At 60.5% G+C, this 66,944-nt stretch overlaps 4 protein-coding genes across 27 annotated transcripts in view; 1 reads left to right on the forward strand and 3 right to left on the reverse strand.

Moving 5' to 3' along the window:
* The window catches only part of MAPK11 (mitogen-activated protein kinase 11), a 7,140-nt gene extending 1,203 nt beyond the window's left edge, over positions 1–5,937 (reverse strand). Inside the window, exons 1-12 of one of the 5 annotated variants that reach the window (XM_081822715.1) lie at positions 5,722–5,931; positions 2,995–3,124; positions 2,821–2,879; positions 2,637–2,748; positions 2,523–2,552; positions 2,388–2,435; positions 2,191–2,305; positions 1,737–1,808; positions 1,415–1,494; positions 676–754; positions 414–587; positions 1–88 (exon numbers count right to left, since the gene is read on the reverse strand). The exon at positions 1–88 is cut by the window's left edge and continues 1,203 nt beyond it. In XM_081822715.1, coding sequence (XP_081678841.1) covers positions 9–88; positions 414–587; positions 676–754; positions 1,415–1,494; positions 1,737–1,808; positions 2,191–2,305; positions 2,388–2,435; positions 2,523–2,552; positions 2,637–2,748; positions 2,821–2,879; positions 2,995–3,124; positions 5,722–5,837 — 1,095 coding nt within the window. In that variant the 5' untranslated portion in view covers positions 5,838–5,931 and the 3' untranslated portion in view covers positions 1–8. Of the gene's footprint in view, positions 89–413; positions 588–675; positions 755–1,414; positions 1,495–1,708; positions 1,809–2,190; positions 2,306–2,387; positions 2,436–2,522; positions 2,553–2,636; positions 2,749–2,820; positions 2,880–2,994; positions 3,125–3,601; positions 5,695–5,721 lie in introns of those variants that run through there. The other 4 variants (XM_081822713.1, XM_081822716.1, XM_081822717.1 and 1 more) reach the window with 4 other exon arrangements.
* A 4,385-nt stretch (positions 5,938–10,322) lies between these two features.
* Positions 10,323–39,824, reverse strand: PLXNB2 (plexin B2). 5 transcript variants are annotated; one of them, XM_081822703.1, is made up of 38 exons: positions 39,688–39,824; positions 27,844–27,896; positions 27,079–27,260; positions 22,801–23,887; positions 22,259–22,441; positions 22,044–22,172; positions 21,342–21,442; positions 21,117–21,243; positions 20,607–20,760; positions 19,905–20,019; positions 19,716–19,824; positions 19,533–19,634; positions 18,944–19,036; positions 18,600–18,681; positions 18,359–18,519; positions 18,103–18,251; positions 17,837–17,945; positions 17,590–17,726; positions 17,285–17,455; positions 16,745–16,874; positions 16,406–16,633; positions 16,141–16,317; positions 15,907–16,046; positions 15,687–15,787; positions 15,270–15,499; positions 14,975–15,156; positions 14,599–14,665; positions 14,302–14,448; positions 13,634–13,790; positions 13,398–13,498; positions 13,227–13,311; positions 12,801–12,955; positions 12,558–12,718; positions 12,333–12,480; positions 11,889–11,953; positions 11,635–11,710; positions 11,261–11,335; positions 10,323–11,181 (listed from the first exon to the last, which is right to left on the reverse strand). In XM_081822703.1, the coding sequence occupies exons 4-38, from the start codon at positions 23,872–23,874 to the stop codon at positions 11,077–11,079; spliced, it is 5,526 nt and encodes a 1,841-aa protein (XP_081678829.1). In that variant the 5' UTR covers positions 23,875–23,887; positions 27,079–27,260; positions 27,844–27,896; positions 39,688–39,824; the 3' UTR covers positions 10,323–11,076. The 5 variants fall into 5 exon arrangements, with proteins under 5 accessions (XP_081678829.1, XP_081678827.1, XP_081678826.1 ...); XM_081822701.1 differs by lacking the exon at positions 27,079–27,260 and adding an exon at positions 28,340–28,388 and having other exon boundaries at positions 39,688–39,761; XM_081822700.1 differs by lacking the exon at positions 27,079–27,260.
* Positions 39,825–43,095: 3,271 nt separating this feature from the next.
* DENND6B (DENN domain containing 6B) lies at positions 43,096–53,978 on the reverse strand. Of its 16 annotated transcripts, none has more exons than XM_081822726.1 (20): positions 53,662–53,945; positions 48,622–48,660; positions 48,505–48,547; positions 47,792–47,904; positions 47,417–47,497; positions 46,654–46,759; positions 46,486–46,565; positions 46,336–46,398; positions 46,022–46,077; positions 45,427–45,549; positions 45,244–45,339; positions 45,036–45,130; positions 44,855–44,920; positions 44,606–44,670; positions 44,417–44,506; positions 44,280–44,345; positions 43,880–44,004; positions 43,681–43,783; positions 43,481–43,558; positions 43,096–43,399 (listed from the first exon to the last, which is right to left on the reverse strand). In XM_081822726.1, exons 1-20 carry the CDS (start codon positions 53,821–53,823, stop codon positions 43,277–43,279), a joined length of 1,773 nt encoding a protein of 590 aa, XP_081678852.1. In that variant the 5' UTR covers positions 53,824–53,945; the 3' UTR covers positions 43,096–43,276. The 16 variants fall into 16 exon arrangements, 14 of the variants coding, with proteins under 14 accessions (XP_081678852.1, XP_081678855.1, XP_081678853.1 ...); XM_081822729.1 differs by having other exon boundaries at positions 43,481–43,555; positions 43,895–44,004; positions 44,292–44,345; positions 53,662–53,929; XM_081822727.1 differs by having other exon boundaries at positions 43,880–43,974; positions 44,292–44,345; positions 47,792–47,863; positions 48,505–48,660; positions 53,662–53,950.
* A 10,971-nt stretch (positions 53,979–64,949) lies between these two features.
* The window catches only part of PPP6R2 (protein phosphatase 6 regulatory subunit 2), a 71,078-nt gene continuing 69,083 nt past the window's right edge, over positions 64,950–66,944 (forward strand). Inside the window, exon 1 of the mRNA XM_081819020.1 lies at positions 64,950–65,103. The gene's annotated coding sequence lies outside the window, so the exon portion shown is untranslated. The remainder of the gene's footprint in view (positions 65,104–66,944) is intronic.

The raw sequence follows: 66,944 nt of genomic DNA on the forward strand, positions 1-66,944 counted from the left end.
CATGCCCCTCACTGCTCAATCTGCAGGCTGCCGGGAGACTGCGGTGGTTCTGCAGGCTTGAAGCTGAGGACCTCCTGGTAGGTGAGCTCTGGGAAGTGAAGGGAGAGGGTGACATCATGCTGTCACTGGGCCACCGCCCCTGCCTCCCTGTCCGGTGCCAGCTGCCCAGCCCAGGCCTACCACCCTGAGGGCAGCCTCAGCCCCTGGGGCTTCCTTCCGGAGCCTGCCCTGTGCCGCCCATGAGCCTCTGCCGGACACACCCAGCCCCAGGAGTGCGGGGAGTTCGGGGACCACTCTGGGCAGGAACTGGACACTTCCGGCAGGAAACAGGCAGCTCCTAGCCTGCGGGGGAATGAAGCCCTCAGGCCCCTGGGCTCCACCGCTCCCACCCCCCTGGCCCTCCTCAAGCCCACCCTTCCACTCCTCCACTGTGCGTTCCTTGGCCTCAACGCTCTCATCATAGGGCTCAGCCTCAGGCTCATCGTCCGGGTCATGGTACTGGCTGAAGTAGGCATGGGCCAGGGCCTCGGCCGCACTGACCCTCTGGTCACTGTCGAGCACCAGCATCCTTCCCAGCAGGTCCACAGCTACGGAGTGGTCAGTGGAAAGGTGGTGGTCAGTCGTGCATCTAGGGCCAGACATGGAGCCCAGCCCAGACCCAGGGCCCATCCTCACCCAGGGGGTTGGCTCCATGGAAGATGCTCCTGAGGTCCTTCTGGGGCATGGGGGGCAGGGACTGGATGTATGTCCGGGCCTGGGGGCACACAGGAAGGGCCTGAGGGGGTGGCTCACACCCTACCTCCCCTGGCCCAAAGCCAGGCAGGGACTTCCTGAGAGAAGCCCCCAGACCCATTCACTGCAACAGGACTGGACAAGAGCATGCATAGAGGGGCGCCTGGGTGGCTCAGTCGTTAGGCGTCTGCCTTCGGCTCAGGTCATGGTTCCAGGGTCCTGGGATCGAGCCCCGCATCGGGCTCCCTGCTCCGCGGGAGGCCTGCTTCTCCCTCTCCCACTCCCCCTGCTTGTGTTCCCTCTCTCGCTGTGTCTCTCTCTGTCAAATAAATAAATAAAATCTTAAAAAAAAAAAAAGGGAGCATGCATGGACCAGAGGCATCCCCCACTTTGGGTGTGGTGGCTCCAGTGCCTTACCTGGCTCTCCATGCCTGGAGCACCCCACTGTCCTTGGCAAAAGCACTGCTAGTCAGCGCTGAGATTGTGCCCTCACTGTCCCTCGTGCCAGGAATGTCTTCCCTGTTCACCTGTTTCTCCCTGAAAGGGTCAGGCACCTGCCTTGGGCTCTATTCCACTGTGACTCATGTTTCCCACATGGTTCCCGGTCTATTCCCACAGAGCCCCTTCCTCCGGAGTGCCCAGGAGCTTGGTTAGCAGAGGGAGCTGATGGCTGGTGACTCACGTGTTCTGAGGATATCTTTGCTAGAACCTCAGGGCTGGGTGTGCCCACCACCTCCATGATTCGCTTCAGCTGGTCGATGTCTGCCTGGCTGAGGAAATGCCTACTGGCCAGGAACAGACCCTTCCCAGGCCCCCCGATCCCAGACCTTGGGGCTCTGCCAAAAACCTGCTCTCCTACAGCTGGAACCAGCGAGCCTAAGGTGGCCCAGCGTGGGGCAGAAGAGGCCAGGCCAGCCAGAAAGGGCCAGTGCCCACCTCCCCTGAGCCCCACCCAGAAAAGGGGACCCTGGCTCACCCTCCTCCCCAACCTGGGCCAAGGATACAGTCATTTCCTGGAAAGAGGGCCTTTCCCTGGAGCAGCTCAGCCATGATGCAGCCCACAGACCAGATGTCCACTGTTGGGGAAGGAGTCTCCATTAGCCTGCCCTCCCCAAGGACCCCCTCAGAGAATTAGGGATCTGCCCCGACTGTGCCAGCTCAGTGGCCTCTCGGTCAAACGCAGGCCCCAAAAGAGCAGACCCCCTTACCCCTCTAGGTACAACCCTGGGTAAGGGGAAGAGCTAGCCCAAGACCTATTGTGCTTGGCCCTCTAAGGTCTGTTTTTGCATGATGGTCCCAGACCTTGCCTGTCCTCCAAAGCTGGACACACCTCCCCGACGGCCTTGGTTGTGGCATCATACCCACCCACCCACCCACCCTCCCCAGGCCCTGGTGCGAGCTCTGCCTGCCCACCCTCGTCCAACACAGCACACCTGCCGCTGTGTGGGTTGACATCACCTGTCTGGTTGTAGTGCATCCAGTTGAGCATGATCTCAGGTGCGCGGTACCACCGAGTGGCCACATAGCCAGTCATCTCCTCATCAGCCTGGCGGGCTAGCCCAAAGTCCAGGATCTAGAGCGACCACCAAGCTTGTCAGCACCTCCCTGAATGCCCCCTCCACGGCCGGGCAGCCCCTCACCCGCAGGCGGCTCACCCTAAGCTCGCAGTCCTCGTTCACAGCCACGTTGCTGGGCTTCAGGTCCTGCAGGGCAGGTGGGTTGTGAGTGCTGGAAGGGCACCTGGGCCGGGCCTGCAGAAGCCCCGACCCTCACCCGGACGCCGCACCTACCCGGTGGATGATCCCCGCAGAGTGGATGTACTGCGAGGGGGAGAGGGGGACACGGTGGGAGGGTCAGGCTCGGACCCCGGCACCGCGCCCTGTGCCCGCCCACGCGGCGCCCACCTTGAGCCCGCGCAGCAACTGGTAAACCAGGAACTGGACGTGCTCGTCGCTCAGCGCCTGGCACTTGACGATGTTGTTCAGGTCCGCGCCCATCAGGGTGGTCACCAGGTACCTGGGAGGGGTAGGGGGTCAGCACAGTGGCCCCGCCCCCCACCGGACGCGCTCCCGCGTGGCTGCCACTCACACTTCGCTGAAGTCCTCAATGGAGGTGGCCGGCGTGAACACGTCCAGCAGCCCGATGACCTGCGTGGGGACGGGGGTCATGACTCGGAGCTCCCGCCAGTGCTCCCCCTGGGTGCTGCGTGCCCCGCGGGGAGCCCCGGCCGCCCGGCGGACCGCCCCGGCGCGCCCCGCTCACGTTCTCGTGCTTCAGGTGCTTGAGCAGCCGCAGCTCGCGGTAAGTTCTCCGCGCGTGGATCAGAGACTGGAAGGGTCGCGACAGCTTCTTCACCGCCACCTTCTGGCGCAGCCGCGCGTCATAGGCTGAGCTGCAAGGGCGCTGAGTGAGGCGGCGCGTGGGGGCCCGGCCGAGCGCCGCCGGGCCCTGCTCCTGTCGGGCCTGTTCTTCCCCGCCCTGCGCGTCACTCAGATGGTCCCTCGGGGGGACTGGCACCTGGAAAGCCTCTCTTCTGTGCCTCCTTGGGGCCTGCTCCTTCTTCAAGAGGCAGCCCAGCGGCATTCCAGCCCACAGGGTCCCAGCCTGCCCCACCAGGGAGTCCTAGGGCAGGACCTGGATCTTCCCCCCCAGCTCAGCATGGGGCTGGGGGAGAGTCTCCACCAACCAGGTCAGGAAAACAGCCATTGCAAACCATCCCTTTTCACTCCAAACCGTCCTCCTGCTCCCCTATTGGTTCATGGCTCTGGGAGGCTGCCTCAGGGTTTCCAGAGCCACCTGCAAAGCCCCTGGGTCCCCAACACCTCTGAATATTAAAAATATGGAGGAAAAACTGGTCAAAGGCTTTTACCGCATTATTATTTTTAAGAGTGAGAAACTGGGGGGGCGCCTGGGTGGCTCAGTTGGTTAAGCGACTGCCTTCGGTTCAGGTCATGATCCTGGAGTCCGGGGATCGAGTCCCGCATCGGGCTCCCTGCTCAGCAGGGGGTCTGCTTCTCCCTCTGACCCTCTTCCCTCTCGTGCTCTCTGTCTCTCATTCTCTCTCTCTCAAATAAATAAATAAAATCTTTAAAAAAAAAGAGTGAGAAACTGGGTACTATGAAGTGTCTGGACCCACAGAACATTCCCCTTGCCGCATCCCACTCCCCAGAGGTCCAGATGCTCCACCTCCACACCGGCTTCCACACCCATCTACTCTTCACAGGAGACACAACAGTCATGGGCATCATCTTCAAATGCAAACGGTCTGCCTCCCCCCCCCCCCCAGTCCCTCTGGCCTCAGCATGGGAGCCCTGCTGAGAGCCATCCGCGCTTCCTCTCCCTGATAATCACTCCTTCCCTCCCTTTCACTTCACATCCACTCTCTAGATCCCGCTTCCCCCAGCAACGAGTGGAGTCTACACAGCCCGGGGAGCAGCTCCTGCAGCACCTGGGATGTCCATGGGCCCAGGTGGTGGTGAAGGAAAGCCAGCTATGTGCCTGGGGCATCCACATGACTGTGGCCCGTTGGGGAGGGTCCAGGGAACTTCTGGGGAGGCAGGTAGGGGAGTGACCGCTCCTATGGGGCAGCAGATCCTTTTGCCCAATTGTGTCTGCACAATCGAGTGACAGGGATTTGGCACTGGGTCACCAGCTTCATCAGGAGAACACAGGAACCCAGGAGAGGGCCATCACCTGCGCTGGGCACTGCCCACTAAGTGCAATGGGGAGAGACCCAGGCCTCCTTTGGGGAACTTGATACTCTCTAGGACCTCCCAGAAGGTGATTCTAGACCGGAGGTGATTCCAGCAAGGACTCTATATTCCCCAGGGACCACTCATGCATTATCCTGACCCTCTTCCGGCCCTTGAGGTCTTAGAGATGAAGAGAGAGGCCTGAGGCTGGAATGGATGAAATGGCCAGGCTGAGGATTCTGGCAAGCTGGCCAGTGGCAGCAGATTGGGGAGGGGCGGGGCAGGGAAGAAGCCCTTGCTCCAGGCTCCAGCACTGGACCTCTGGGGGGTTCAGGAAGTCCCACTCTTAACTTTCTTTCAGAGCCAGGAGCAATGCCCCATCCCTAGGGGCTCCGGCCTCCCCACCTCCAAGACTCCCTCAGTGGACTGCAGCCACCTGGCTCAGGCCTTGGTAAGGACCCCGCTGGGTTTTGGGGGGCACCTCTCAACATCCACACCCACAGTCAGCCCGTCAGTATTGCACCTGCAACCGACTTCCTGCAACCACCTTACCCTAAGACCCCCAGTCCCTCCCCAACCCCACACAGGCCTCAGCCAAATCCCAACCCTCTTTCCCACTTCCAGACTGTCCTCTGTCTGGGCCCCAGAGCCCAATTGTGGGGCTGTGGTCTGAGCTCTCTTGGTTAGGGCAAGAAATGGACTGGGGTGTAGACCCCCACAAGTATTGTACGGATAATGGTAGCCATCTCTGCTCAGGCCTAGGCCCCATCCAGAGTCTGAGACCCCTATAAAACGGGGGGGGGGCAGGACCCACCGGGCAGTTTGAGGCCATTCTAAGGGGAGGGATCCTGCCCTCCCCCAAGCTGGGCTTTTTCTTTTGCAAACAAAACTACCCACCCTAGTACCCGGGCATCCGCCAGACCCCAGGGATGCTAGACCCTTGACGGGGGGCGGGGGGCAAGGGACGGGGGGGGCCACCGTAGACGCATGCTTGCACATTTAGGGGCCCGGGAGACCCGCCCTTTCGCCGACTGTGACGCCGCAGGATTTGGGCCTGGTGGGGGATGCTCCGGCTGGGACGGGGCGGAAGAACGACCCCTCTCCCCAAGCCCGAACGGCGCCCGGTAGGAAAGTTTCCTTCACGCCCCCCACCCCCCATTCATTGCTGCGCTCGGTGAAAGGCCCGGGGGCGGAGGCGGGGCGAGGCCCCACCCCACGCCAGGCACCTCGCAAAGGGAGGGGAGGGGGCGCGCGCTCAGTCCCGCCCGCACCTCCCCGCCCTCCCCGCCGCCCCTACCAGACCGAGCCGTAGGCGCCGGAGCCCACCGGGCGCAGCCCCTGCAGCCGCTGCGGCACCTCCCACACCGTCTTGTTGAGCTCCAGCCGGTAGAAGCCTGCACGCGGGCCCGACATGTCCGAAGCGGCCGCCGCCCGGCCCGCGCCCCGCCCCGCGCCCCCGCCCCGCGCCCCCGCCCCGCGCCGGAGCCCGAGCGGAGAGGACGGAGGGCGGCGGGAGGAGGCGGCGGCGGGCGGCGGCGCGGCGCGGGGCGGGGCCGGGGGGGCGTTGCGCGGGGACAGACGCGCGGCTTCCTGCCCCTGCCTGGCGGCGGCCCGGCGCCAAGCAGCCCTGCTGTCCCCTCCCCGGCTCGGGGCCGGGGCCGCTGCGCCCGCGCAGGGGGAGGGACGGCCGGCGTCCAGCTCGCCGCCCGGCCCGCTTCTACCTCCTGGGGCCCGCGCTTCCCCAAGTATCCGCCCGCATTCTGTGCTCGGCCGGGCACCGCCCCATCCAGGACGCCACCGCCTCTCGGCAGCCTCCGCTCCCCGCGCCCTCCCCTGCCGGCACTCGTGTCTGCGCCTCCTCTCCCACCCCTGCTCCGGGCCCCGCACGACACCCCCCACGCAGCCTGCTCCCTCAGAAATGAAGGGGAACCCTCACGATCAAAGAAGCCAGGGCAGAGATTTTTTTCATCAATGTAGAAAAACTGGACGCTAGGTTGGATGGGTCGCCCTGTGGGGTGGGCAGATGGACGCGCCCTGGATCCTGGGCTCGCCGGCTTCCCTCTCCCTTGGAGGCCGTTCTGGCCCTGGCGGTGTGGTTCGTCACCTGGCAAACTTCCGTGGACCGAGAGCGGCCTCCCGCCCTGGCCGGGCCTGGGGAGCCAGCCCTGTCAGGACCAGGGACAGCGGCGGCACCAGGGGACCTTTGAGGTGCTGTACGCATAAAGGGCTATTCCCCAAACGGGTCCTTCTTGGTTCCTGGTACCTTTCCTCCTTCCAACCCCGCCCCCCTCAGCCGTCACCTCTCCCAGGAAGCCCACCCTGACTTTCCTAGGTACTGAGGCTCTCCTCCGCTACATAACCGCAGTTCCTCCTCCGCGCACGACACGTTTCCTCGTGTCCTCTCACAGCCTGGAAGGCTGATTTCTCACAGGCTGCTGTCGCTGACGGGGGAATGTTCTCATTCCAGCAAGACAGCCTCTCCGCATCTGTCTAGCGCTCTGGGCCCGCGCATCTTTACTTCCCACTTAAAAGTGACAAGTGTTCGGAGACAGCATTGCTCCCGTGACAGATGCCCCCTGACCCTCTCTGTCGGGAGAGCACTGGGGGGGCTGCCGTTTCCCAGGAACGTGGGCAATCGGGCTGTGTGTTGCCCGACCTTCTACCTCTTCCAAACAAACTAAAGCCTGGGTTTTTATGTGCAATCTCCTGATTTTAAATATTGGCAGCCAGATCAAAATAAAACATGTCAGCGCAATACCGGGCAAACATAACTGCCCAGCGAACCCGGACCGTGGCGTGGGCCGCGTCCCAGTCGCGCCGGCCAGCCTTGCACGACCTCGGTCAAGTCCCGAGCCATCCCCAGCCTCAGTTTCCCTTCTGGGAGCCGGTGTCGGCCGGGCGGTGATGGGGGAAGGACACCGGCGTCCCCTCCCACAGCCGCGCGGGTCCGCGCCTCCTTGGGAGTCCCGGCCCTGCGGTGCGTTTCCCGAGCCAGCTGAGGCGCGCCGGGGTTTTGCGCGGAGTCTGTGGAGCTTCAGCTACCGGCCGGGAAGAGGCTCGTTCAGCGGCGGACGGTGGGCGCTGGCCGCGCGGCCCGGCGCAAGGGGGGTGGCCTTGGTTTGCGCCGGCCCGGGCCAGGTTCCCATGGCGACAGGCCCCGCCCTTCCCCCCCGGCTGGGGGTGGGGTTGTGCCGCCCCTAGGGGAGCCCGGCCCCCGCTCAGCGAGTGGGGCGGAGCGGAGGCCCTCCCTCATGATTCATCCCCGGGTGCCCACCTGGCCCCCAGGCTGGCGGATCCCGGCCAAGCTGCCTTCTGGGGAGGGTCGGGGTTGTAATACTGCAGAGGGGTAACCAGGGGGTTTCCGGTGGTGGTTAGGGTGGGGAGAGGCCACAGGGCCGGACAGGTCAGGAAGTCCCCTGGAGAGGAGACGCCGGTGGAGCTGGGCCAAGCGTCCACGGTCCCGACTCTCCAGGACTCTGCCTGACTTGAACAGAAGAGGATGGTGGTGGGCTGGAGGGTTGTGGCAGGCTGGGTGGGGCCACAGCAGGGATTTCATTTTTGTTCTCAGGCTATTGGGGAGCCCTGCTGGACATGTTCACAGCACCATCCTGGCCACCAGGTCCAGAACGACTGTTGCTTGGCCTGGGTGAGAGAGGCCTGAGCCCAGAGAAGTGGGTGGCGTGGAGTGGAGAGCAGCAGCGTGTGTGCGTGGGGTGGTGGGGGGTGGCAGGTGCTTCAGGTGTGAGCCGGAGCACAAGTGGGGAAGCCAGGCGGAAGAGCTTCCTCCCCAGACATCAGCCTTGGGCCTGAGGACCCCCATCCCTGTCTCCCTCCACCCTCCCCTGGGATTCAGTTGCCCCTCAATATCAAGATCCCACTCCTTGTCTCCATGTCCACTTTTCCCCTCCACTGGTCCAGGCCACCCTTTTTTGGCCACTTGCTGGTCTCCTGGCTGGCGCTTCTGAGGTCAGAATGACCTCCTGTCATGGGGGCCAGGTGATGGGGGGGGATGTTCATGATGTTTAGCAAGCAGGGCATGGCCTTAGGCCATTTTCTGCAACTTGGAAGGGTCACTGAGGTTGTGTGTGGCTTCCACCCATCCTTGCCTCCCTGCCCCCCCACATTAGGAGGAACTGGGGAAGTAGAAACAGGAGGGTGGGTCATCCCTCAGTTTGTCAGCATCCTGACTATTCGAAGCTGGCCTGACCCCCACCACCGGCACCTTGCACCCCAACATGCATGCCCAATTTCTACCCTTCACTGGCCCCATCAAAGGACAGCCCCCCGGATCTCTTCACACTCCTGTCCTCCATGGGGGGTAACCCCATCTGTTGGATCTGCAGCCCCTTCCTCTCTCTCTAAGCTTCACAGAATGTAAGGGGGTCCTGACTCAGCTCTTGCCTGGCTGTCCAGTTTTCGGAGGGACAGGAGCGGCTTGTGGAGGTCCAGTCTGGAAGCCCCGTCCTCTAGGTTCCCACCTCCCTGCCCCAGGCATCCACAGCTTAGCACTTCCAGACTGTGCCCCAAATGCTTCTGAACAGCTGAATCTCAGGGAACCTAGTGTGGGTCATAACCGTGTCATTTTGGGGTTCCTGGGATGGGGGATGTCAGTTGTTTGCCTAGTACCCCTTCCTTGCGGGAGATATCCACACCTGTTCCATGTGGCTTCAGTGGGGCTGCCCCCGTGCACAGCTGGCTCATGACCAAGGCCTAGCCCAACCCCAGCCACGACGATGCCCCAAGTCGAGAAGACACAGTCTGGGGTTGCCTGTGAACAGCATCCCCACTGTCTGAGGACACAGCAGCATACGCTGGGAAGTTCAGAAACCTGAAAACATGTGAGCACCTGAATCCAGCCATATCTGAGGCTGGCCGGACCACCACCACGTCCTTGTTTTGGAGACACGAAATCCCCTTTCTGCTGGGTTGGCGTCCTCGGAGCATTAAAAGCTCTTTCAGGGCAGGCCCTGAACAGGTGTATCTACTCAGTGAGGGGCCCAACATGCTGATGCTGTGTGTGCGTGGACACGTGCGTGTGCCTGAGAGCTGCGGGGTGGCCTGTCTGTGGCCCTGCATTCAGCATGGGGACTGGGTGGCCTGTCTGCTGTGGCCCTGCCTGCAGCATGGGGACTGGGAGCTACACCCTTTCCCCATCACCAGAATCCCAGACGACCCCCTCCCTCAGGCATCGGCAAAGGTACCCTCGCTCTCCGTTACACGGCCCTTCAGCCTTATTTATGTCCTAAGTCATCCTGGAGCTGTTCTTGGGACCAAGGAGCTGACCCTAGTGGCCCCACAGCCTAAGCAGGGGGACCCAGGGCCCTCTCTCTCAGAGTCATGCCAGTGTCTGGTGGGGTCTGCACGCAGCAGTGACTTCATGTGTGCTGGCTGGACCATGCCTGTGAAGTGCCCCCACCTTAGAAAAGGGGACACGGGTCCCTGAGAGCTCAAAGTCCAGACAGTAAGCCCAAGCCACGCCTACCCCTGGGGGGGGTGGGCAGGTCCAGTCACTCAGCCCAAGCAAGACAGGCGGGGAATGTTCGCCACCAGATGGCGCCAGATCCACCCAATCCCAGCCACCTCCCTGTCCCCGTCCCTGTCCCCGTCTGGAGCCAGTCTGGAGCCAATCTGTTCCGGGATCACTATCAGCCCCTCTCCACACTCCAGACCTCCTCGCCCAGCCCTCGGGCAGGGAGGGCAGGAAGGGCAGGGAGGGCATGGACCCCGCTGCACATTCCCCTGCCCCCACGCAGCCCTGGCGGCCCAGAGGAACCACCTGCCCACCTGAGCTAGTGTCCAGAGGAAGATCTCAAGCAGGACAGGCCTGGCAACGGGGGCAGGCAAGCACGGACAGCCAGTCTGCGGCCGCCCCAGGAGGAACCCAGCCAACCAGCAGAGTGAAAAAGACAGCTCTATTTGATTTACAATTAACAAGATTTACAAAAGGGGGTGGGGGTGAGGGTGGTCCTGGCGGAGCTGCTCGAACCCCAGACCTGGGCAGGGCCTCCAGGACAGCCTGTCTGACAGGTGGAAACCTGGACCCCCGTCTGCTGGGGCCCCTCTGGCCACCTGGGCCTCGACGTCTGACGTCCAGCTTGACCTTGGAGGTCGGGCCCATGGTGCGGAGTCCACCCGGAGTGCCAGCGCCCCACAGGGCAGGCCAGGTGAGGTCAGGAAGGCATCGTACCGCTTTACTCCTCCCGTCCCGGCGGGGCAGACAGACACAGTCTGGGCACTAGGCCCTGGGGGCTGCAGGCACTCACACCCCACCCGAACAGGCCAAACCCAGGGATCTCAGGCAGCTGCTGGTGCTCAGGGAGGGGAGCTGAGGCCCCACGGCCCCCAGCGACCCAGCACAGCGCCAGGGGCGTAAGGCACATTTGCGAATCGCTCGGGAGGTGTGACAGACACCTGATGCTGGTTCTGCAGGAGGGGGCTGGTGCTGGTATTGCTCAGGAGAAAGATGCTACAGACACCAGACACCGAGGAGAGGGCTCCCACGGGCACCCACACGTGGACGCCCGGGGGTTCTTCCTCTGCTGGTGAAAGGTAAGGGCCTCACCACTTGGCCTCGTGTTCCAAGGGCCGCCCAATGCCTGACACGGGGCATCACGCACCTGTGCCCAGAGACAGTGGTGGCAGAGGTCAGAGGTTAGAGGTCTGTGACTTTGTTCTCAAGTGCAGCCGCGATCTGCTGGAGGCGGAAGGCCAGCTGCATCTTCTGGGCGGCGGGATCCTCCTCCAGGGCGTTGATGATCTGAGGGTGGGCCACGTCAGACCGCAGGCCAGGGAAGGGGACCACCCGAGGGCTGCCTCCCCCGGAGCACGCCCCATACCTCGTCATAGTACTTCTGCGTGTACTGGTAGAGCTGGTGCAGGGCCACAAGGGTGTTGAGGGAGTCTGTGTGTGCCTGGGGGCGTGGGGAGGGGAATGAGAGTGAGACCCAGGGCGGAGGAGCAGGCCAAGGGTCCCAAGCATGTCAGAGGGATGTGAGATGGCCACAGACATACTCCCCCGTCCACACAGACACACTGCTCACAAACCCCTCTCCCCAGGGCATAGCGGTCACACACAGGGGACAGCCCATCTGGGGTTGGGCACCCCCCAGAGAACAGTCTCCAGCCCCATTCAGCAGGGGACTTTGGGGGAAGGGCGGGGGTGCTTCGTGTGGGTAGGGTCAGTTGGTTCATCCCCTGCATCTCCTCTTACCCGGGAAATCTCTGCCAAGTGTGTGTTCATGTCCTGATCGCTGACCTGCACCATCTGCCTGATCCCCTTGTAATAACTGCAGGAGCGTGGGGGTACGGTTAGGGAAGGGGTGGGGCAGTGGGTCCCGGAGGCTGGACCTGAAGCTGCCCAGCAGAGGCCCCTCCCAGTCACAGGCCTGAACCACCCCCAGGGGCCCACTGGGTGGGGTCAAGGGTGGGTGCCCAGGGTCTGGCTGGGGGGAGGGGAGCACTCACTCCTCTACCATCTTCTTGTAGGTGGAGATCTCCTTGGCGTAGAGCAGCTTGTTGCTGGGGGAGTCCTGTGGGGGACAGAGCCAGGCGCCCAGCCACTCAGCACACCCACAGAACAGACAAAAGGTGTGTGGGGGACAGAGGCCCAACCGGGGAGCCACCCTTGCCTAGCACAGACAGGAGGGGGGCTTCCAATTCTGTGGGTTCCCACGAGTGAAGGCGGGGGGTCCCAGGCTCTGCCCCCGGCCCTCTACCTCCCACCTGCCTTTCTCCTGAACCCACACCCCAAACTGACCTCTCCTCACCTCCTCACCCCCATCACAGCCACGGCTTCCCCAGGTCACCCCCACACACCCATGGATACTACCCCACCCAGTCCCTCCACGCCTCCTGAGCAACCGCCCACACCCCCCAACCCCGCCAGAGCGGCCTGCAGGGTCCACTCACGCGGCTCAGCTTGTGCTCTGTGCGTGTACAAGCGTCCATGAAGGTCTGGGCGATGACTGACAGGGAGGCGTCCACCACCTCGTGAACGTGGACGTCGAAGATGAAATGGGGGTTCTTGAGGATGTTCACCCAGAACCGGAGTGGTAAACTGAGGCAGAGCGACAGGGAGTGAGGGGCCGCTGAGACCCCGGGACAGAGTGGGCTGCGGGACGGAGGAGCTCCCACCTGTTGGTCTTCCAGATGTGGATGGTGTCCTCATCCTTAATGTCATGCTTCTCAGCCTGCTCATCCAGGAAGTCGAAGAAGTACTTAACCGCGGGCGGCACCGCGTGCCCGGGCGCCAGGACGCTCTGGAAGAAGTTGTCCACAAACTGCTGCAGCGTGCCCTGCAGGGGTGTAGGGGAAGGGCTCAGCTGAGCCCGGCGGGCATCGGCCCGGCAGCAAGCGCCCACGTGCACTGCGGCCCACCTTGACGGAGAGCAGGCGGGTCAAGTAGATCTCCGTGATGGCCTTGGTGCGTTCCTTCTCCTTCACGCTGCCCCGCTTGGACCTGCCCTCATCCACCTCATCCGTCGGCCGCACCAGGTGCCACACACGGTTCTCCTCCTCTAGGAGGGCATGGCCTGCAGGGGGGCGGGGGGGAGCTGAAGGACAAGGGCATGGCCTGCAGGGGGGCGGGGGGGAGCTGAAGGACGAGGGCATGGCCTGCAGGGGGGGCAGCGGGGGGGCGCTGAAGGACGAGGGCATGGCCTGCAGGGGGGGCAGCGGGGGGGCGCTGAAGGACAAGGGCTGGAGCTCAGCAGCCCCCACCCCGCCATGGCGGCACAGGGTGGCCCCTGGTCCACGCAGACCTCCAGAGCCCACAAGAGCCAAGGCAAAAGCGGGGGGACTCACGCTCCCCAGGCAGGTCCGGCTGGCTGTCCTCTGGCTGTTGGGAGACTCCCACCGTGGACAGGATGAGAGTGGCTCCATCCCGGACCTGGCGCACGCAGTCGTGAGGGTGGGCCTCGCCCCCACTCAAGGCGGGCAGCCCGGCCCTCCCCATGCCCCAGCACCAGCACTCACGTTGTAGTGCATCAGGGTGTTGATGCGTTTCCACCGGCCCTCCCGCTGAGAGGTCAGGTCCAGGTCTGACAGGATCTGGGCTGTGGATCCAGGACGCCACTCTGGAAGGACACGGCACGACACCTGGAGCCCAGCCGCACAGCACCCAGCTCCCTCCAGCTGTCCCTGCACCCCACCTGCCCAACCAGGGTTTGAGGGCAGGACCCACCGCCAGGGGACCCAGGGGCCTTGCTCACCAAGCACCACACTGTCAGCCTTAGGCCATCGGGAGCATGGCTGTGTGCGGTACACCTGGTCAATGATCTTTTCCTTGACCTGGGAGATGGTGTCACAGTTGAGGACCTTGACTGGAATGGCGTCGGCCCCTTCATCCTGGACGATCACACTCACCGTCTGCCAGAGGACACAGGGTGAAGAGCCAGTGTGGGGGCCCTAGCTCTCACTGCCTGCCAAGGTGGGAGCAGCCTCGGGGCCCTCATGGCCACACCCTCAGGTGGAGGAGCGGGGGTGGCTCTGAGCCCTGAGAACATCTGGGGCGGCCTGGCCTGGCCCTGTCCCAAGCCCTGGCTCAACAGGACAGAGAACAGAGTAGCTCAGGGAGCGCCGACTCCTGGGCATCACGTGCCCCACGCTGTCTCCCATCTGTGCACACGAGCTCACCACCAGGCACACCTGGATGCCCAGGCCCCACACACGCCTGCAGCAGACCCAGGTGCCCAGGACACACAGAGCCTCTCTCTAGAGACCCCCGCAGGCGACTCACAACCCCTGCCTGAACCCAGCTGCGCCCATGTGAGTCCACGAACAGCACCCAGCTTCTGGGACTGAGGCTGGCCCAGAACTTGGCAACACCAAGAGGAGTCTCTCAGACCCACGCCAGCCCCTCCCTCGGCGCCGGGCTCACCAGGGGCGCATACTCCACGTCATCCCCCAGCAGCCCCGTATCATTGAGGGTGTATTTGGCCTTCTTCTGCACAGCGTCTACTGGCCCCTTCTCCACCTGATGCTTGATGGCCTTGAAAAGCTTGTACAGAGGCTCGCCGGCACTGTCCTGGAGCAACAGAGGGCACTTCAGCCATGGTAGAACTGACCGTGCCGGACCCACCTGGCGATGCTACACAGGCATGTGGGCGTGTGGGGGAGGGCGGGGAGAGCACCACCTCACTCCTGCCCCAACCCTGGCCGGCCACCTGGAACCCACCTTGAGGTACTGATACAGGCAGATGGACATCCAGTTGGACAGCATCCTTTCTACCACCGTCTCAGACCTGCAGAGGCAAAGAGGTGTTTGCCAAGGGATCCCTCAGCGCCCTGGGGCCCAGCCGGCTCCTCCAGGCACCCACAGGACGCCCACCCAGGCCCTGGGTCCCCGTCTGAATGCACACACACAGCCTGGAGTGACCACGTGCTGGACTCATCATCTTCCACCCCATCCTACCAAGAGCTGATGCCAAGGGGACCAGCAGAGACTGCCGTGCCCTGCCGTGCCTCCTGCCCGCCTCCATCTCTTGGCAGCCCAGGTGCTGGGATCAGCCCCGCCCCGCCCCCACCTCCATCCACGCAGCCCGCCCACACACCTGCGCAGCATCAGCTTGGGGTTCTTGGCCACCACGTACTGCTCCATGAGCTCCAGGAAGAGCGTGCGCATGATGTCTGTGTAATACTCCAGTTTCCCATGCAGCGCCACGGTCAGCAGGGATGCGAAGTAGACCTTGGCGCGGGCGGAGAACTCGCGCTGGCTCTCCAGGGTGTGGATGAACTGCGAGGGCCCCCAGCCGAAGACCATGTGAGCACCCTGGCCCAGTGTTCCTTCCGCGGCCGGAGGCTCTGCTTGCCCCTCCCCAACCCGCGCACAGACCCGGCCCCACTCACAGTGACCAGGAAGGACTTGCTGTTGAGCAGGTTGGAGAACTGGTACAGAGCCTGCTCCACCACAGGCCGCCGCGACTCCGGGATGTCCAGCCTGCCCGTGATCATCACATCCTTGTCGCCGTCCTTGGAGGGCAGGAAGAAGACGCGGTCGGTGTAGGTCTTGTAGTCCAGCACGGGGATGCCTGCCTCGTGCACATCGTTGGTCTGGTCCTCCATCTCGATCATCAGGTCTGGGGGGAGGTCAGGGTGAGGCGTCCCAGCCGCCAACCGCCGGCCACCCCGCCCACCTCTGCCTCTCCGGATGCAGCCTCTTTCAAGGTCGTCCTCCCCTGCGTTCCAGTCCCCAAGACGTGCCCTTGGGGACCCCGGGGTCTGGGCAGCCCGAAGATCCTGCCTGCCCCTGCCAGGCGACCCTACCTGTAAACTCCTTCTTGCAACGGTCGCGCACGCTCTCCTCCAAGCCCTCCAGCTGGGACTTGATCTTCTCGTACTCGCGCTCTGCCTGTTGGCTCTTCCTCCTGCCGGCACAGGGAGGTTGACGGGGCCTGGCCTGGGGCAGGCCACCCGATGGCTCCGAGCCTCTGTGTCATGCTGGCTGCGTGGCCAGAGGGGCCAAGCAGGAGGGGGAGGGGCTCACCAGTAGCAGTAGACAGACACAGCGATGACCACCACCATGGGCACGATGACCAGCGGCAGGATGAGGCTGAGGGGCACGTCGCTCACCCTCGTGTCATACTCCACGCGGCCCAGAACCCACTCTCGGGAGCCAAACTTCACCTGCAGGGAGGGGCGGGCTCAGCAAGGACCCGTGTGGCTGGGCCCCTCCGTGCCCCCACCCCAGCCCAAGCCGCGCCCACGTGACCACACGCACAATGAACTCCGGCAGGTTGTGTGTGGTGTCCCGCTTCTGCCGCCGCTTGGGGGGCGGCTGCACCTCTGGAGGCTCACAGTACAGATCCGTCTCGGTCAGTGTCTTCATGACGCAGCGCTCAGCTCCCACAAACGCCTCGGCCTCGTGAAGCGTCATTGCCTTGTTCAGATTAGTGCCCTGCGGGTCCCAGGGACCAGGAGGGAGTCAGGGACCAGAGCTCGGGCTGCCTCCCCTGCGGACCCCCCAGGCTGTGGCCAGTCCTCACCCGGGCATGGATGAGCTTGTTGACCTGCTTCTTGACACCCCCCGTGAAGTTCTCAAAGGTGGGGTCGGCCACGTACTCGAAGGCACCGGCCTCGGTCCTGAGCAGGGCCCGGTGCCCGTCCATCTGGATGAGTGCAGTGAGATTGTAGGCCTCGGGCTCCTCGGGGACCGCGGGGGACGAGAACACGACCTTGGAGTCGTTGTGGAATATGTACTCCTTGCCCACGACCTGCAGGCCGAGGCCAGGCTGTCAGGCCGCGTGGCCCAGGCCCCATCCCTGCCCTGCACTTGCTGAGCGGGCCACGTTGGAGCTGAGTCCCCCGCCAACACCAAGACTGACCGTCACGGGCTGCAGAGGTCCGGCCTCCCGCCGCCGCCGCCAGGACTGCAGGGGCTCGGCTATGACCACCATGGCGAATCTCTGGATCAGGCTGAAGCCCTGCCCCGTGACGTTGATGCTACGGCCACCACTGGGGACGGGGGTGGGGAGGCCGTGCCTGAGTGGGCATGACTCGGCAAGCAGCTCCCCAACCCAGATGCTGGCCACACGGTGGGCTGGGGGAGGGCAGGGTCTGGAGTCCCCAGCCCCACTCTGCTCTTGGGTATTCATGCGGCTGAGACAGGGTTGGGGGTCAAGCTCTGAGCACAGGACTGTGACCACTGCCAGCGCTTGTCAGAAGTGGGAGGAGCGCTGCCCATCTGGGTTTCTAGAAGGAAGCGGATCTGGGGGTGCAGTGGGCTTCTCTGGAGGCCCAGCCCTACCACATCCTCACAAGCCCGGCAGGCAGAGGGTGCCTGGGAAGTAGCGGAAGGGGGTGGGGGTGGTGAGGGGGTCCTGTAGCTGGCACCACTGCCCCCAGGGAGGAGACGGAGGCCACACCTGACGAAGCTTCGCAGCGGTTCGAAGGCCCGCAGCACGGGATTCTCGCGGTAGGTGAAGATGACACCAGGGCTGGGCACCCGGGAGCCCCCGTAGTAAATCTCCAGGGGCAGCTCCCCCAGAATGGACTGCGGGCCAGTGACACACTGGAGCTGTGCCCCGAACTGCGTCCTGGGGGGGGGTTGCAAGTCAGCGTCAAGCCCAGCCCCAGGCCAGGGGGTCAGTGGGTCAGGCTGGCTCTATGGCCCACTCCAGGGCAGACTCAGGGTCAGACCAGAGAGCCCCAGCCCGCAGGTGACACCCACACTTTACACGGGACGTCACTGAGGGTCACCCGCACGTCTTCCTCGGAGCCTGTGTCCAGGTGGGTACCACTGATGGTCAGCGTGGTGCCGCCTGCCTGTGGCCCCTGCTTTGGCTCCACACTGAGGGGCTGGGGCTGCTGGAGGAGCAACAGATTCACTCGGATCAGGGCTGGGGCGCTGGAGCCTCGACCCCACCCCACCCCACATCAACACGTGACCCTCAATGGTCGAGAGGCCAGGCCCTTACCTGGTAGGTGAACTGGACGTGGGGTGGTGAGTGACCCAGCTTCCCACTGACGTCCACCACGACGCCCCCTGTGATGGGCCCCGCGGCGGCCTCTACGGCGCACACGATCCTGGGTGATTCACAGACAAGGTGGGACACTCAGCGGTGGGTGTGCGAGCCCTGGGCACCCATGCACGCCTGCATCCCGTCCTCCTCCTTCGCCCACCCGGATCACCTGGCCCCCCCAGCCCAGCCAGTGGAGCCCAGGCTTCAGGCCGCCCACTCACCGGGTGGACACGGAATAGCGCTCCGGCTCAAAGACGCAGTTCTGGCCCGCCACGGTCACCCTCTGGACGTCCTCTGCTCTGACCCCCAAATTGGACCCAAGGATGGTGATTCGGATGCCCCCGCCCAGCGGGCCCGTCTCAGGGTGGATCTGGAATTGGCAGAGCCCAGCTGACCCAGCGGCTGGGGCAGGCGGGGCTGTGTGGGGGAGGCGGGCAGGCCGGGGACCCTCCCCGCCAGGCAGGCACAAGGGCTCACCCTGGTGATGACGGGTGCTGGGCACTCGGAGGTGCTGTTGAGGCAGAGAGCCTCGTACACACACCTGCCCTGCCCCGCACACCACACACACTTGTACTCGGGGCTGGCCGCCAGGCACAGACTGCAGTCACCACGGCCAAAGGAGCAGTTGTAGAGGGTGACTGCGGAGGAAGCAGCCAGTGGTCAGCGGGCCACCCTGCTTCCTGCTCCCCACCCAGCCCCAGCTGCCCACCCCACCCACCTTGGAGCTTGCTGTCGACATTCTGGCCGTAGGACTTGACATACAGGTGCAAAGGCAGCGTCTCGTTGGCATCATGGGACAGCTGGGGGACACGCAGGGACACACTGTCCTTCCTGCTCCCACCCCTAGTTTGGCCCACGGAGTCCCCCACAGCCGAGGGGCAGCAGGGGGAGGCCTCCAGGTGGCAGGAAGCTGGAGCCTCAGACATACAAAGGATCACTTTGATTCCAGGCAGGTGGCAGGACACACAGACATTCCAAGGCCCCCCCTCTGCATCCCCTACCCCGCCCCCAAGGCCTTCCTCGGGACCCAGCAGCCTGGCCCGCCTGCCCTGGGAGCCACACCTTTGGGGTCCGAAAGAAGAAGGTTCCTGGTTCCTGCGTGCTCACAGGCTCCTCAAACTTGAGTAGGTCGCTGCCCACGTGCAAAGAGGAGCCCTACAAGGCAGTGAGGTCAGGACGGCCCAGCCAGGCCTCCCACCCTGCCCTCCCCGAACCCTCTCTGTGCCCCACCCCCATCAGTCGGGCACTCCCATCCCAACTGAGCACCCGGCCCTCCCAGACAGACCCGTCTCGGTCAACCCCGAAGCACGGCCCTGCTCCCGCCTCACCAAGTAGCGTCCCAGCTGCCCAGCACTCAACACCCCAAACCCACTCGTCTGTTGCTCTCTGCCTATGTTCTCCAGGCCCATTCGAATGCCTCTCTGCTGCCTTCTGTCCCCAAATACACGTGGAGCACCTCCCTCGTGTGCTGAGTCCCGAGCCAGGGGAAGCTCGAATGCGCACCAGGCACCTGGACTTTGGTGTTGCAGGAAAATGGCTCTGAACGAGCCGCTCGGACACTGCACTAGCCCCATGGCCCCTGCTGGGCCCCCAGGCATTTCCTCATTGGGCAGGCCCTGCCCCAGGGCAGCACCCCACAAGCTCCTGCCACCTTCACTGTGTCCAGGTTCTTCCCCTGGAAGGTTACATCCGTCTCATGGTTCATGGGGATGACCAGTGGGCTGGGGTTCAGGAACTGGGGGCAGTTGTCCTCCTGGAGAGAAGAAGGCTGCTGAAGGGCTGCCTGGCCATGGCCAAGCAGCCCAGCTCCTGCAGGGTGCTCACAGCCCCTCACCATGTGGGCGCGGACAATGCCATCCTCAGGGTTGGGGGAGGCCTCCCGACACTCATGGTAGCGCAGGTCCCACTGGCAGGTCCAGCGGTTGCTCGCGCAGGAGATGCACCTGGGGGAGAGGGTGGTGAGGAGTGCGGGGCCCACAGTGGGGACTGGGCAATGGGAACACTGGGCCAGCAAGACACTCACGGCAGGTTCTCTGCCAGGCTCATGGCCTCCCGGCAGTCGTAGAAGGGGTACAGATGGGAAGTGAGGAAGATGCTGCCACGTCTGAAGAGGAGCTGGATGTTCACAGCCACGTGGTCTGTAAACAGGAGATCAGGACGGCATCAGGCAGGGGCCTCAGCACACAGGGCTGGCATGGTGGGGGCAGGCGGGCACTGGGCCTCTGTAGCCAAATCCTCACCCCACCGCAGCTCCCACGGGCCCAGGGTGGAATCCCTGGTCTGTGACTCGCACTGGGCTCAGCTGGGCCCGCCAGCGCTATCAGATCTCGGCTCCAGCGCCGGCTCCCAGCTCTGGGCTCCTGGACCCTCTCTCTGTCCCTACAGGCACTGAGGGTCGTGGTTCCTCAGCACCTGGGGCAGAGCACGGCCGGGCCCCTGCTGCACCAGCAAGCCGTCCCCCGCTGGCCACACTCAGAGCCCCACCCATCTCAAGCTGGACGGGGCTGGGGAGGCGTGAGGGGCTTCAGCATGGACAGCAAAGCCCAAAGCCGGGCAGCCCCCTGGTGCCAAGAGCACACGGCCCCCACACCCACGGCTCAGGGATTCCAGAACCAGAACCGCTTGTGGGCCTCCATCTCGATCCAGCCAGGCAGGTGCTCTCTCCACCTCAGCCTGCACCCCTGGGACCGGAGGTGCCCACCCAGCAGCTGCACGGGGGCCTCACCCTGGCCGGGCGGCGTGTTAGGAATGGTACGTGGGGAGTTGCAGATGACGGCATCCCCCTCCACGCGGGCAGGGTGTGCTGGTGAGTCACCAAAGTGGCACAGCAGTTGGTCCTCGTCGCTCAGGGCTGGGAGGGGACTGACGGTCAGCTGCACCTGGGGAAGGGCGTGCGGCTCACACCAGGACCTCTGCCCCGGGCACCTGCCCACAGTCCTGCTCTCTGGCACTCCTGTGTGCACACATAAGCTGGCCCCTTGGAAAAGGCTCCATCGCACTGAGAACAGGCCCCTGGGGGGCACACCAGCAACTCCTAGAATGGGGCCCCCCCAGGTCACAAGGGCCAGGGGAACCCAACAAAGGAAAGGCTCCCTGTCCTCAGGCTCAGTGCCCAGAGCCCAGGCCAGAGAGAGAGAGAATACGCCACGGTACTCCTGGACGACCCAACAGCCCCAGGCCAGCAGGAGCCCCACCTCTGCCCAACCCCCGACCCCTGCCCACCCCCACCACGCACCTCCCCCTGCGCCCGCCGGCTCATGTTCTGTGGCTGGGCCCCGGTGATGGCTACACAGGACTCGTCACGGCTCCACAGCCAGTGGCCGCTCTCCTCAGCCCGTGAGCACTCGGCCCTCCTGGTGCATCTACAGGGGCAGAGGGTGGCCTCAGTCCTGGCCCTAGTCAGCCAAACCCCCAGGCCCCCCAGGGCAGGGCTGAGACCCCCAGAGTACCGGGCACTCACCGTCCCTCAACGACGCACCAGCCGCAGTAGGGGTCCTGGGAGCTGCGGCACTGTTCGCAGGTTGGATAGCTCAGACAGTCCTGCACGGGGAACCGGAAAACCTGAGGGCAACAGGACAGTGAGTGGGACGATGGCAGCCACGAGGACCTGCAACAGGACAGTGAGTGGGACGGTGGCAGCCACGAGGACCTGCCTGTCTGGCCCCGGTATTCCTGGGGTCATGGGCTTGATCCCACCTTTCTCTCTGAGCCTTAAAAGCCTGACACCCACGCAAGGCCTGCTGGTGAGGGTCCAGCAGCAGTTGCCCTCCAGGCTCAGAATGGGCCTACCCTGTGGCTATGGTTGGCCTGGGATAGCGTGGGGTCCCAGAAACCATGGGGGTCCCAGCTGTGGTGCCTCCCCGCGCCAGCTCAGGCCCTTTAACCCCACTCTCCGGAAGAGGCACCTGGCCGACCTGGATACTCCCAAGACCACCTTGAAGGGCTCTTATACCAGCCCCCCAATAAACTGGGGGGCCCCTGTCAGAATGGAACTGGGGCAGGGCCACAGACAAAACCGAGTTTCAGACACAAAGAAGGCACTAGAGAGACACAGGGTCAAGATGCCGCCGGGAAATCTTCCCATCCTCCCCCACCCCCTTCTAGGCCTCTCACAGTGGCCTGGACCACCAAGGCCCCTTCTCCAGGGCATCCACAGGCCCACCTTGTCCTGGGTCATGGCGTAAAGACTGGCCAGATCCGGGGACAGCACCAGGTCCCGCTTGATTCTCTTGTTGATCTCCACGAGGATGGAGCCATACTCCGCGGAGCTGCCATCCGGGGCAAGGTACACCTGCAGGTGTGAGGGCAGGTGCGTGAGACGGGGGTCTTGCGCAGATGGCCCCCCGGGAGCCGCCCTGCCCCAGCCCCAGGCCTCACCTTGAGGACCCGGCCATCGGAGGTGCCCAGGAAGGCAACGGTGTGGCCATTCTCTGCGGTCACCACCACGGCTGTCAGGTTCAGGCCGCCACGCTGCAGCACGGCCATGGCTGTCAGTCCGTCTCTGCTGCCCAGCGGGTAAGGCAGGTGCTCAGAGCCACACGGGAAGCTCTCACTGGCGCCCTGCGGACCATGGTGTCGTCAGCCCTGGGTACACATCCCCTGCTCCGGACGCCCTCCCCACGAGGGATCCCGGCACCTGTGGTCCCCACACACGTCCCCAGGACCAAGGGTCCGTGGAATCAGGGGCCCCCCCAAGCAGGCACCGCACGGCCGATGCCCAGCACGGGCCTGGCACTGATCGGACCCCTGGAAGAAGCAGTGCCCGCGGGGCGGACCCGACACAGGGACCCCTCACACACACCGCCCCCCTGGGCCCCACGAGCTGGGGGCCCGGGACACGCCGGCAGCAGCAGCAGCACGCAGACCCACACAGACGCAGGCCGGGCCGGCCTGTGGGAGCAGGTGCGCAGGCCACATACCAGCCCGTGGCCGCCACACTGGATCTCGCCGTGGAAGGGCTTGTAGAAGGTGTCGCGGCCCGCCTCCCGGGTGCCAGCGTAGCAGGCATTGCGGCTGGCCTCCATCTTGGCATGGACCTCGTCCAGCGGGAACAGGCAGAGGCCCGCACGGGGCCCCCCACCGCTCCGGCCGTCCCTGCTGAAGACGGCATACAGCACCCTGCTGGTACTGAGCACAGCCAGAGAGGCCGCCAAGCAGGTGCCAAAGGCAGGGGCCTGGGGGTCGCTGGGGTCAAGGCACTCCAGGTCCATCTCCAGGTAGGAGTAATAGAAGGGGTCTTGCTTGCACATGCGAGCCAGGAGCGTGCGGTTACGGGGCGGGTGCTTGTCCTGCTGGTTGAAGACGAAGAAAACGTAGAGGCCATCCTCAAAGGCAGCCACGAACTGCTGCGTGTTGGTGGACAGGTATCCGGCCTTGTAGGTGGCGTGGTCCGTGTAGGCCTCGAAGGCCTCCCTGCCCTCGGCCCGGTCCAGCAGGCGGGTGCTCACGATGATGCCGTTGTCATGGGGCCCATTGCCTTTGCCCACGAACAGAACCCTTTCACCACCAGGGCTCGTGGCGCTCACCAGCCCCACCGTGGTCACACTCTCATCGTTGCTGGCCACAAAGGACTTCTCGCCACTACCGTCCTCATAGAAGAGGCGGGTGGAGATGTTGCTCAGAGCGCGCAGGGCACAGATGCCCTTGAAGAGGCTGCCGCACTCGACGAGGCGCTTCCCGGGCGGGTCGAGCAGCAGGAGCTGGTTGGTGTTGTCGGTGAGCACAGCCTCGTGGCACTGGCTCTGTTCAATGGGCGGCGTGCACTTCTTATTGTCCCGGGCCGGGCCCGTGACCGCCTGCTGCCCCAGCTGCAGGTCAGGAGTCAGCTGGTAGAGCACATTCACGGCCCCCACGTACACCACGCCCGATGCCTCGTCCACAACCAGGTGGTTCAGCTCGGTGTCGCTGCGGAAGATGTCCAGCTTTCGGGGCCGCAGGCCTGCACCTGCGCCCGCCAGGCCCAGGAGGGTCAGGGCCCAGAGCTGCAGAGCCATCGCCCCCAGCACCCTGTGGGAAGAAAGAAGGGTCAGGGGAGTCCTCGCTTGGAGGAGCCCCCCATGCAGAGGAAGCACCCCCTCCAGACTCTGCCCAAAAAACGAGAACACAGGCCAGCGAGGGTCAGGGCCGTGCAGGATACACCTGGAGTGCCCGCCCCCCTGTCGTCCTCCTCTCCAAGGAGACTGACTCCCAGCCCTTCTCAAGAAGCTCAACCTATAACCCAACCTACTGACCAGGGTCAAAGCACCTGCAGGCTCACCTCCAAGGCAGTGGAGCGCCTCCTCTACACAGTCTCCCAGGTACTCACGCAGGTGTCCTCCCCACACCTTGTGACCGCAGGGCTCCATAAACCCCAGAGCACAAGCCCAGGCTGACAGGGGACAGGCCCTGGACATGCAAACCGCACACCTGTTGCACACCTGACTCTCTGCACATGGTGCATTCTCCCAAGAGACACAGAGAAAACCAATGGAAAGAAGGAACCAACGGTGTGGATTAGGGAAGGTGCACACACTTTTTTTTTTTTTTAAGTAATCTCTACATCCAACATGGGGCTTAACTCAACCCCGAGATCAAGAGTTGCACACTCTTCTGCCACGTGCCCCCAGCACACATTTATTTATATTTGCCCACCAGAGCCACTCGGACCTCAGCTCAGCCCTGCCTCCCCACCTACCTCCCCTGGCCTCCAGGCTCCCTCCCCCTGGTGAACCAGCAGAGGAACCCACAACAGTCCGTCCACCCTGCCTATGCGCTCCCCACGGCGGACACTCAGGTGTAGGCACACAGGAAGCAGGACCCTGGGAGGAATTTCCAGAATCCACCAGCTCTCCGAGAGGGGGAGAGCCTGGAGTCTACAGTGAGTGTGCTGCCTGCAGGGCTGGGGCGGGCCGAGCCACTGTGCAGGTGTCTGTCTGGGCACGTTCCTGCACATACGCAGGCCCACGCATGTGTCCATGTGTACAAGGGATGAGCTGCTAAAGCCAGGGTGAGACAAAAGTGTCCCCAGATGAGAGGACCAGAGCGTATGTGGTTCTCCCTCCCCAACTCAGGGACACAGGGATCTCGGGAAACTCAGGCAGGGCCATTCTGCCTCTAGGCCTCTTCCATCTTGGGGCTGTCCCAAACCTCCCACCTTGGGTGACCTGCTCTGTCTTGGTCAGAACCCCCTGTACAATCCTCTGCTGGCACCCCACAAAGTGCCCTCTCCAGATGCGTGCATGAGCGCTCACCCTTGCATCCACTGTAATCTGCCTGCGTCTGGCATGACATTTAGGGCAGACCTGCATTATTACCCTATGCCTGAGTGGGGCCAGACCCGGATGGCAGAAGGGAATGCAGGGCCCAGGCCCTGGCCTCCCAGACTCCCTAGTGCAGCCCACACTGCACTTGGAGAGGAGCTGGTTCATCCTTTGTGGCCTCCTTAAACACCACCTCCCTGGATAGGCTCTTATTCCCCCGAGAAACAATTTCTTTTCTACTACCCTGTCCACATCCTGACTTGCCCCGTGTCCTGTCCATCTCTTCCAGGAAGGCAGAAAAGCATCTGAGGAGACATTTCTTTGGAGCACCGGCTTTGGGCAAAGCTGTGTTTACTGGAATGAATTGGCTTTTTCTCATGGAACCTGTGATTCTTCCATCAAGCCGGCTTCCTTCTTTGCTCAGGCCCCAGGCTGTGGCTGTTCGCCATCCCCCCCGCATCCCTCAGTTCCGAGTATCCACAACCTTCCTCAAACCTCTCGAGGAAGTATAACCAAGAAGCAACCAACTGACAAAGCCCTCTCTACCTCAGAATCACTGCAGGGCCCCTGCTGCCCCTGCAGGGAACCCCCACCTTGTACTGGAGTGCAGAGTTCTTGCCTGGCCCCTGGTGACCTCACATGCCCTCCTCACCAACCACTGGAAAAGGGGCTACCCACAGGTTACCTGGAGCATGTCCAGAAGGGGAGACAGCAGGGACCTGGTAAGGAGACCCTGGCTGCCTGGGGCAGAAGGCTGGGCAGTACCAGGGTGAAGTGAAGGTGGCCCAAGGCAGGGTGGTAGGAGGAGAGCCAGGGTGACCCCTGATAGGGGAGATGGTCACGGCTTTAGTCAGAGATAGGAAGATTTCACAAGCCCTTCAGGGCATCCCACTGAACGGTAGGGGTCCCTACCTCTGCAGACCCCTCTCTGGGGGAGAGGCGAGCACAGTCTGGGAGATCCCCAGGCGTGGAGCCGGGCTGTCCCTGACTCTGAGACTGCGCAGAACCAGGCGCACCAGGCCCTGGCCGCCCTGGCCACTTGGGTGCCCACGGGTACAGTCCCTCCCCCGTCCCTCCCGGGGAAGGAAAGCGCCCAAAGACCCGCCCCCTCGCCCTCCCCCAACCCTTAGCGCAGTGTCAGGGCCCAAAGTCCACTCTGCGTCGCCGCCTAGGGCGAAGGGGGTGGGGACGTGGGCCTCCCAGCCCCTCGGCCTCCTGCCCAGGCTGGCCCTCCCCCACCCGGCCGCGCTCACCCGGGTCCCCGCGTCGCCGCCGCCGCGACCCGGGCCCCTGTCGGCTCCCACCGGCCTGCTGGAGCTCGGAATGAATGGAATGTTCCCGGGGCCCAGGGAGGGAGTGCAGGCGGGCGGGGACGGGGCGCGGGGGCGGGGCCGGAGTCCAGGCCACCCCGGCAGCAGTCAGCAGTGGTCGGCAGCGGCCTGGGCAGCGGTCGGTGGTCGGGTGGATCGCCCCACGTGGACCTAAGGAGCCCAGGGCTCCTCTGCTGGTCTGTAAGCGGGGCCAGGACCCAAAGACATAGCTGACCAAGTGGGGGAACTCTTGGGGCACTCCTGTTCTGAAAAAGCTTGTCCTGGACCCTCCCTCAGCCTCGTCCTCTGCCCCAGAGCCCCCCAGGTCTTACACTGTAACTGCTCAAACTTCTGGGTATGTCATCAGGGAGAGCTGGACCAGATCCTGCCACGGGCATTAAAGCTGGTCCAGATACTGTGCTGTTCACCACCCACACTCCTGCCCCAGGACCCCTCTGGGTGGTGGGCAGAGTGAGACTTAAAGCCCAGTGTCCAAACTCACCCCCCACCCAGGCTGAGCCCAAGTCATCCATGGCAGGAGAGACTTGGGTCACACTCCAGAGGCAGCAGCTCCCCCCACCCCACTTCCTGGATAAACAAAGCCTCAGGTGACCTGCCTGGGCAGGTCCCGGAGCAAAGGGTGACCCACCTGACCGGGGAGCTCAAGCCACTGTGCGGGAGGCGCCAGGCACAGCCAGCAAAGCTTCCTGCCGCTAGCGTTCCTAGCGTTCCTGGAACGGGCGCTTCCTGTTTTGAAGGCAGCCCCAGGACCCCTGGCTCACCGGGGCTGGCGGGGATTTCCTTAAGGGCATCAGACGGCCTTCTTCCTGGCTGAAGTCCGGAGGTGCACTTCCAAAAAGTTGCACAAACTCCGGCCTGTTGCTGGCCCAGAAAATGTCTGGACAGGCACTCCTCCCCCAAGCCCAAATTCCCAGTCCTTGTTCCAGAATCCAGCTCTCCTGCCAGTCTCACTGTAGAGCCCACCCTCCCAAGGAAAGCTTGGTCTCAGAGAACTGGGGGCAGGGGGTGGGGGCACTGGCTGGGAGTGGCCCCCATGGGCAGGACATATTTTTTTTTTTTAGATTTATTTATCTGAGAGAGCAAGAGAGCACACACACACTTGGGGGGGTGGGCAGAGGGAGAGGGAGAATCTCAAGCTGACTCTGCACTAAGCACAGAGCCTGACATAGGGCTCAATCTCACGACCCTGAGATCATGACCTGAGCCGAAATCAAGTCGGAGGCTTAATCAACTGAGCCACCCAGGCGTCCCAGGGCACTTGGGTTTGTGCACACTGGGCCCAGCCAGACCAGAGCCTCAAGGTCACCACCCACAGCCAGTGGAAGGCTCTAGCCTCACTGTGTGGCCGTAGCCCCCCACTGCCTTCCCCAGGTGGGGCCCAGCCTCCACTCACCGAGGCTCCAGTCGTCCAGCTCAGTCTCTGCTCTGGGCCAGCATCAAGATTCTCTAGGAAGCAAAGGAGCAACAGTGGTCTGACCACAAGCCTGGCCTGCCTCCCCCTGTCTCCTCTGCTCCATATGGGGGGGGGCGGGCAGCAACTCAAGAGATCTCATCTGGCCTTTGACACCCTGGAGCAGGAAACCCCCAACCTCCTCTGCCTCCTCCACCCTGCTCCCAACACAGCCCCTCCCTCAGACACCAGCCTCCAGGTCCCTTAGCGCAGCACCGCAACGCACACACACCCACTTGGTCTTTCCAGAATACAAGCCTGACACATCCCTCTCTCTGCTCAAAAAGGCCAGGGGAAAAACAGGGCGAGGAACAGCTCCCTTTCATTATTAAGTCTGTTGGTACCAGCTACCTTTTTAAAACTAGATCCATATATTTGATTAAAATATAAATTGCTTTCTGAAAAATAAGCATACCCCTGACCCCCAAATTCTACTTACTAGCTGTGTGACCTTGGGCAAGTTACTTCTCTTTGCCTCACTTCCCCATCTGTAAAATGGAGATAGTACTAGTGAACTCCCCCCAGGAGTCTGTAAGGACTAAATGATTCATTCAAGAAAGCCTCCAGAGAGCCTGTTACACTGTAGCACTCAGTAAAGCTTGCTCTTGTACCCTATCATCTTCCATAAATATCCATGTACATCCACGCGGGAGACCTGTCCAAGGATACTTCTTGGCATGGTTTATCATGATGAAAATGTAGCAACTACCCAGCATCCAACCAGAGCTCCCCCCCCCTCCAAAAAAACCCAACCAGGCCCACACGGGGGAGGTCTGTGCTGAGTCCCACGGAGCCTAGACATGTCAGGGGCTGCCATGGTACAGGAGCCCATGTGTCTCCATGGGCGTGTATGTGGACATCAATTTAATTGCTGAGAAGTTCTAGAAGCTTTCTTTCAAACTGAAAATGGTAGTAAAGCCTGGGGGCAGGGAGGAGGGGACTGGGATAGCAAAATAACTTCATTTACCAATTTTTGAAAAAATTTTACAGGGATATATTCACATATTGTCTAAATAAAAAAGGGTATATACCTAATGATAATGATTGCCTCCCCCTAGCCCACCCCCTCCAGCTCCACTCTGCTTTAGGATATGGCTTTCTGGACCCAACCATCTTTCCTGGCCAATGCCAGCCCCTTCCACATCCAAGGTTCAGCCACTCCTGCTCCCCCCTTTGGCTCCCAGACCGGTTGCCCCCCACCCTCACCACTGTGCCTCCAACACCTCCTCCACAAGGCCCAGGCCCTTGCCCACCCCCATCCCACAGTGTCCTGTGCGGCACACTCTAACATACATTCCTGGAGAGCAAACCCGGGCAGGACCTATGGCAGATCCAAGGAGACCAGCTGGGGCAAGGAGGGCAGGGCAGTGAATGCAGCCTGTGTGAAAGGGGCAAAGGGCCACTCCACAGGCAAATTCAGGGGGCAAACCACTGGGCGTCAGTATGATGCAGTCTCTTGAGAAAGCAGGGGCTGGCCTGGCCTGGCGGCTGTGGCCGTCACAGGTGGAAACTGCGCTGGGGTCCACAGCACATGGACTGAACAGTTCATGCAGACCTCCCACCTGAAGGGACAGCATGCCGGCCTCTGTGTGCCTCTCTGCCTGATGCCTCAACCTCCTCCATCTAGCCTCTGAACTTCACCTTGAGGTGAAGTTCACCCTGAGGACTCAGGCATGCCCTGAGGGCCTGCCTGAGTCCTCAGCCCCCAGACAGGGGTGTGTGTGCGTGCGTGCGTGTGTGTGTGTGTGTGTGTGTGTGTGTCTGCTCTGAACTTCAACCCGGGGCATGCCTAGGAATCCCCAGCCCCCAGGCAGGGTGCTGTGTTTCTGTCTGCTGCAGGCAAATCCAAGAAAGGCTGGCCTCTTCCAAGGGACACCTTCTTCCTGAGCCTACACACACTCATCCACCCAGCCCCCACAGGCACACAACCCCCTCCAGGGACCTATCCTGACTGACCATGCTGGGTCCTACTCTCAGACCCTCCCAGAGGCAGCCCACTGATTTCTTCTTCCAACATCAGGCTCCTCCAGCCAAAACTTCCTGCAGAATGAAACCTGGACCTCTCCCTTCCTCAGCCACCAAGTCCTGGGGCCTTTCCTAACTCAAGGATGCCTCTCTCAACCACCCAATCCTGCTGGGGCCCCAGCTTCTCTCAGCTAGTCCATCCTTCCCCCAACAGCCAGGCTTTCTTGCCTAAGGAAGGCCACTCTCCTGTGCAACCACAGGCCACTGAGGCCCATGGCTAGTCTCCCACAGGCACACACACCCAACACCGCCACACGGAAGAGCCTCAAGGGCACAACTCTGGAGCCAGACTTTTGTCTTTTGTTTTGGTTTAAAATATTTTATTTTTAAGTTACCTCTACACCCAGCCTGGGGCTCGAACTCACAACCCTGAGATCAGGAGTCACACACTCCACCGACTGAGCCAGCCAGGCGCCCCTGGAGCCAGACTTCTGGATTCAAACGCCAGCCCTCTGTCAATTTCTATCTTGGTGATGTGGGTTATTTACAAAGCTACACCGTGCCTCAGTTTCCCCATGTAAAATGGGGGTAATCACAAAATCGATCTCAGTGAACTGCCATGAAGTGTAAGCAAATCCATGTGTGGAAGTGCTTTGGCTGTGCCTACAGTGGGGGTGGTACTCTGGGTGACTCTGATGTCTCTGCTTTGCTCTCCCCCACACCTTGCCCAGAAAACTACCCATCCCTCAGAATCTCGAGATACCCACCCTGACCTGACCCTGTAGGATGGTCACTCATCCTCCGCGGTCTACAGCCTTCACGGACAGGCCTGCCACGAGCACATCTGAACACAGGAGCTGGCTGATGGGCACCTGCGGGCCTGAGCCCAGTGAACCAGGAAGCTGATGGCATCACAAATGGAGGGGCTGAACACACAGGTGCCCCTGCGGCTGATCCCCAAGCCTCACACATGGCGCTATTCCCTGCCCCAGTCAGAGCACGGATGGGAGGCAGGTCTCTCCCCCACACCTCCTCCTGAGCAGGAAGCAGTAAGAGTCTCTTGCCAGATGGGTCCCTGTGGTTCCCCGCAGGTTCTGTCTTCCTCTAAGTCACGGGCAACCGGTCCCTTGCATGGGCAGGTTCTGCACCCCCCACCCCAAAAAAGGTCAACAGAAGGCCCCTAAACAGGAAGGGCAGAGTCCTCACTCCACACCGGGCTCCAGAGCTGGGGCCTGTCAGTTTCCCCCTCCACAGCCCCCAGCCCCACCTGAGGGAAGGCTCTGTCTGGGGTGCCCGCCAAAGTCCAGGCCACTGTTCTCTAGTCAACACAGACTGAGCCATTTCTTAACGCTGAAATCAAAACAATACACAGCACCTAGGCCTGGTGGAGGTGGGGTCCAGCTTGGGGGCTGTCCCTAGCCAGGCCAGCCGACCTGTGGGCTCCGGAAAGGAACCCGGATGGGGCTGGGATAGGACAAGGGGGACAGAAGAGGCGCCCAGAGACCAAGATGAGGACTCAGGCACAGGCAGACACAGAGAAAGGGAGGTTTGGGGGGGGGGGGCGTTTCAAGGCCAGGTGGGGACAGATACAGCCCACTGCCCCCCCAACCGTGGGGGGTGTCCTGGCACCGTGTGGAGGTGCCAGGAACCCCCAGTCGGGCGGGGAGCCAGCCTCCGGGCGGCAAAGCGCCACGTGAGAAGCCAGGGAGTCGCCCCTCCCCCGCCCGGCAGCTGGCAGCCAGGGGACCAGGCCTCAACTCTCCCGACGAAAATGCAAATCTGCAATTAGTGGGGAGCGTTAAACAAATCAGAGGAAACAAAACAGGCCGAAACGCCGGCGATTTTGCCGGCAAATCGCCGGCAAATCCGAGCCTCGGCTGTTTTCAAAACAAGCGCGAGGGAGGGGCGTGGATGGGGTGGGGGGGTGGGCGCCCAGCGCGCCCCCCCGCGGGACGTCCGGGGTCCTGCGGGCCCAGCCCCGCCCGCCGGGTGCCCAGGGTCAGAGGTCGGCTGGAGGGTGGGGGGATGGGAAACCGCCCTGGCCGCGTCCCCGCTGGGCTCCCCGGAGCGCGCGGCACGGTCACCTGGGAACGGCCCCGCGTCCCGCGCGCACCCTCGGAGGGGAGCACGTGGGCGGCGCTCGAGCCTCACCCGGGACCCCAGGACGCGCCGGCGGGTCGGACAATGACGGCGGCGGCGGTCACGTGGGCAAGGGGAGTCGCCCCCGCGGAGCGCTCACCTGGTGTCTGGCTCAGCCCAGCGCACGACCGGCCATTACCTGCCTTAGTCCTCCTGGCCCGGTGGGTCAGTCCCAGGGCTCGGCCTCCTCCTTCGCTGCCAGCCCGTCACCCACCACCTTGGCCCTAGCAGCAGCCTGCATGAATGACCCCGACCAGGGCGAAGGCTGAACTCTCCCAGCACAAGCACCTAGGCCAGGGGTGGGGCGTGGTGGGGCGGGGCGGGGCTCTAGGGACACATTGACGTCGTAGCCTGAGACTTGCGTCAGCGCCACCAGAGCCTCCCACAGGACCCCCTCTCCACCAGCAAGGGCTCCTGGGGCCAGGTTCCTCCTACCTGCCTAGACTGCGGGCCCGACTGTCCATCCCCAGCCTGGGCTGGGGGGAGTGCCCAGCCTCCTGAAGTCTGCACTCTGGGTCTCAGCCTGAAGTCACCCGTAGCTGGTGGCAGTGAGGAGGTCACAGGCCCAAGACCCAAGGCTAAGGAGCGTGTGCCCAGGGAAACCCCAGCCCGTTCTGCTCCCATCCCCCTCCCACCAGCCTCCCACTCAGGCTTCTGATGCTTCTTCCCTCTGAGAGCATCCAGGTGACCTCTCAGCAACTCTGTCTGAGGCCTGAGGACACTGTGACCAGGGTTATCTGCATCCAGCCCTCGCCCTCAGGTGTCTCACGAGCTTGCTCATCAAAGCCTGGGTGTGTGTGCTCCAGCCCCCTCCCTGTCTGTCCCTCGTGGCTGTCCGTGCACACTGGGATCCCCGTGCTGTCGGCAAGCGGGCAGCTCTCCCGTCCCACTCACTGCAGCCTAACACTGTGGCCAGGTGGCTCAGAAAAACCTGAGAACACAGTTTCAGTAAATGATACTCTGTGGACCCTGCCTGCAGGCAGTAGTCCCCAACCTCCTTGGCCTCCCAGGCCCTTGGGCCAGAGGTGGGATTTGTTAGGTTCTGATGCCTCCCTCCTGAGTCTCAGCCACCATGTCCCATCTGGACATGCTTAGGCCCTTCTGGGGTCGCCCCAGGTCCCTGCTCTGCACAGCAGTCCTTGGATCAAAACATTCCACAGCTCAACACTCTCCACTGACGGCCCTGTGCTCCCCGGGGAAGACCAGGCTGGGGCCCACTGACCCGTCCCATCTGCTCGGCCCAGAGCCCCTGACAGCTTCCTGTGTGCATTGAACTGCAGTGTGCTGGGGACCCGGGAACGGTCTCCTCCCCTGGCTCGCACAGTGGCCTCAGTCAGTAGAACAGCCGGCACGATGGGCCTGGCCTGTAGGCACGTGTGGACATCCTCCTGAGATAACCTCAGCAGTGGGTAGCCTATGGTCGGACTGAGACAGAAAGAGGGGGCGAGAGATGGGGAGGGGCCAGATTAAAGGCTGGGGCCGGTGGGGGGTCGGACACTGCGGGGCGTCCAGAGCACAGATGAGGTCTCCAGCCACCACCCAGGTAAGAGGAGCAGTTCAGACAGCTATGCAGACACAGAGGGGCTCCATGTGAGTAGCCCCCACACCCGACCTGGAAGAGGCTGAGGGCAGTCCTACGGGCATTTGGGCCTCAATGACAGGCAGGAGCCACTGGTCCCGAGGTTTGGCCTCCCGGCCTGCCTGTCTGCCCCGCCTTTGAGCTGCTCCCACTCATCTCCCCTCTGCAGGCCCACCTTCCAGCTGACTGGATGCTGCAGCCCAGGGCAGCCTGCAGCTGGCCCAGGACCAGCCCCCACCCAGAGCCCCCTTCGCGGGCCGTGTGCAGGAGGCAGGAGTGGGCGTGGGGGGCGGACGGGTGAGGGCCTGAGCAAGTGAGGAGCAAGCAAGGCCTATAATCTCCCCATCAGTCTGCCAGCGCCTCGGCGGTCACCCCAGCCCCGCCTCCTCGATCACTACTGAACCCCACAATTAGCCTGGGGCGCTGTGCCAAGCCAGCAAACCAGCCACCGCTCACACATGTGACCACACATGGGCAGGCACATACATCTGTGATACCAATGAAGGACCCGCCAACAGGGCTCCTTCCGCAACACCCAGCGAGTGTCCCCGGGACAAACAGCCCACGGAAGTTCCCCAGACTCAGGCTCTTGGGCCGTGAGGGGCTGTGTGTGGGAGGAGTCTTGGGGGGCCCCAGCACTGGCGTAGCCCAGGCTGCCCAGAGGGGCCAAGAGGGCTGGCAGAGCTGTGCAGGCCTGGAGCTGGTCTGGAGAGTGGGACCCTGTGTGGGAAGGGCGGGGGCAGGGCCATCTACGCAGGTGCAGGGAAAGGCTCCAGGCTGCCGCCTGCCATTCAAGTGTCCTGTCTAGGCAAGGTTGGGGGTCTGGCAAGGTGCACTGTGCTTGGGGTGGTGGGCAGGGTCTGGGGGCCAGGCTAAAGGTGGGGCAGCAGGCAGAACCCCACAATAGCAAATAGTCAGGGTTTGGGGAGGGCAGAGGGACTACGAGTCCCCAGTAAGGAAATGCCCCAGCTCAGAGCGAGGTGGGGTGGTGTGACATGATGCAGGTGCTGGGGAGGCAACAATCTGGGCTGGATGGCTCAGGGAGGAGGTGGGGGCTGGCCTCCCCAGGACGCACCCAGGAAGGAGGCCCAGCTGCCTGCGGCCAAGCCCAGCCCCTCCGGCTCAGCAAGATGCTGAGCCTGTGCTCAGACCAGGGGCCACCTCCAGGAAGCACCGCTGGCCCAGCCCCCCTCCTTCTCCCTGGCCTCCAATCCCCAATCCTGACACCCTCTCCTGGTTCCTGAGGTCCCTCTGGGTGGCTCCCAAATCAGTCCTGATGCCAAGAGGGGGATGAGGAGGCCAGCCCTCAAGTCTCCTGGCCCCTGTGGGGAGCATCTCCAAGAGGAGGGCAGATGGACCATGCTGGATCCCTTCCCATCCACCACCCACCCTCACTCACCCCTGCCACCTTGCTCTGCTTGACTTAAAACGGCTTCTCCTACTTGCTAGGCAGGAGAGGGCTTGCCACCTCCTCCACAGAAGGCCTCACCCCAAGCAGTGGCCTATGCCCTGGCACTCCTGGAATGGGGGTGGGGGTCTAGAATCCACCTCTCTGTAGCTGGGCCCCCATCCCACCCAGGTCACCCCACCAAGCTGCTACCCCACAGCCTCTGAACCACAAGTGCTATGGGCCCCCTTGCACCCCCAGACAGAACCATGCCGCCTGATCTATCGGGGCTGCTCCCAGGCCCCTGCCTGGCACTCCTCCTCCCAGCACGAGGACCCAGCTGAGAAGAGCACCCTCTGTCCCCGTCCCCCACGCTGCCTGCTGGGGCCTCTCGGGATGGCCTCTGCCTCCAGCAGCCAGCTTGGGGCCCAGTGGTGTGCTGGGAGGGGATCCAGTGACACCCCTGCAAGGCCCCATCCAACGCATGGCCCATGGCCCGCAAAGGGGGCATGCTGGCTCAGGGGACAAGACCAGAGCAGAGGGCCAGCCAGAATGGCCTTGGGGGTAGATGCTCCTGCCCGGATGCTCTGTGGATACAGGTGGCATCCTGAAAGACTACCATCAAACCTTTTTCTCTTTCTCGCTTTTCCTGAAAAGGGGGCCCAGCTGGGGCAGCGTTGGGCACAGAGATCTGAGCTCCCCAGTGGGCCTCTCCATCCCGAGCCTCACATGGGAACTGCTGGCCAGCTGTGCCAGAGGTGCCAGGGGGCACGGCCCCAGGGGTCTGGTCTCTGTACCAGAAAGTGACCTGTCCAGGGCAGGGCTGATGGCAGAGCTGAGGTCAGAATGCAGGCTGCACCCAAAAGGCTTCCCTCTTCCTCCCCGTGGCCCTGGGGCCAGGAGTCACCTAGCACGATGACGGGGGACTACCAGGCTTCAGAAGTCGTGCCTCTCAGGGGCTGAGGACGTGGGTGTGGACCCCGAGCCCGGCCCTGTCTGCAGATGCCCCCGGTCCCAGCTGGGGGTGAGACCCGCACAGAGATACGAAGCACTGGGGCAGACTAGCGCCAGCCACAGTGGGAAGTGGCAGTGAGAGGCCCAGTCTGTGTGTGTGGAAGGGGGGCTGAGATGTGGGAAGGTGGGGGGGGAGACCACAGAGAGAGATAAAGTGGGAAAGAGAAGCTCAGCTCCGGGCCCAGGCCAGCCCTGCAAGTGTCCCTGTGACCAGCCTGATCGCCATCCATGGCTACACCAGCCTCCCTCTAGGGGACTGGGTCCAGTCACTGTCACGAGTTTGTGAATCAACCACAGAGCAGAGGAACGAAGACCCACTCAGGTGGCCCTGCAAGCAGAACAGCAAAGGGCCAGCCCAGCCCTTCAAATGCTCTGCCGGAGGTGACCCACTGAGGCAGGGTGAGCTGTATGCTGGCCTGACCCAGGGCTGGCCAGGCCAGGGCAGCTGAGAGGACCAAGGTCCTCCTAGCCTTGAGGCAGAGGGAACTAGGAGCCTGTCAGGAGATGTGAAACCACGGAGGGGAAGGGTGTGTAGGGACCACAGGAGAAAAGAGAAGCTCCGTGGCTCCCCCTGGAGCTGCCCCCACCCCACCAGCCAATTACAGGCCCCTGATCCCGCCCCGTCAGCCTGTAATTTGAGTCCAAAGACAATTAGCTACAGGCTGGCCCCACCCCACCCCACAGCCCCACCCCAAACACAAACACCCACTAGGCTCTGGAGGAGGGACTCTGCCCAGCCCCCACCCTCAGCGAGGGCCTAGCCCCCAGGGAGCCCCCAGGGAAGCGGGTTGACCTCAGAAGTTATGGCCAGGGGACCACCAAAGCCCCGCCAACTGGCCAGACCTGGGCTTGCATTCTGGCAGGTCTGACCTGCTCACCTCCTCCCCCAGCCTTACCCAGACCCGAACCTGTGTCCAAGGCAGGCAGGCTCTGGACACAGGAGTCTCCTCCACAGGGAAGAAAAGCTTATTCACCCACCAATGAGGCCTCCTGCCGGGCACCTGTTGCGACAGCAGGGACTGAGGCAACTCACAGCAAGACAGCCCCCGGAGGCAGAGGGCATGGCTCCTGCGTGTGGCCCCGCCCAGAGCAGAGAAGGGGCCACAGGGGAGGGCGCTGGCACCCACAGCCTCTCCTCACCAGTGCACCCCTGCCCACACCCAGCATCCCAGGGGGATCTTCGGCTCTGGGCCCAGGATATGGGTCCAAGGCAGGAAACAGGATGCCATGTTCCCAGAGTGGCCTCAGTCCTGGGATGGCTCAAGTGCCTGCAACCGTGCCCTCTTGGGGAAGATGGGCATAGGCCATATGGACCCCTCCCCAGGCTGCCAGCCCACCCCAGTGCCGTCCAATCCAATCTCTTCTGCTCCACTCCCCTGGGCTAGGGCCAGGGCCCTGGGTTTCCTGCACTCCGCCCAAGCTGCCGGCTCTGCGTCTCCAATGTGGTCCCCACAGGGGCTGCTGGGCACATGGCTGGCAGGCACACTCAGGCACAGACCCAGGGAGCCCACACAGGGGAGGCAGTGTCCCAGACAGCTCCTCGCAGGGACCCATTAATGGCTTTGATCTCTTCACCTGGGGAACCCCTCACTTGTGGGCTGGACTGTCAGAGGAGGGGCTTGAGGGGGTGCAGGAAGGTGGCCTGAGGTTCAGCCTGAGAAGACCTCAGCGCCTCACCCTGAGCAATCTAAGTCACGCCCCTGCCTGCTTCCCGTCATCCCTGGGAAGCACCAGGTGTGAGTAACTCGCCAAGGTGTGTCCCTGAACCTGGCTATGGAGAGCATCCTCAGAGGCCTTCAGGCCATAGTGCTGAGTCTTCTGGGGTTGAAGGGGTCCCCTGGCTGGGTCCCTCCCCCGGGCCCCGAGGACAGGATCTAGGGCCCCTCCAGCCCTGTGGCCTCCCCTGGAGGGGCCTGGGTCCACTCCAAGCTAGCTAGCAGGGTCGGCTAAGGCAGCCTACAATCTCCAACCCAAGGGTGACGCATCCCCTCCCACCCCGCCTCCAACCGGTCTGAGCAGCCTCGGGAGGTGGTGGAGCTGCCCAGACTTGCCCGTCCCTCCCTCCTGGTGCTCTCAACCCTCAGCCCCGGAAGTGGATCCCTCTCCCAGGGCTGCAGCCTCCCCCCTTGGGTGGCTGGACACGGCTGGATAATCCAAAATAATTCCTTCTTGGCAGGCGGCCGGCGGGGGAGGGGGGACTCACATTCCAAACCCTTGTTTTTCTCAGTGACTTCCCTCCCCCCCTGGGGCAAGGAACCCCTGGCCAGACCACAGGTCTCACAGAGGGGCCCACCCCTTAGACCAAGGTGCGCCCCCCCCCCCCCACTCCATAGGTATGCTGGGAAGAGGTGGGAGGCTCAGATCTGTGGAGCCCACCTGTCTGTCCTTAATCTTCTCCGGGAATTCCTAAAAGCTGACATGCCACAAAAGTACCCAGCAGGCTCAGCTGGGCCGAAGCTGACCCCACCCTCCTAGGGACCCTCACCTCAGAGCAGAGGGTGGCCTCTCCACCAGCTGTTCAACTCTCAGACTCTCAGATGGCAACTCCAGGCCACGCCAGCGTTAACATCTGGGCATGGGTCAAGCTGCACCCCTCCACCCTCCTGCTCCCCCACTCTCCACAGGGCCCAGCTTAAGTTAAACATAGAAGAGGAAGCTCCCCGCGGCAGGCACAGGCCAGAAAACCCTCCAAGCCCCAAAATATTCCACTAGCTTTGGGGCCCAGCTTTGCCCCGACTGCCACAGGCCACAGTGGACACAGATAGACCCTTTCCTTCCTTTTCCAAGTTGCTGGGAAGAGAAGCTTTAGTGACGTGGCAGGAAGCTCCGGGGCTCGAGTTCAGGGACCCCAGAAATCTGCTAATCAGCCTGATCACAGAAGGGTGGGAAGAGCCCAGCCAGGAGGGCTTCCTGCAGGAGGAAGCATGCAGAGGTGGTGGTCACAGAGGGTGAAGGGAGGGCCCAGGCACCAGGTATGCCCCCAGACCCACACAGTTCTGAGACCTTCTGGGATCCAGAATGTCTACCTAAACACTATGCCAATTAAGGACACCAGGAACCGCCTTAGCAGGCCCTGTGGAGAAGGCAGGCCCAGGGCCCACCGGGACTTAGCTGCCCTTAGTCCCACCCCGGAACCCTGGCTCCCACCTTCTACACCCAACCAAGCAGAGACCAGGGAGATCACAGGGTGGTCCTTACAAGGAGCCCCAGCGAGTGGAGAGGGGAGGGTTGCTAAGCCCTGACTGCGGGTCCAGCCCCCTGGGGAAGCCTGGGCTCAGCCACCCTGAACTGCTGCCGAGCTGGGGGCAGGTGGGTGGGGGCCCCCGAGCTCTTGCACAACAGGGACAATTGCAGCCCTGCCCACGGATCTCAGTGTCTGGAGAGGTGGGAGGCATGGGCGGGGAGGGACGATCGGAAACCAGAAGGGGTCCAAGCGGTCCAGAGGGCGCTGCGCCGGGCTGGAGACCCTCGGCCGGGCCAGGCCCGAACCTCCCCCACTCGCCCCGGCGCCGCGGGCCTCGCCGGCCACCTGGAAGAGCCGAGGGCACACGGACTGCGGCCGAGGCCCGATCAACGCCCGCGGAGCGGCGGCTGCCCCGGGTCCCCGCGCCAAGAGCGCGCAGACTGGGACCGAGCGGCGCTGACGGCGAAGCCCCCCGACCCGCGCGGGCGCACCGTGGGCCCTGTACCCCCACCGCGGTACCTGCACGTCCGCCGCCGAGGCTCGATGGCGCCCGGGCCGCGATCGGCGCTGCGCTCCGGCCCGCGCGGCTGCCATGGAGACGGGCCTTTGTGTGGCCGAGGAGGGGCCGGAGCGCGCGGGAGCAGCGGCCCCGCCCCCGACGGGGAGAGGGGGAGGGCGGGGTAGAGGAGCGAGAGGGAGGAGGCGGAGGAGGAGGAGGGAGGGGCGGGAAGGGAGGAGGAGGGAGGGGCGGGAAGGGAGGAGGGGAGAGGGGAGGAGAGGAGGAGAAAAGGAGGGGGAGAGGGGAAGGAGGGAGGGGCGCTCCCTGCGCCCCGCGGCCACAGAGAGCCCGCCGCGTCGCGGGGTAGGTTCGGCCGGGTTCGAGCCCAGGTTCTCGGGCAGGGAGCGCGCGCCCCTGGGCCGGGCACCACCTGGGAGCGCCCCCGAGCCACCCCTGCCCCAGCCACCTCGCGGTTCGGGCGCCATCAGGCACCAGGGCCACCACCAGATTGGGTTCAGGCCTGCCGCATCCCCTGCTGTCCCCGCGGGCCGGGGACTGCTGCGCCCTGACCAGTTCCCGGGAGCCTCAGCCCCCCAACCTCTTAGGGTTAGAGGCGCGCGCCTGCTGCCTCCCAGAGGGCCGTTGGAGACCCGCCCCCAGGACCAGCACCAGGGGTTTGTGTGCTTGGACTTGAGAAGAGGTGGGCACCCTCCCCATGGGGCCAGCTGTCCTATGAGCGCTTGCTGCCCCTCACCTGCAGTCTCCAGTCACAGGACGGGTGGGGTGAGCAGCAACTGGGGACCCGGGGAAGACAAGGGACTATTGCCCAAACCCTAACTGGCACTCCTACACCCTCTAACGCTGCCCTCCCCTCCTTGCAGACTGTTCACTTCCTCCTGTCCCCTCCACACCCTCCAGCTCCCTCCACCCTGAGACCTGCCCCCAGTGATCAAGAACTCCAACCAGATGAAGCCCTTAGGAGCATTAGGAGCATGTCCTTCAGTCCTCCCAACATCTCAGCTGCTGGCCACCCCCAACCAACCAAGCCAAACCTTCCCTCCTTCAGCCCTGAACCACATTCACACCAAGGCCCACCCAATCTCCACTGCAGAGGACCCCTAAAATTACCAGGGTCTGACAAGAACGCCAACTTTTTTTTTTTTAATCAAAAAAGGAAGCTAAAAGACAGGCATTGTCACTGAAGGACATTTTAATACCAGAAATGTGGGAAGGCCACTATCCCAGACTAAAAGGGAATCTTTAAATAAAGCACAGGAAGCATGGGGGTGAGGACTGTCCTTCCTGTCCCTGGTGTGGCTGACAAGTCCCCCAAGGCCACAAGCACACAGCCCCTCCAACCTCAAGAGGCCTCAGCGGCCAAGCACAACACCCTCTTGGACCAGTTGGCTCCTGCCTCTGGGGGCCCTCCTGCCCCCTCCCCTTCACTGTCTGCTGCAGTCCTGCTGGGGGACAGAAACTCAGCCAAATCAGGGCTGGCCTGATCCTAGGAGGGAACAAGGGAGCTTGTGGGGGACACAATGGAGCCGGCAGGACTTCATGCCCGGCTCCCACGGAGGCCCCACCCGAGGCTACCTCTGTACAGAGAGGTCAGGCTGTGAGGAAGAGGGACCCTTCATGGCTCCAGGCACTCCAGGAGACATGCTCCCTCACACCTCTCCATTTCAGCCTTGGGTTCTCCACCCCAGGCCGCGTTGCCCACCCTGCCCGGAGTCCCTCCCCAGAGCTCCTGCCCACAGTGGTCCTTAGGATGAACTGCTGTGAGGGACAGCCATGGGGCCCCAACCACAGCCCTCAAATCCCCAGGAGGGGGACTCGGGGGATTGGGGGAAGCTGGTTGGGCCATCCTGGACTGATGGTGGCCAAGGTCCCTGGCAGCTTGGAGGAGGCCCCCTCACAGCCCCTTCCCTGCAGCAGACCTCCGAAAACCATGTGAAGTGGCTGCCCAGTGCTTGGACACTCAAGCACAAGCTAGAGTGATGTCTGGGGTCACCGTTGTGAGCAGGGCCCAGGTCAACTTCCCAAGCCTCCCACACACCTTGCAGCCACAGCGCTCGGGGGGCCTGGGACTGGCCCTGGCCCTAGAGGGCACGCGCAAGCACCAGCCAGCCACAAGAAAGGTGCTGGCATCTTTGCAGACCCTCTTCAAGACCACACCCCGGGTGAGGAGGTCACCCCTCCACACCAGACAGCCAGGGCAGGCTGCCCAGAGTGGCATCTTGGGCCAACATGGGGCCCCCCACTCCCCAGCTCCAGCCTGTTTCGTCTGCAAACCTGGGTCCACTGCCCTTGTCGGGCTCTATTCTGTTCTGTTCCATTAAAAGCCATGCCCTCGGACCCTGCCCCACACGGGGCTCAGACAGGCTGTCCTAGGCCACTGTCAGGTGGACGAGTCGAAAGGAGCGTTTCTGAGAGCTGCGCCATACACCCCGTGGCCCTGCCAAGCTCAGCGCAGGGAGAGCCGCGGCCAGTGAGCACCCGCTGCAGCCACTCAGGAGCAGGGCTAGCACCTCCCCGGGCCTGTGTGCAGGGAGACGGCCGAGCCCTGTTCAGGCGTCGTGGGGCAGAGCCCAGTCAGGCACCCACAGAGCCTCACCGCTCAGATGAGGGGTCTGAGGTGAGGCTGGAGGTCGGGAGACTTACCTGCAGGCTCACAACGCTGGGTTCGCATCGCACGCCCACCCTCCCACTGGCTGGCGATGCCGTCACCCTGTGCTAAGCCACTGGGTTCCGCCGGGCCCAGCACGGCACGGTGCCACACTGGGGGGTGAGCACCTCTGAGGGCCCTTCCGCTCCGTGCCGAGGAGCCTGCTGCTCCAGGCTGCGGCAGCTGAGGGCCTCCAGCAAGTCTAGAGTCCCAAACCCCTCGGCTGCATGTGGGGGTGGATGGACACATGGGAGGGAGGCAGCTCGAGTGCCTGTCAGACAAGCAGCAGCACTGGCAGAGCACACGGGAGGGGGCTGGCTGGGTGCTCCAAGAGTGGGACCCAGGACGATGCCCCAGACCCTCCTGGCAGCCTCCCAACAAAGTACAGGGCAGAGCTCCGCCCCGCAAACAGGCCTTTGCCCCACCCCAGCCAATGACCTTAACAGCCAAGTATCCTGGTCCCCCCGCACCCCGCCAGACGGGTAGCTGGCCATGTGAGAAGAGGTGTCCGCCTAACAGCTGCCTCCTTCCGTCTTGGGCTGGGCGGCCTGGTGGGGCTAAAGGACACATCAAATACAAGGCCTGGGGCCCCAGGGCTTGGGCAGGTGGGCACCACAGGGGGCGGGTGGCCCTGTGCCCAGAGCAGGGAGGGCTCCAAGCCAGCCCCGCCTCCCAGCCTTGGGGCCCTGCAGCAGGCAGGTGGGACCCAGGGGGAGGTAAGGCTCTGGCCAGCACGTGATCCACCAACAGTCAGGGGCCAGGCTGTGGTTCCAAATGCCACCTTTACTGCTGAAACAACATGCGTGCTGATGGGGGGGCCAAGGCCAGACAGCGGCTGCAGGGAGCTCAGGTCGGGAGCTCGTGCCTGGCTGGGGCCACCGCTCACAGAGGAGAAGGAAGCTTGGCCAGACCCAGGCCCCTGGGCCTCGCCCCTGGGCCCTGTCCTAGGGAGGGCACAGGACAGCCTGCAGGTCCTTGGGCAAAGAGCCGACGACCGTCTCGATGTACAGCTGTGCCCGCTCTAGTGTTGTCTCCTTCACCGGGAGCTGGTGGCCCTGCGCCTGCACCTGCAGGGGCAGCGGTGGTCAGGGGCAGGTGGCCTCCACGTCTGGCTGGTGGAGGCTGGACAGGGCCAGGAGGCATCTCACCAGCTTCTCCCGAAGTTTCAGGACCAGGTCCACGACCTCCACCTCAGACTTGTCCTTCATCCAAGTCTCGATGTTCTGCTGGGGACAAGATGGAGCCGTCCACCACCAAGGCCCGCACTCTGCCCCTGTGCCCCGCCCCCCAGCTCCTGCTCTGGGCATGCATGCCCCCACCTCCTCCCCCAGCCCCAGCTCCCCCTTACCGCCTCACAGATAGCCTCAAGGTGCAAGGCCTCCAGCTTCTGGGCCATCTCTTTGTGCCGCTGTCGGTACCAGCCGTCAAAGTGGGGGGACTTGAAAAACCGCCTGTGGGTAGCAAGATGCAGCAGCTGTGGGCTGACCCCGTGACCCCATGTGCAAGGGCAGTCTGCACCAACCACCGCAGGAGCTTCAGGACCCTACCTGCCATCCACCCACCTGTAGAGGCCCAGCCAGTCGCCCTTGAGGATGCAGGTGAGCTGGGGCCCGGCGTGCTCCAGGCTACGCAGGAAGTCGTCCTGGCGGAAAGGGCGGATCTGGGGAGGAGTCTGAGACAGGGGCCTGGTGAGCCCAGGTTGGTGGGGGACACAGCCTCACAAGCCCTGCCCCTCAGCTGGCCAGGACCCTTCCTTGCCACACTCCTCAGCCACGTGAGGACCCACAGCCCCCACCCTTCCCGGGACAGAGCCCCTCATGTGTGGCCCCCCTTTTTCTGTCCTATGAGGGATGTCTGGCATGTGTGGGGACAGCCTAGAGCCCTGGACTCCTGCACACCCCGTGACCTCCTCCCTCCCTCCCTCCCAGGCCTTCCCCAGACTGCCACCTGGATCCGCACCTTCCAGGGTGTGATGCTCTTCTGCAGGGGCATGAGGCTGGCCATGTAGTGCTCCTGGTGGGGGAGGGGAGTGAGCCTGGGGCCATGGCCCTCTGCCCCCATCCCCCTCCTGCCCTGGGCCTCACCAGGGGGATGATGAAGCTCTGCGTGAGCTCCAGGAGGTGCCGTCTCAGCAGAGCTGTCTGTGTGTCCCAGGGCCTCTTCTTCTGCAGCCCCTAAGGGAAGGGCAGGCACGGGCTCAACTCCAATGCAGCTCTTTACACAGAGCAAGCACACACCCCCCACGCCCGCCTCCGGCCTCCCCCAGCCTGTACCTTGAGCAGCCGCTTGAGCAGTGCCTTGTCCCGGTGGAGGTGGGCCGAGTACGTGGTGTAGAGGCCTGGCAGGAGGGCAGAGCTGGCCCTGTCCCGAAGGGCCTCCCCCCTATAGCCCCACCCCCTTTGGCTGGGACTGCACATCTATGCCCACCTCCAACCGGGTGAAGCAGAGAAGGTTCCCTGAGAACTCAGAGCCCACTCCCTGGGTTCTGGAGAAGGAGGGGTTCCGGCCCAAGGGGCACACACCTGGCTTGGTGTCAAGCGTCTTCAGTCTAGAGGGCTTTTTCAGCTTGACCTGCTTAGGAAGATCCCCTGCAGAACACACCCAGTGCTGGGCCTCAGTGCCGCAGCCCCACCCGCCACAGGCTCAGAGCCCTCCAGGCCCCACCTCCCCAGGTCCCCTGGGCAGAGGACAGGCCAGCCTCACCTGACATCTTGGGCTCTCCAACACGGAGGATGTGGGGCCAATGCTGGAGTGTTTTGATAAAGAAAGGGTTTGTGACTCCCAGAACCACGTTTGGTCTAGAGAGAGGAGAGAAGAGAGAGAGAGAGAGAGAGAGAGAGAGAGAAGGGGCAGAGGCAGGCCCAGGGTGGTGGAGCCCAGGTGGAGGACGGGGCACGGACAGGGCACTTACGGGGCCTGCGTGCGCGTGGTGAACTCCTTGAACTCGCTGTCATGGATGGTGAAGTAGGGGCGGTAGTCACAGCAGAACTTGAGGGGCTGCAGACAGCTGCGGGGTGGGGGCGCAGCCCGAGCTATAAGCAGAGCCAGGGCCGCTCGGGTGCCCCCGACCCCCTCCCTCTGCCGCCCGGCCTACCTGATTAAGGCCAGCACCATCTCTGAGGACATGGCGGGCGAGGGTGCCAGGACCACCAGGGGCTCCCCGAGGAGCATAAGCTCCCACAGAGTCTGCACGTGGGTCAGCACAGGCTGGAAGCACCTAGTGCCAGCCTCCGGTCAGCAGGGGTGGGGGCTCCCAGCCCTGGCCCTCCCTCCCCCCGGCAGGTCCAGCTCTAGGTGAACACTGCCCTGGAGGAAAGGAGCGAGGACATCTGAAGATGCTGAGGGGGTGCCTAGGGCCGCCCCACACTCCGATGACGCACCTGGCCCCGCACCCCCACATGTAAGCCGGCAGCACTGGGCAGCTCGGTCTCCGAAGCCTGGCTCCCTCACAGACTTGCCTGGGGAGGAGCAGCGAGTATCTCCCAGGGCAGCAGCTCCCTTCCCTGCACCTGACTTCTGACACCTTCCTGCCCTCTGGGCAGAGGCAGCAGGGCCCTGGGCTTCTCTCCTGCACAACTCTCCCTCACGGAACCGGCCAAGGGTTCACTTCTGATAGCAGTTCCTCTGGAAGCCCCCACCCTGCACAGGCTTTACCTCACAGGTCCCCTGACCACCTACTCAGGCCTCACCTGAACAGGTCCAGTTCGTGGACGCTGGTGAGGACCACGGGGGCGGGCAGCAGGTTCTGAGAGGAGGGGTGGGTGGGGTCAGGCCGAGGGCAAGGCTGGCACCCCGCAAGCCCCAAGCAGCACCTCTCACCCCAGGAGACCCCTAGGGGCTACAGCCCCTGCCCTGCACAGCTCCCCACCCCCATCCCCACAGCACTGGAGATGGCGGGGGGCGCCCAGCCCCACAGCAAGATGCAGGCAGGCCCCTAGCAAGGGCAGGGAGGCCTGGGGAGGTGGGAGGTGCGGCACCACCGACCCAGGAGCAGGGCCCCCACCTCATGGCTACACTGCTTCGGAGGACTGTGTTCAGGCCTGTCCACCCTGGACGGGACGTGAACCTGGGGGACGAAAGGGAGTAGCTGCCAGATGGGCATGGGTGTCTCTGTGAACCTGGGGCCTCTCCTCCCCAGACGGCCAGCCCTCACCTGGAGGACGACTCCCATAACAGGCAGGTTCAGGGTCTGCCCGGGCACAGGGGCTGGCCACTGGTCAATCTCATTGCACACTGTGGACATAGGGGACCAGCGTCAGGAGCCCATCGAAGCCACTGGGGGCCACGGCCAGGACAGTGAAAGCACCTGACAGCCACTCACCCGCTTCCAGGCAGGGGGCCAACTTGTCGAAGTACTCAGGGGCAATCAGGCTCAGGAGCGCCTGGAACAGCCGGACAAAGGGCAGGCGGGACACCAGCACCAGGGACTGCAGGGCCCACAGGGCCGGTGAGATGGAATCCCGGCCATTCAGGAGTCTGCAGGGACCCCTGAGGCCTGGCTCATCCAGAGTCTGCCCAGGGAAGCGCATCCCACAAATCCCACAGGAATGGGCCAACTTGGACTCCGGAGTTATTAGAAAAAAACCCAAAGCCTGCCTCAGACAAGGCAGGGAAACCTCAGATGACAGCTGGGCCCTGGGCCTTCAGAGGGAAATGCACATGACCAAGATTTCTGGGATGATCTCCCCAGGAGCCAAGCAGCTTTTGCTTATGGCGTCTGAGTTCAAGATGGAAGTTGTCCTAATCTTAAACGTGTGGCAAGGGCCCCTCCCCAGTCAGCAGCAAGGAGCAGGGATATCCTGAGCTCAGAGACGGAGGGCCAGGGTGCTGTGCTGGGCAAGGCAGGGCAGCAGGGCCCACTCCCCAAAGGGCCAGCAGGAGAGCTGGGTGCACCCATCCCCCAACCCCTCACCTGCTGCCCAGGCAGGGCGGCCTACCTGGCCCAGGGCAGTGAGTTCTGCCCAGTGCCGAGTGGCCAGGGGCTTCAGGAGGAGTGGGCGTTTCTGGAGGCTCAGGACCCCTAGCCTGATGGCCACCAGCCCTGCCTCACAGCGGCACCACCCCAGAGCAGTCAGGTGGCTCACCTTCTGGAAGTAGCCCCTCTTCATGGAGCTGTCCTTCACCTGCCTGAAGTACACGTAGCCAAAGTAGTGTGCTGGCTCCCTCTGGAAGGAACAGTGTCAGCCAGGCCGAGTCCACCGCCCAGGTTCCCTCCCGTCCACCCAGACCCCCTGCCAAGGCTGCTACAGCTCTCTCCAGCCATGGGGTCAGGCCTGGGGGTCCTTGGCTCAGAAGGTGGCCAACACCTCGACACAGAACATCTCTGCAGGGACAGTGGTCAGTAGCTCAGGGGCCTGGGAGAGCTAGCCCACCCGCAAGGCAGGCTGGGGTGCCGGTCCCACGGGGTGGCGGGGCTTGCTGCCAACCCTGGCCTCTGGGGAGAGGCCGCCCACACTCACTTGCAACGACATGGGCGCCCCACTGTTGTAGTGCTGGTCCTCGGCATGCCATGGACTCTTCTGTCCGCCACACTGCCGAATGCGGAAGCTGAACTGAGTGTCTCCGAGGCAGCCTGGAAGGGGAGGCAGCCCCCACCAGCCCATGTCAGGGCTGGGACCTCTCCTGCCAGCATGCCGGGGAGGGGACCAGAGACCGGGCCGTAAACGCCCCAGGGAGAAAGCCCAGCCTTTGAGGAAGGCTGTGCCCTAATTCCTGTACCTGAGCGTTTCAAAATAAACACAGCACACGTCGGTACAGTCAGCTAGCACAGGGGGGACACTGGGAGACCCCAGTGGGGCCCAGTCAGCTGGTCTGTGACAGAAAAACAGGGCTGCCTGGACACCTAAGCCCCAGAGAAGAGCAAAGGCCAGGACCCAGTTCCTGGTGGCCCCTGTGGTGGGATGAAAGGGACCAGACCCCACTGATCACTCTGCCCAGAGACACTCTTTCCTTGAAAATCGGGGGCACCTGACCACAGCTGCTGCAGTGTGGAGTTCTGGGTGTCTCCATGGAGCGGGGAGTGGGGCTGGCATGGACAGGCAGTGATGCTGGTGGTGGTCATGCCCAGGCCCAGGCCACAGGGGCTCCTGGACAGCCATATCTCCCACCTTCTTCCTGTTACCCACTTCCCACGCCCAGCCCCAGAGCCAACGTCCCAGTTGGGGTTGCCTACCTGAGTGGGAGTCAGGGAAGGACAGGTAGCAGATGCTGCTTTTCTGAAACACAGGAAACTGGGTGAGGGCCGGCTCAATTCAGGGCCACGTCTGCTCCCAGGAGGGCCAGGACCCACCTCCTTGTCCGTGAGCCGGAAGTCACTGGGGTACACCAGCTGCAGGGACACAGAGCACTTGGTACCATCAGCTGGGCAGCGGGTGCAATGCTGGTCTTGCCCCTGCCTCCTCCTCTGGGCCCTTTCAGCATGAGACCACTCTATCCTTCCCTTGTCTTGGCTACCGCACCTGGGCCAGTTCCCCAACTCCTCCTCATACCCCTCAGGCGGACTGTGGTCGGGCCTCCCCGCCTCTCCTGTCCCCAACATTTGTCCCCCAGCTTCAGAAGGTGGTTTTGAGAGCCCTCCCGTGGCCTCCTATCTCGAGTGTGATCACAGGGCTCTGCCTGTTGGCCTCTGCCTCCCCTTCCCTCCACCTCCGGGACACCTCTACTCAGCCAGAGGGTCTTGGGCTGCACCATTCCCCCAGGCTTGCTCCCCGAGATGGCGCCTGGCTGGCTTTCTCATGTCCTGGTCTTGCCTCAGATGTCACTAAGACCGTGGCACCCCTGCCTGTTGATAGCACCTTGAGTGCTGTCACCCCAACCTCCACTAGTCAGGGACCCGGGCTCTTCTGGCCTGTACCCCCCCTGGAGCAGGAACCCTAGGAGAGCACCCTGGGCCCCAGCAGGGTCAGCAGCAGGCCCTCAGGGATCTAGCAGCAGGCCACACCCTAGAGGAGCAGTGGGCTGAGGCCTGGCTCTCAGGTTCAGCAGCTCCATGCACAGGCCCAAGGCCAGAACGGATTTCGTTAGAGGATACGAAAAAGGCAGGGGGCCCCAAAGCCCTCACTCCCAGTGGGCCTCTGAGGTATCTTCTGGGGAGCTGGGTGCCTTGGGCTCTGCTGCTGCCCTGGCCTGTGCTCTCCGGAAGGGGCAATGCTGGGAGTCCACAGGGGGTCAGGAGCCACGGGCTTGCATGCATGCAGCCCCTACTTGCCCTGTCCTCCAAAATTCAACACTAGGAGGAGCTGGGTTTCAGCTGAAACGAGGCTTCTCCTGGGGTGTTGCCTGAACCCCCAGATAGAGGGCAGTGCCATGCTGGAATGATGTGGCTTCTTGTCCTTTTTGCTCGGGCTTGCCACTGTGCCCCTATTCTGTCCCCTCTGCCACATACCAGTGTCCTGAGGACAGGGACTCCTGGCCGTGGCAGCGAGTACACCCTCACCAAATACAGTATCTGCGATGTGCCTGAAAACACATCTTGGAGGTAGAACAGAACAGGAAGGTCGTGTAGAAACATCAAGGAGATGTCAGCTCAGGAGGCAACAAGAAGGAAGGGTCAAGAGAAGGGACAGGAGCTGAAAAGAATTTGTATATGGGACCAGACCCACAGAGGCACCTTGGGACAGCCCCAAGAGGGGCAGGGGCCACAGGACCACTCAGCCAAGCCCTCAGGTGTCTGTCAAAGAGCGCCAAGGAAAGGCGGGTGCCTGGCAGCTGGGGCAACGGGCCTCACACTGAGGTCAGGGGTCCGAATCTGGTCTGACAGCCACAGGAGTCTTGCAGCATCAAAGCAGGCCATGTTGGCCTCTGCATCCATGGCCAGGGAACCCATGTTTATGGCCTGGTGCAGCTTCTCCTGGGAGCAGAGACCAAAGGGAAGGCCAAGTTGAGCCATGCCTCAAGGAGGAAAGGAATGGAGCCGACCGTCAGAGAGGCAGAAAGCAAGGAGTTGTGCTGCCCGAGGACCCCATCCTCCCAGGCCCACGAGGGCCTTGTTTCTGCTGAGCCAGCCAGCACCAGTGCAGCTCCTGGAGCTCAGCCATCCCTGAGGAAGACAGATGCGGCCACGTGTCCTTCAAGAAGGCACCTCTCTAGGACAGTGCTTCAGTGTCCTAGAGAGCCCTAGGACTCCGCGAGGTCAAAGCTGCCTCCTTCACGCTCATCCTGTTACTTGTGTGCAAGGCTGTTCCCAGAGGCTGCACCACACACTATCACAGGATACACAGCAGAAGCTGATGTGGGGATCCAGCTCTCTTCTATCTGACCAGATGCTTAAAAGGTTTATAAAAGGGGGCGCCTGGGTGGCTCAGACGGTTGGGCGTCTGCCTTCGGCTCAGGTCATGATCCCAGAGTCCTGGGATCGAGTCCCGCATCGGGCTCCCTGCTCCTTGGGAGCCTGCTTCTCCCTCTGCTTCTCTCTCTCTCTCTCTGTCTCTCATGAATAAATAAATAAAATCTTTAAAAAAAAAAAAAAGGTTTATAAAAGTAGGGGGCGTCTGGGTGGCTTAGGGGGTTAAGCATCCGACTCTTGGTTTCAGCTCAGGTCATGACCTCAGGGTCCTGAGTTCAAGGCCCGCAACATCAGGCTCCATGCTCAGCAAGGATTCTAAGATCCTCTGCCTCTCCCTCTGCCCTTCCGCCCAGTCACTCACGTGCACTCTCTCACTAAATAAAAATAAAATCTTCAGGAAAAAAAAAAAAAAAAAGGTTTGTGAAAGTGTCACATGATACTAAATTCTGTTTTGGAAAATATGGTTGTTTTCAAGAAAATATTTATATTAACACATACAGCATTTATTTTTTTTTTTTACAATACCTTAGTAAGTATTTTAAGTTTTCTCAGTTTTTTTTTTAAAGATTTTATTTATTTGACAGAGAGCGAGAGACAGCTAGAGAGCGAGCACAAGCAGGGGGAGTGGGAGAGGGAGAAGCAGGCTCCCCGCTGAGTAGGACCCTGGGATCATGACCTGAGCCGAAGGCAGATGCTTAACGACTGAGCCACCCAGGCGCCCCTAATTTTCTCAGTTTTAACTTCTAACACAGTAAACATTGATAGGTATGACCCATACAAAAAGCTTTTTGGAGTCAATAATTTTTACGACTGTAAAGGGTCCTGGGACTGTGCAGTGTAGGAGCTATGTCCTGGGAGGACATGAACACCCCAGTGCAGAGAGCCTCTTTGGGCCCTCCAGCCAGAGTTCACTCCACAGGCTTCCCAGATGTGCTGGGACGCGGAGAGCTGGGATGACGGAGCCAGACCCTCTCCTCAGCCGATCCACACGTTCTTGTCCCCCTCATCCCCCAAGGCCTTGCCTGCCCTCCTCTGCCTCACCTGTAGGCTTCAGTGTACCTATTGGCTTGGATCCCCCCTCCCCCCCATAGCCTGTGTGCGCTGGGGGTCCTGAACCACTGTGTCTCTAGCACAGAATGTGAACTCCTGGAGGGCAGGGCCTTGTCTTCTCGCCTAACTCTGCATTCCCCGTGTCCAGCACTGTTGCTGTAGGGCCTGGCTGCTCAGCACTTGGTTTATTGGATGAACGAGTGGACAGCTCCTTGCCTTTATTTTTGCTGGCTTTTCTGAGGGAGGGGTTACCTGAAGCAGGCTCTTCTCCCCTGCCCGGCTGCCCCCGTACCACCCTCCAAGACTGGCCATGCCCTACCTCTTCCTCTGAGCTGCATTTGTCCACAGAGCATCTGTGGGCCACGAGCTCCTGGAAGGCAGCCCAGCACCTCGTACAATGCTGGGGTGTTTGTGGTGCTCAGGCAGTCCAAGCTGTGAATAAGTGAGCATGGGGCAGGTGCTCCTCAAAACCCGGAAGGTTCAACTGAAATAACCCCCGATCAAGAGGCAGACCTGATGAGGACTGTCTGATAGATTCATGGCCCAATTCCCACATAGACTTGGTGATTTAGAGGGGCCCTGGGTCCCCAACACCCCCTGCCAGAGCCATGTCACCTCACCAAAGGCTCCGATGCCCAAGCACACGGAGCCTTTAATGGTACTCGCCTAGGGCGCCTGGGTGGCTCAGTCATTAAGCGTCTGCCTTCGGCTCAGGTCATGATCCCAGGGTCCTGGGATCGAGCCCCACATCGGGCTCCTGGCTCAGCGGGGAGTCTGCTTCTCCTTCTTCCTCTGCTTCTCCCACTGCTCATGCTCTCTCTCTATATATATCTCTGTGTCTCAAGTGAATAAATAAAATCTTAAAAAAAAAAATAGTACTCGCCTAGAATTAGCTTTCTAAATAGTTAAATTCTAGAAAGATGTACAGGAGAATGCCTTAAGGAAGCAGGAGAATCTCTTAACTTCTCATGTGATTTTTTGAGGAGCAATTTGGGCAACGGCAAGAATGTGGGCTCTGTAACACGGGGCAGATCATCTCAGCTCTCTGCTCAGGCCTCTCGGACCAGTGGGGCTACCCCAGTAATGCACAGCTGGTGGGGATGGCTGTGCTGGAATGGGGTGTCCATAAAGAGCTGGGCACAGTGCTGGGATGCAAAAGTCCTCCATAAGGGTCGGCCCCTTCTGTTTAGAAGACTCGGGTTTCCCACAGCCTCTCGGGGTTCAGCAAAGCCTGAGAACACACCCCTTCCCTCCACCACTGCCCTGGCTTCCCGGAAATGGCGGTTCAGCCTCGTCGCAGCCGTCTGCGGTCACGGGTGTCCTAGCTCTCGGGCTCTCAGAAAGCTCCTTCCGACAGTGTGGCGAAGCCTAGCTCTCCACAGCTCCCGGTGTTGCTCCCCGGCCTTCGGAGCGGAGGCAAGCCCATTCCGACAGGCCTGAGGGAGGCCTCCCTCCCCCCCTGGCCGCATGGAGGAAGGGAAGCGGCCCAGGATGGGAACTCCCCAGGCCCGGCGAGGGGGGCGCAGCTGGCCAACAGAAGGAAGGCGGGCGTGGCTGGAAAGGGACAAGGAGGCTGGGTCTGATTCTAAATGAACGAGCAGGTGCGGGAGGATTTTAAGCGGGAGAGCCACAAAGCTTGGACTTTGAAGGACAGTCAGGAGGGGTGACAGCAACAGAGCTAACGCGTCTCGAATGCTGCTTGACCCCCGGGGTTCTGGCTGGAGCACCCGAGCGGAGGAGGTCCCGCAGCTCGTGGGGGGAGGGGAAAGACGAGGCGGATTTTCCCAGGAAAAATCAAGAGCACCCCCTTGGTTATGCCAAGTGCAGGGCCCCCGTCTCCTGCATCCCGGGGGAAAGTCCGGCGCAGGGCTTCGGAGGAGGAAGAGGCCGCCCGGGGGGTCGGCTCGAGGGCTCCTCCCGCGCAGACGGCTCCCGGGCTGCCGGCGGCCTACAGAACAGGGCCCGCCCCCGCCGCCTCCCGGCCGCCCCGCTCACCTCCAGCGCCTGGCCCAGCTCCAGGTCGAAGGTGACCACGCACACGCACTCCAGCCAGGCCGAGAAGCGCGCCCAGGGCGCCGCCGCAGCCCGCGCTCCGGGGGACGCCGCGCCCAGGCGGCCGCGAGCCCGGCGAGGCCCGGCGCCGGACAGCGCGTCCATGGCTGCGGGGGCTGCGGGGACTGCGCCCGCCGCTCGTTGCCGGGGGAACGGTTCCGAGCCGTTGCCGGGGGAACAGCCCGGAGGCGGTGGCCTCGGCACCGGAAGGGACCGCGCCGCGGAGCAGTAGAGCGGCCGCCGCGGGCCAGAGGGGCCCTGGCACGGCCTCCGCGCCCCTGGCGGCGGAGGAGCGCCGTGCGGCGGAGCGGCGCCCAGTCCACCAGCGAGAAGGGCCCGCTCGGGCCAGAGCGGCCAGAGCCAGGAGGAGGGACTTCCGGGAGGGCGGTGGCGGCGCCGTGGGAGACCCTGGGAAGTCGGGTCAGGCGGGGGTTGGGGCTTCCGGGGGCGCCGCTCGGACGAGCCGGGAAGCCCGAGAAGGGTGTGGAGTGGAGGCTGGCGGGAGCGTGCGCGGCCGGCTTTCACAACCAAAGTGCGTGGTCGCTGCTGACACCCTGCCAGCCGCCTGACACGAATCCCAGCCTAGTTGGAACGTTGGTAGCGATTCCGGGTCTCCCGCTCTTGTTCTCCCTGGGGTCGCCTCGAGGTGTGGGGTCCGCACAGGGTGTCAGGTACTGGGCTCGTATCCGAACACTGAGCGGGGCATCGTTGTCTCCAGGTCCGTGCCCGCCTCTGCTTCTCCTCTTGCGGCCGGCGCTCCCCCGCTCCCCAATATTTCTGTGACCCGGTTGGGCTGCCTTGCACGCTCAGGCCTGTGGGTCGAAACCGAACAGAATGCCTGTAACAACTATCATTCGAGCCACCTGTGCCGCGATGGAGGCGCGAGGTTGCCGGCCAAGGCCCCGCCCCTCTCTGGCCTCCCGTCTCCCTCGAGCGCTCGCACTGGGCAGAGCCTTGCCTGCAGAAATGTGTCCCCCGAAAAGTGGCTGCAGAGGCCCCAGCAGCCCCACACCGCCGAAGGGCAAGTTTGGAGCTATGACAGTAACTTACCCGATCAGACGTGCCGTATGTATTTGAGTTTGTATGAAAGCTCCCGCTCCAAAGTTAGGCTAAGCTAGCCCAGGCCGGAGTCAACCAGCCTCCAGCCTCCAGGGTCCTCTCTCAGTGGAGTCCCAGAGGAGGCACTTAAATGTCCCAATGAGTTGTGATAAAGGGTGTGAAATGTTGCCAACCAGGGAAGTTCGTTAGAGATGCTTACCAGGAATTCCTGTTTCTTTCCTAAGGCTGCTGTAACAAATGGATACAAACTAGGTGGCTTAAAACAACAGAGATGTATTGTCTTACAGTTTGGGAGGCAGAAGTCAGAAATCAAGGTGTCAGCAGGTTTGGTTCCTTCTGGAGGCTGCGAGAAAGAATTTGTTCCAGACCTCTCTGTTAACTTCCGATTGCGGCCTGCAAACCTTGGTTGGAGTGTAGATGTATCATTCTAATCTCTACCTCTATTTTTACATCAACTTGTCCTCTGTGTCTTCTTGCTTTTTCTTTTTTTTTTTTTAAAGATTTTTATTTATTTATTAGAGAGAGAATGAGAGAGAGCAAGCACATGAGAGGGGGGAGGGTCAGAGGGAGAAGCAGATTCCCTGCTGAGCAGGGAGCCCGATGCGGGACTCGATCCAGGGACTCCAGGATCATGATCTGAGCCGAAGGCAGTCACTTAACCAACTGAGCCACCCAGGCGCCCGTCTTCTTGCTTTTTCTTAGGACACTTGTCTTTGGATTTAGGATGGCCGACCCCTCCCCCCCGCACCCCGAATCAAGGGTGATCTATCTCAAGATCCTTAATTTAATTACATCTGCAAAGACCCTTTTTCCACAGGTCACATTGACAGGTTTTAGGTGGATATATCTTTAGGGGAAGGAGCACTATTCAACTCACTAGGGCTGGTCAGATAGGCAGTCTCTGCCTGGTACCTGCGCAAATTCCAGATACCCAGAAAGAAAACGATAGTCAGTATAAATCATATTGTTTAGGATGCCTGGGTGGCTCAGTTGGTTAAGCGGCTGCCTTCAGCTCAGGTCATGATCCCAGGGTCCTGGAATCAAGTTACGCATCTGGCTCCCTGTTAAGCAGGGAGCCTGCTTCTCCCTCTGCCTCTCCCCCTGCCTGTGCTCCCCCTGCTTGTACATGTGCTCTCTCTGGCAAATGAATAAAATCTTTAAAAAAAAATTTTAAATCATATTGTTTGTACAGTTTATATATTATGAACCACTCTGATCACTTTTTTGGAGTGATGGGAACTCTCCTGAAATCCAGGTTCCCAGATGCCTGCCAAGGGTTAAGTTAGTAGGCAGGGTGTTTCTAACGATAAGTGTTTAGACTGCTGCATCAACTCTTTTTTGTACACACTTCTTTTGTTAGATTTATTCCTAAGAATTTTATTCATTTTGATACAATTGTGAATGGATTTTTTCTTTTTTTAAAGTATAATTAACATGCAGTATTATATTAGTTTCAGGTGTACAATATAGTGATTCAACAATCCTATACATTACTCTGTGCTCATCACAGTAAGTGTACTCTTAATTCCAATCACCTATTTCACCCATCCACTCACCTGCACTTTTCCTGTGAATGGAATTTTCTTCTTAAAAATTTTCAGGGACACCTGGGTGCTCAGTCAGTTAAGCATCCGGCTCTCAGTAGGGGAGGCTGCTTCTCCCTCTCCCTCTGCTCCCCCCCATAAATAAATAAAAAACCTTTTTTTTTTAAGATTTTATTTATTTATTTGACAGAGACAGCAAGAGAGGGAACACAAGCAGAGGGAGTAGGAGAGGGAGAAGCAGGCTTCTCGCTGAGCAGGGAGCTTGATGCAGGACACAATCCCAAGACCCTGGGACCATGATCTGAGCTGAAGGCAGATGCTTAATGACTGAGCCACCCAGGCGCCCCAAATAAAAAACCTTTTTTTTTTTTTTAAAGATTTTATTTATTTGACAGAAAGAGACACAGCGAGAGAGGGAACAAAAGCAGGGGGAGTGGGAGAGGGAGAAGCAGGCTTCCCAGGGAGCCCGATGCGGGGCTCGATCCCAGGACCCTGGGACCATGACCTGAGCCGAAGGCAGGCGCTTAATGACTGAGCCACCCAGGCGCCCCCAAATAAAAAACCTTTTAAAAAATATTTTATTTATTCATTTGAGAGAGAGAGAGAGAGCACAAGCAGCGGGGAGAGGCAGAGGGAGAAGAAGACTCCCCGCTGAGCCGGGAGCAGGCTCCATCCCAGGACCCTGAGATCACGACCTGAGCTGAAGGTAGTTGCTTAGCCATCTGAACCACCCAGGCATCCTTAAATAAAAAATCTTAAAAAAAAAAAATGTTCAGGGCATCTGGGTGGCGCAGTTGCTTGAGCATCTGCCTTTGGCTTGGGTCATGATCTCGGGATCCTGGGATAGAGCCTGCTTCTCCCTCTCCCTCTGCCACCCCCCCTGCTTGTGCTCTCTCTCTCTCTCAAGTAAATAAAATCTTTTAAAAAAATGTTCAGACTGCTTGTTGCTAGTATATAGAAATATAACCGTTCTTTATATATTGATTTTATATCCTCTGACCTTGTTAAACTGCTTATTACTGCTAGTAGGGCTTTTTTTTTTTTTGTAGATTCCTTATGATTTTTATTGTTTTTAAAGCTTTTATTTACTTATTTGAGAGAAAGTGCATGGCGGGGGCAGGGGCGGGGGAGGGAATGTTGTTTAATCTCACAACCCTGAGATCACGACCTGAGCTGAAACCAAGAGTCGGACACTCAACTAAATCTGCCACCTAGACACTCCTTTCCTTATGATTTTTAAATAGATAATCATATCATCTGTGAACAAAGATGATTTTGCTTTTTCCTTTCTAATATGTATGCCTTTAATTTTTTTCTTGCCTTATTGCACTGGCTAGAATCTTTTGTACAATGTAGAATGATTTCAAATATTTAAAAAATATTTTATTTATTTATTTGACAGAGACATAGCGAGAGAGGGAACACAAGCAGGGGGAGTGGGAGAGGGAGAAGCAGGATTCCCTCTGAGCAGGGAGCCTGATGTGGGGCTCAATCCCAGGACCCTGGAACCATGACCTGAGCCCAAGGCAGACGCTTAAATGACTGAGCCACCCAGGCACCCTTGATTTCATTTTTTTTTTTTTAAAGATTTTATTTATTTATTTGCGAGAGAGAGAATGAGAGACAGAGAGCATGAGAGGGAGGAGGGTCAGAGGGAGAAGCAGACTCCCCGCCGAGCAGGGAGCCCGATACGGGACTCGATCCCAGGACTCCAGGACCATGACCTGAGCCGAAGGCAGTCGCCCAACCAACTGAGCCACCCAGGCGCCCCACCCTTGATTTCAAATATTTCTTCTGTTCCTGCCTTTCTTTTCCCTCTGGTGTTCCCATTACAGGTGTGTTACACCTTTTATGGTTGTCCCATAGTCTTTGGATATTCTCTCCTGTTTTTTTCAGTTTTTCTCTTTATTTTTCAGTTTTCAAGGATTCTTTTGACATATCCTCTAGCTCAGAGATTCTTTGCTCAGCCATGTCCTGTCTGGTAAGCCCACAAAAGGCATTCTTCATTTCTGCTCCAGTGTCTTCGCTAGCATTTTGTTGTTGTTTTTTCTCAGGATTTCCGTTGTTCTGCTTACATTGCCCATCTGTTCTTGCATGCTGTCTACTTTATCCATTAGAGCCCTTAGCATATTAATCAGTGTTTTATATTTCTGCTCTGATAATTCCAACATCCCTGCCATGTCTGTTCTGAAACTTGCTCTGTCTCTTCAAATTGTGGGTTTTTTCATTGTGTAGTTTGCCTTGTAATTTTTCTTGATAGTCAGACATGATGTACTGGGTGAAAGGAACTGCTATAAATAGGCTTTTAGTAATGTGACAGTAAAGTGTGGGGAGAGAGGAAGTCTTTATAGTCCTGTGATTAGGCTTCCATCTTTAGTGAGCCTGTGGCTCTGGACTGGGAGATTCACCAGTGCTTGTCCATCCTTTTTTTCCCTCTCCTCTTAGCTGGGACAGGCATCTCTAGAGGGTGGCAGCTGGGGATTTCCCTTCCCTGAGGTCAGTGAGGCTCTGGTTAACTAGTCTCCCTTGAGAACAGGCCTTGGTAAGAACAAAGGGCTCTAGCACCTTTCAAAATGGCTCTTGGCCCCTCCCCAGCAGGAAGCAGGAGGGAATTTTTCTCCGATATTTACTGTGGGAACCAGGCCATGGTCCTGGAGATAAATCTCAGTGTTGTGGGGGCCCTTACGACTGGATCTCCCAAAGTTGTTAAATCTCAGGACTGTCCACTCTGAGCCTCTGGGAATCCATCCGTCATAGCCGAGGGGCCTCGTGCCAGCACAGCTCCCATGGTAGTTTCTGCTTATTAGTCTTTGCTCTGGTAAGCTGTGATGGCTTCTGTTTACCTATCTGTCTCTCCAATCTGTGGTTTGCTGTGTCCCCCCTCCCTTCTCTTACAGATCCAAGAGCAGCTGGTTTTCATTCTGTTCAGCTTTTTACCTGTTAGAATGAGTGGTAACTTCCAAGCTCCTGACACGCAATCTAACAAGGTCAAATTGAAGTGGTAAAAGCAGACAACCTTGCCTCATTTTCAGTCTTAGTGGAAAAGCATTAAATCCTTCACCATTAAGTTTCATGTTAGGTACAGATTTTTCCTAGATATATTTGATGAACTTGAGGAATCTATTCCTAGTTGGTTGAGAGTATTTATTGTGATAGGCATCAACTTTAGTCAAATGTCTTTTCTGCAGTCATTGTGACAATCCTGTGGTTTTTACCCTCTCTTCTGTCAATTGTGTATTGCATTAAATGAGTTTTGGACACTAAACCAACTTTGCATTCCAATGGGATAAACCCCAATAATCTTGGTAGTAATACTTTTTACATGTTCCTGAATTTGGTTCTTCATTCATTCCTACTGATTTACATGACCATCTTATGTCATTTCCTTTCTTTTTTTTTTTTTTTTAAGATTTTATTTATTTATTTGACAGAGAGAGACACAGCGAGAGAGGGAACACAAGCAGGGGGAGTGGGAGAGGGAGAAGCAGGCTTCTCACTGAGCAGGGAGTCCGATGCGGGGCTCGATCCCAGGATCTTAGGATCATGACCTGAGCCGAAGGCAGACGCTTAACGACTGAGCCACCCAGGCGCCCCATTTCCTTTCAGCTTGAAGAACTGCCTTTGGTATTTCAGGTAAGGCAGATTTGTCAGCAATGAATTTTCTATTTTGTTTGGGAATATCTTTTTTTTTTTTTTTTAAAGATTTTATTTATTTATTTGAGAGAGAGAATGAGAGAGAGAGAGAGCACATGAGACGGGGGAGGGTCAGAGGGAGAAGCAGACTCCCTGCTGAGCAGGGAGCCCGATGCAGGACTCGATCCCGGGACTCCAGGATCATGACCTGAGCTGAAGGCAGTCGCTCAACCAACTGAGCCACCCAGGCGCCCTTGTTTGGGAATATCTTGATCTCACCTTCATTTCTGAGGATCGTCATTCCGGGTATAGAATTTTTTCATTGACCGGTTTTACTTTTCCTTTGGCACTTTGAATATGCCATTTTATTGCCTCATGGTCTTCATTGTCTCTTAGGAGATTTCAGCTATTAATTGTATCATTCTTACCCTTCTACTGCTTTCATGGTTTTCTGTCTTTGACAGGCAGGAATGTGGTAATGGTGTACACAGGTGTGGATCGCCCTGTGTTTCTCTTCTGTGGGTCTGTGCGGCAGTGGTCTTGCGATGCCCTGCCTCTGCCTGGCAGCACTGTGGGGTTCTTGCAGAACAGGGTAGGACCACAGTCCCTCCTGTTCTGATGGTGCTCCAGAGGTAGCACTTATTTTATTGAGGATTGTATCTTTTAGGGGCGCCTGGGTGGCTCAGTCTGTTGAGCGTCTGCCCTTAGCTCAGGTCATGATCCCAGAGTCCTGGGATCGAGTCCCGCATCGGGCTCCTTGCTCAGCGGGAAGCCTGCTTCTCCCTCTGCCTGCCGCTCTCTCTCTCTCTCTCTGACAAATAATAAATAAAATATTTTTTAAAAGATTTTATTTTTCTTTTTAAGATTTTATTTATTTATTTGAGAGAGAGAATGAAAGAGAGAGAGAGCACAAGATGGGGGAGGGTCAGAGGGAGAAGCAGACTCCCCTCTGAGCAGGGAGCCCGATGTGGGACTCGATCCTGGGACTCCAGGATCATGACCTGAGCCGAAGGCAGTCGCTTAACCAACTGAGCCACCCAGGCACCCAAAAAAAGATTTTATTTTTAAGTAATCTCTGCACCCAATGTGGGGCTTGAACTCATGACCCTGAGATCAAGACTCCTATAGTCTACTGACCGAGCCAGCCCAGCACCCCTAGGCAGCACTCATTTTACATTACAGTTTTACTTTTTCCAATGTATTGGTGAATAACTTTGCATTTGGTGTTCTTAGTGGTAGAATTTATTTTAGTTGATCCTTCTGTGTCAGAAATACTGAATTCAGGGGCATCTGGGTGGCTCAGTCGGTTGGGCTGCTGCCTTTGGCTCAGGTCATGATCCCTGGGTCCTGGGATCGAGCCCCACGTCCAGCTCCCTGCTCAGGGGAGAGCTTGCTTCTCCCTCTCTCTCTGCCTGCCTCTCTGCCTACTTGTGCTTTCTCTCTGTGTCAAATAAATAAATAAAATCTTAAAAAAAAAATACTGAATTCAGCTTGGCTCTGTTTTAGCTGCTTTATGTACGCTATAAAGCAGTTTAGGAGATAAGGCTGGGAAGGAGCCTTACATACCAACTATGTCTTTTTTTTATTTATTTATTATTTATTTTTTTAAAGATTTTATTTATTTATTCATGAGAGACAGAGAGAGGTAGAGGGAGAAGCAGGCTCCCAAGGAGCAGGGAGCCCGATGTGGGACTCGATCCCAGGACCCTGGGATCATGACCTGAGCCGAAGGCAGACGCTTAACCATCTGAGCCACCCAGGCGCCCTACATACCAACTATGTCTTGTGAGCACTGACAGAAACAAGGATTGTGGTTGCTGTACATATTCTCTCTCTGCATGTTCAGTGCTTCCTTGTCTCTACTCACCATTTTCTTCTCTCTCCTTTCAAGTTTTTAAAATATACTGGTGCTCAGAGTTTAGCTTTATCATTTCGCTTTAATGTAAGAGCATAAGAGAATACTCAATGGGACAGTGATGAAATTTGAAGAGTAAGGAATGCAGCCAATCATAGATACAGTGGCAGTTGTGACTGCAGATGTGCTCATTTGCAATGCTCGTTCTTCACTTGTGGTAAGGACAGATGTATCTTGTTAGGCAAAAATATAGCATTGTTTTGTTGTTGAGTGGAAGTTCAAATATGTTTGAAAGTATGCAAATGGAAACTGACTATCCAGAGGTCAGACTCTACCCGTTTTCCATTTATGCTTCAGCTCTAAACCCACCTCTGCTTGCCTGCTCTGCAATAATGCAGCTGGATCCTAGAAACATTTCTCTTCTGCATTTGGCAAGATGTTAAGTTCTGCCCATAGAGAGTGTTGGAGAGGGACTTCCTGGTTTAGGTGTGTTTTCTTTTTCTTCTGTAGCTGCCAGAGCCACATGTGGGAGACATGCAGTGGTCTGTGAATGGCTTCCCACTGAGTTTCAGCATCAGCCTCGTGGGCAGATTCTCCGGGAGTCCCACAGACACCTCGGCAGAACTGGCCTGTACCTCGGAGGGGTATAGTCTTGTCCATCAGCCTCTGTTCATATCACCTCTATCCCTGGACAACCCAGGGAATGTCTCTGTTATCCACTGGGCTGCAGTCACACAACCCAGCAACACAGGATGAATTCTCACCTTGGGGAGGGGACCTCCCTTCCAAGTTATGTCCTTTCTTGAATAGAGAGTTCCCTTTACTCCTTTGTAATTAATCCCCTGCTATCAATAATTTTTATATCAAGCTTTCTCTGTTGAAGTCATTGTGTGGTTTCTGTCCCCTTATTGGACCATGACTACTGATACAAAGGGGAAGAAACCAAGCAGGGAAAGGCTATAAGGTGTGCATGTGTGCATGGACATGTGTGTGCATGGGTGTATGTAGGCTTGAGATTTGAAATAGAGAGGTCAGGGAAGCCCTCACTGAGAAGGGGACAAGGGAGTAAGATCTAGGAGGAAGTTAGTAAGCACAGCAATAACTAGAGGAAAGCATGGGCAAGTGGGCTGTGGAAGGAGGTTATCATGATTGAACCAAATGAACAAGGGGCAGAGTAGGGGAAATGGGAACAAATCACACAGGCCCTTGGAGTAACAGCAAGGACTCGGCTTTCTGGCTGTATGAGAGAAGAGCTGGGGGAGGGATGTGATGGGCTTGTTTTCATTGGACCCCTCTAGGTGCTATGCTGATGTAAGCCGCCTATAGCAAGAATCCAGGATAGAAGCAGGGAATCCATTGGGAGGCTGCTGTTACCAGCCAGGTAAGAGAAACTGGTCTTGGACCAGTGCGTGGTTGTGCAGAGCTGGCTATATTTAAAAGTGGAGGGATTTGCTGATAAATTCAGTGTGGAAGCTAAGAGGAGAAGGGCCCAGGCTGACCCCAGGCACTGTGGCCTGAGCACAGGAAGAACATCAAGACAGGCAGAGGGTTGCGGGCACTCACACAGCAGAAAAAACAGTGGGAACATTTCTGGCATTCGGCCCTCTGGCCCTGAGCCCCCATTCTGCAGCTCAATCCATGGCACCACCAGCTTCTACTACAAGGGGCCTTCACTTGCAGGCGGGCAGGGCATTTCTCTTCTTGCTTGTAGGGCTAATACTTTTTTTTTTTTTAAGACTTTATTCATTTAAGAGAGTGAGCAGAAGGGAGAGGGAGAGAGAATCTAAAGCAGACTCCACACTGAGCGCAGACACAGGGCTCAATCCACAACCACCAGATCACCACCCGAGCCCAAACCGAGAGTTGGATGCTCAACCCACTGAGCCTCCCAGGCTCCCACGGATGCTTTTTTTTAACCCCTACAGAACTTGCTAGATATCTGCCCTGCAGGATGCTGGGGGAAACTGTTCAGGGGGAGACGTCTCACCAGAGACATTCTGCCCTACAGCCACCCAAGGGGGTGCTGGAGAAGCTGCTGTCCGCAGCAACTAGGCGCAGGGAAGAGCCCATCTGGAGGTGGTGCCTGCAACCCGCAGAGCGAGCCCCAGAACGAGCCCCTTCTCCCGCAGCGTCTCTCCTGCACCCTCTGCTGGTAGAGTTTGGCATAGCAATGGCCCAGATCCACTTCCTCCGAGCACACGGTGAATTTGGAGGGGATGCCGCTCGTTGTGCTAGATATTCCTCAGGTGTTCGATTTCCATTTCCAACATTTCCCCACTCTTCACGCTGACTCTTGAAATAATAAATCTCATTGTATTTTATTTTATTATTATTTTTAAAAGGATTTTATTTATTTGAGAGAAAGAGTGAGACACAGAGAGGGCATGAGCAGGGGGAGGGGCAGAGGGAGAAGCAGACTCCCCGCTGAGCGGGGAGCCCGATTCGGGGCTCGACCCCAGGACCCTGAGATCATGACCTGAGCCGAGGTCAGAGCATCACCGACTGAGCCCCCCAGGCGCCCGATAAATCTCATTTTAGAGATTAGTCTGATTGAATTAAATGGGCACATGTTTCAATGTGCAAAACACTCAAGCACCCGTGGGGCACCTGGAAAAAGAGTGAGTCTGGTGGCTCCCAGTCCAGGTAGGAAACGGACGCAGAGGACCTGCGCACGGCACACACCGTTCACGCTTGCTCTGGCCGTGCCCACCCCAGGTGCCAGGGAGTTCGGGAACATCCGGCGGGAGAAGCCTTCAAGTAGAGCGGAAGCCCGCGGAAAACGGGGAGACCCCTGCCCCAGGTGTGTGGCCCGCAGATCACTTCAGGCCTCTGGAGGGGTTGTTCTGTTGCTGACATGGCATTATCCCAAAACAAGTTAGTTAAGCTTGTATAGAAATTTGGTAGTACCTCAGAGGAAAAAGTGACAGAAGGCCGCCCCCCCCCGCCCCGCGCTCCCGCCGCGGCCGCGTCCACGTGAGCGCGCCGCCCCCAAGGCTCGGCCCCGCCCAGGCGCGCGCGCCCCCGCGCCAGACACCGCCCCCGGCGTGCGCGCGCGCCCGCCGCCGCCGCCGCCGCCATTTTGGAGCGACCCCAGCGCCGCCCGCGGCCCGAGCCGGTCCCGAGCCGCTGGCCGGCCCGCGCCGTGTCCGTGGGCGCCGTGTCCGTGGGCGCCGCGCCCGGCCGGGCCCATGTGCGTGCGGCTAGCCCCAGGTCGCCCGGGCTTCGCCTCCGCCAGCGCCCTGGCCTCCACCCGGGCCTCCGAGGAGCCGCCGCGACGCCCGGCCCGCGGGGCAGGTGAGTGCGGCCGCCCGCCGCGGCTCTTCACGGCCCGGCCCGCCGCTGGTGCACCCGTGCCCGCCCGCCCCGTCAGTGTCCCCCCCGGTCTGTCCCCCCGCCGCGCTCCCCTCGCCTCCCCCACTCCCTGTCCCCGAGGCAGGTCCGCCTCCGCGCCCGTCGGGTGCCGTCCGGCTCCGACCCCCACGTGCCCTCCTCGCCTGTCGGTGCCGCGGCGTCCGCGTCCCCGCGCCCCTCCGCACGCTCCTGCGCTCCTGCCCCGCCTGCGAGGGGCCCTGACCCGCCGCGCCGCGCGCCGCGCCCGTCGGGGCTGCCCCTCGCCGCCTGTGGCCGCGGGGCTCCCTCCGCAGCGCCCCGGCCATCGCTGCCCGGCCCGCCCGCGCGTCCTGCCGCGTGTGTTCCTCCAGCCCGTCGGCTTGGCCTTCCCCGTGCCCTTTGCTGGCCCCCTTCCGTGGCTCCCTGACCTGTGGCTGTCGCGTCTTCCACCCCCCCCCCCCCCGCCGCTTAGCGTCCCTGTGGCCTGTCTGCGTTGCCCGCCCACTTGTTACTGAAGCTCTCAGGCTGCCGCGGCCCCCAGCTCGCCCCCTCTGTCCCTGCTGTGCAGCCCCTGCCTCGCTGCGCCCCTCCCCCACCTGTCGTGTCCCCGCGCCTTCTCCAGCCGGCTGTCACCTGCTGCTGTGGCCTCGCGGGCACTCTCCGCCCTTACCTCTTCGTGTTCCTTGCTTTCTGGTTTCTCTTGCGTTTTGGACTTCCTGACTCCCGTCGCTAGGCTCTGGGAAGAGGCGAGAAGCGGCTAGCTGTGGGAAGAGTGGGGGGCGGGGGGCAGTGCCCAGGCCGAGGGGACTGCACTGCAGTGGCCCGGTGGCGGATCTTCTCCGGGAACCCAGAGGAGACGAGCGTGTGGCCGAGGTGAGGGGAGACAGACAGGAGCCAGCGCGGGCCGGCGGCCTTACAGCCGTGCTTTTCCCTGCGGGCTGTGAGCCTGACTTGTGCGGGACCTGGGACGGAGACGGAGGTGGGACGTGCGCAAGAGGAGGAGAGACGGTGCTGGTGTCGTGGTTTAGACCTTGCAGGTCGGCTTAGATACCTGGAGGCAGAGCTGTGGGACTTGCAGACAGGTTAGGGGGAGGTGTGCTGGAGAGGGCTCAGGGTGCTTTCTGGGTTTCCTGGTGGCACAGATGGGCGGGCTGTGGCACTGTGTACTGAGCTGGGGAAGCAGGGGGGTGTTCTAGGTTGGAGGTGGAAAGGAAGGTTTTCCCATGGTTCAGAGTAGTGGGAGAAGTCTGACACGTCCAAGGGTCGTTAGCAGGAAGATACCTGGCAGAAGCGTCTGGAGCCCAGAGGAGAGCTCAGGATCAGGATGCAGGTAGACGGGCCCTCAGCGAGGCTTGGAAACGGCAGTGTATTCACAGACACACAGCACAAGAGCGACCATTTAGTGTGTGCTGCGGCCTAAAATGCTTTATACGAATCATTTAAACCCCAAAGGAACTCTAGGGTGTAGGAACTATTATCACCCATTTTACAGAGGAAAAGACAGGTATACAACAAATAGATGATTGACTCAGGATTTACATCTCAGACAGCTGACTAAAGCCCCCCCCCCTTCCTTTTTCTTTTGGTTAAGGAAAAGGCCAACTTTGAAAATACTGTTTAAATTTTTTGAATAATAATGGTAGCTGATTATGTACCAGACGTTTTTGTGTATACACGTGTGTTCCAATAAAGCTTTGTTTAGAAAAACAAGCCCAGGCACTTTTTAAAGTGCATCGCATATACCATCTTATTTTTTTTTTTTTTTAAACAAAGTGCTTTACCTTTTATTATCCCTGTATCTTTGT

The sequence above is a fragment of the Leptonychotes weddellii genome, chromosome 5 (genome assembly GCF_054177405.1).
Source record: "Leptonychotes weddellii isolate Sample4059 chromosome 5, ASM5417740v2, whole genome shotgun sequence".
NCBI lineage: Eukaryota > Metazoa > Chordata > Mammalia > Carnivora > Phocidae > Leptonychotes > Leptonychotes weddellii.

Bases quoted from the DNA above. Each gene is read 5' to 3' on its own strand.
- PLXNB2 (XM_081822700.1), bottom strand. From the start codon at position 23,874: ATGGCTCTGCAGCTCTGGGCCCTGACCCTCCTGGGCCTGGCGGGCGCA. The intron at 18,252-18,358 runs GTGAGCCCTTGT...TGCCAATTCCAG, and splicing joins CAGCACCCGTCATCACCAGG to ATCCACCCTGAGACGGGCCC. The intron at 14,666-14,974 runs GTGTGTGGGCGG...TTGCCTCTGCAG, and splicing joins CCCAAGCTGATGCTGCGCAG to GTCTGAGACGGTGGTAGAAA.
- DENND6B (XM_081822719.1), bottom strand. From the start codon at position 53,823: ATGGACGCGCTGTCCGGCGCCGGGCCTCGCCGGGCTCGCGGCCGCCTG. The intron at 45,131-45,243 runs GTAAGTGCCCTG...TCCTCTCTCTAG, and splicing joins ACCACGCGCACGCAGGCCCC to ACCAAACGTGGTTCTGGGAG. The intron at 44,005-44,279 runs GTGGCAGTCTGG...CCCCTGTCTCAG, and splicing joins CCTGGAAGGTGCGGATCCAG to ACTCCTCCCCAGATCCGCCC.